This window comes from Mchenga conophoros, linkage group LG6, assembly GCF_057382185.1.
Source record: "Mchenga conophoros isolate Kocher_MC1m ecotype Shallow Benthic linkage group LG6, M_conophoros_male_GT1.1, whole genome shotgun sequence".
Classification (NCBI taxonomy): domain Eukaryota; kingdom Metazoa; phylum Chordata; class Actinopteri; order Cichliformes; family Cichlidae; genus Mchenga; species Mchenga conophoros.
In genome coordinates, this window is record NC_140531.1 from 3,894,431 (window position 1) to 3,951,306 (window position 56,876).

Sequence of the window (56,876 nt, forward strand, 5' to 3'; positions counted from 1 at the left end):
GAGGTGAATGACGGCATCATCCGCTCCAATGCCAGGCTGGTAGGCAAACTGAAGTGGGTCCAGTGATGAGCTTATTAGGCGCCGAAGCTGAGCCAGGACCAACCGCTCCAGGGTCTTCATCAGGTGGGATGTCAGAGCCACCGGCCTGTAGAGGGACACCGGCCTGACACATCTCCCCTTCTAGAAGATGTATGCTTAAATGAAGATGAATAAAGATGAATAAAGGTTTTGTGAAAATGACTACTGAGTTCTGGTGCCGTCTCTGGATGCCCGAGGAATAAAAAGAACCGGGGTGAAACTGATTTCGCAACACACTCACTACGAACACTATTAAGTTGTTCTTTCAACTTGAGTTAACAGCTTGCATGATCATTGATCATGCAAGCTGTTAATTCTTAGAAACCTCTGATTCAGTTGTGGCTTTGGGTCTGACAGACAAAGATGTTTTTCACACTTGAGTAACCTTGAATTGCTGCCTATATATCAGTGCTGCAGCTACAGTACTGTGCAAAGTACTGCTCCTGCTAGGAAAATACTGCTTTACGGGGACAGTGATTTATTGGAAGATGTGCTAACATACTTGGAAAAACTGTTTGTACAGTTCTAAGAAACTCGAAAGTCCGAATTTGTTATGAGCAACTTTGCTTATAACACATTATTCTTCTTGTAATTTCTTTAAAGTATTCTTCAGGCCTAGTTCCCCGGGCTTCTTCACGGACATTCAAAGTTCTTGTTTAGTTGCTGGCTGACTTTTATTCCATCTCTGTCAAGATGATCCGGCACTACTTCAGTCATTTTGAGGCTGAAATGAAGCCCCAAACCATGACAGTCTCCACCTAGCATTAAAGACAGCCGTGGGCAGTCTGTTGTACCTCTTTCATCCATGCATATTACCAGTTTAGATTAGAGATAGATTAGATTAAACTTTATTAATCCCTCGGGTGGGTTCCTCCGGGAAATTCAGTTTCCAGCAGCACAGCACCGACAGAAGTTGCATGTTATAGATACAATAAAGGGGAATGAGAGTACGGATATAAGCAGAAATATACCATATATACACATATATAAATACAGAATATATAATATGGATAAATAGGATTGCACATTTGAGTGAGTCTATTGCACAGTGATTATTGCACAGTCTAATATAAGAAAAAAATATTGCGAATATTGCACAGTGAAAAAAAGCACTACAGCTCAGCTGTTCCCGCCCTCCTTTGTCCTCCTGTCTCTCCTCCCTCTCCCCTCCAGTGAGGAGTTAAACAGTTTGATGGCGTGTGGGACAAAGGAGTTTTTAAGTCTGTTGGTTCTTGAATTTGGGAGAAGCAACCTGTTGCTGAATAGGCTCCTCTGATTATTTACGACAGTGTGCAGAGGATGCCCAGCATTGTCCATAATGTCCATCAGTTTCTTTAATGTCCTTTTCTCTGCCACTGTCCCCAGAGTGTCCAGCTTCATGCCGACCACAGAGCCAGCCTTCCTGATTAGTTTTTCCAGCCTGGATGAGTCCTTCTCTGCTGTGCTGCTCACCACAGCATAAAAAAGTACTCCTGCAACCACCGACTAGTAAAACATCCTCAGGAGCTTCCTGCAGATGTTAAAAGGCCTCAGTCTCCTGAGGAAGTACAGTCTGCTTTGGCCTTTTTTATACAGGTGCTCTGAGTTGTATGACCAGTCTAATTTGTTGTCCACCCACAGCCCGAGGTACTTGTATGTGTTGACCACCCACCTCCACCTCCTCTCCCTCTATCTGAACTGGGTGGAGCTGGTCTGGACCTCCCGAAGGTCTTTGTACAGTATTGTAACAACATGAATTCTTTAATATGAAAGAATGATCTTAAACAGTGTTTTAAGTTCCATAATTACTCTAAAATATTGGAAGCAAAAATTTGGTTGAAATAAGAATGGTTTTTAATAAACTCCAGTATATAAACATGTATAATAGACACAATGAACATCCAAAAGAACCAGAATGATAATATATATACACAACTTTGAATACTGTGCAATTCAACGGATAGTATTTAAAAATATAGTATCTAAAGAAAATGTATTCATTTAATCTTGTAAAAGTACCCTATAGGACCCCACAAGTCCACATATTTCCTTTATTCCTTTAATATAATAGTTAGAGAAAATGTAAATAATAACTGTTAAAAAATATAAAAACATTTATGATACAAAAAGCAGTTCTACTACATTTAATAAAATAAGAGCAATAATGCTGCACTGTAATCTAGGTAACATCATTGCAAAGCCACGATATATATATATACACACACACACACACACACACACACACACACACACACACACACACACACACATAAAACATATAACTACAGTACAAAAAGCACATTAAAAATGGAAACACAAGTCCTTTGAAAGCTATACAAGGTTGGAGAAAAAGAACGTTGACCCTCTTAGGTCATGTTCATTGGGAACTTCAAGGTCCAAGTTTCCTGGATGAAAGTCAAGCCCTCCAAGTGTGTTATATTTACGATTTGGCCTCTTTTGATTTTGTGCTTGATTGGGAAAAACAGTCACATAGTATCCATCTGAAGTGTTAGATGCTCTCATTCTTGAATCTGGAGAAAATTGTGGCAAACGTGTATTGTGTTTGATATGGCCAGATGGGATTCTTCTGGGGTCCCTCATGCCAGTGTTAACTCCAGATGGGGAGATTGCGTGTCCATGGCTGTGTGGAGCCTGGAGATTAAGGTTGGAACCTCTAGCTCTAAGCACATGATGTTTTCCTGTAAAGTCGTCAATATTGAGATCTGAATGATTTAAATCAATATGTTGGTGGAAAACGCCATCCATTCCAGGGAAGCTGGATCTTACTTTGGTTCTATGGGACCTTCTATCAGTATTACGAAGTCTGATATCACCATCTATGTCCAGGTCAGGAAGTTTCATGGTGAGATTTGACATATCTTGTGTGTGATGTTTATGTGAAGGTGTTTGAAAATACAATGAAGGATCATCAATACTAAGACCTGGAGATCTCAGATGCTGCTGTGGAGGGTGCATTGCAACTTTGGGCATGTTGAGGTTCATGTTTGGAGCACTAACCCTTGGGCTTGATATATGTCCCTTCATCTGGGGTTGTTTCATATTCAGTTTTGCATTTGGAGGATTAATATCAAGATTTGTTGGTCTCAAAGCTCCACCAAAGTCAATATCAGATGCTTGATGTAAATCTGGGCTTCTAAACTGAGGCGGCTTGAAATATGGTTGTTTTAATTTTCTGTCTAAATCAAGATCAGCATGAGGGCCATGGATGTTTCCTAAGGGAATATTTGTGTCAACATCTGGACCTCTTATGCCTCTTAACTGAGGGCCATTAAAGTCCATCCTAGGTTGTCCCATGTTACCATTAATCCCTACATCAGGGAGTTTTGTATTGAGCTTGGGACTCTTGAAATTGGCATCAGGTAAATTGAAATCTGACATACTAACGCCAGGTCCAGAAAGTCTCATATGTGGTGTTTTTGCCTGTGGTCCAGAGATACTGAGATCTGGTGTATTTAAACTTGGGATTTTAAATTTTCCTTTTGCACCAGTAACATCTAAAGTTGCCTCAGGCAAACCAATGTCAACATCTGCAGTGTCCATTTCCAAGTTGGGAGCTTTGAGATCCATGTTTGGTAAGTCTACCTTAGTCACATCAAGTCCACCTTTCATCTTTGGAGCTTTGAGATTCAGATCTGGAGTTTTTAGATTTGAATTTAATTTCAAATTTGGGCCTTTTGGTACTTTAGCTCTGACATCTGGTGAATTGAGGTCAACCTTTGGGAGATCTGTTTTTGGTGCAGAAAATCCCAAATCAAGCATTTTCAAATGTGGTGTTTTAAATTTCCCTGAAGGGCTACCAAAGTCAACATCAGGGAAGTCAAAGCCATTTTTAGAACCTTTAAAGTCTATATTTGATGAAGGTAGATTAGGTTCATTAAGTCCACCTTTCACTTTTGGACCTTTGACTTTCAAATTTTGTTCAAAGTCTGGCCCATCTAATTTTGGTCGAGAAAATCCCACATCAGGTAATTTTAAATTTGGAGATTTTAACTTTCCTGATGGGCTACCAAAATCAACATCAGGAATTTCTAAGCCAGTTTTGGAACCTTTGAAGTTGGCATTTGGTGCCCTGAGGTCAATGTTGGAGCCGTCAAAAGTGCCATCAAACTCAGGTCCTTTAACATTTGGTAGATTACTCTTAGACATTTTCAGTTTTGGCATTTTCAGCTTCCCTTTTGGTGTGCCAGTGTTGATATCTGGAGTGTTGATATCTAATTTGGGAGCTTTAAGATCCATGTCTGGTAAGTCCATATCAGGTGCATCAATTCCACCCTTTATCTTTGGAGCTTTTAGATTGAGATCTGGGCCTTCTAACTTTGGACCAGAAAGACCTAAATCAGGCAGATTCAGGTTTGGCTTTTTAAACTTGCCAGATGGACCAGAAATATCTAGATCAAGATCTGCTTTAGGACCTTTGAGGTTGACATTGGGTGTATTTATGTTTGGACCATCCAAGTTGCCATCAATTTCAGGACCTTTAAGGCTTGGAAGGTTGAATTTAGGCATTTTCATTTTGGGGAATTTCAGCTTCCCTTTTGGTGAGCCAATGTTGACATCTGGAGTGTTCATATCTAATTTGGGAGCTTTAAGATCCATGTCTGGTAAGTCCATATCAGGTGCATCAATTCCACCCTTTATCTTTGGAGCTTTTAGATTGAGATCTGGTGACTTCAGATCTGTGTTTAGGTCCAAATTTGGTCCTTTAGGCAGTGTCCCTGACAGATTAAATTTAGGCATTTTTAATTTCCCAGAAGGAGCATTAACATCCCAATCTGGACCATCAAGTTTTGGCATTTTAACTTTACCCGATGGCAAGTCCCAGTTGGCATTTGGTTTATTCATTTTCAGCTTTGGGGCTTTGAGGTCAATGTTTGGCATGTTTATGTCAGGTGCATTTATTCCACCACTGAAATTGGGACCAGAGATATCTAGGTCAGGTGTTTTAAGGTCCAAGTTAGGGCCTTCTAACTTTGGACCAGAAAGACCTAAATCAGGCAGATTCAGGTTTGGCTTTTTAAACTTGCCAGATGGACCAGAAATATCTAGATCAAGATCCGCTTTAGGACCTTTGAGGTTGACATTGGGTGTATTTATGTTTGGACCTTCCAAGTTGCCATCAATTTCAGGACCTTTAAGGCTTGGAAGGTTGAATTTAGGCATTTTCATTTTGGGGAATTTCAGCTTCCCTTTTGGCGAGCCAATGTTGACATCTGGAGTGTTCATATCTAATTTGGGAGCTTTAAGATCCACGTCTGGTAAGTCCATATCAGGTGCATCAATTCCACCCTTTATCTTTGGAGCTTTTAGATTGAGATCTGGTGACTTCAGATCTGTGTTTAGGTCCAAATTTGGTCCTTTAGGCAGTGTCCCTGACAGATTAAATTTAGGCATTTTTAATTTCCCAGAAGGAGCATTAACATCCCAATCTGGACCATCAAGTTTTGGCATTTTAACTTTACCCGATGGCAAGTCCAAGTTGGCATTTGGTTTATCCATTTTCAGCTTTGGGGCTTTGAGGTCAATGTTTGGCATGTTTATGTCAGGTGCATTTATTCCACCACTGAAATTGGGACCAGAGATATCTAGGTCAGGTGTTTTAAGGTCCAAGTTAGGGCCTTCTAACTTTGGACCAGAAAGACCTAAATCAGGCAGATTCAGGTTTGGCTTTTTAAACTTGCCAGATGGACCAGAAATATCTAGATCAAGATCCGCTTTAGGACCTTTGAGGTTGACATTGGGTGTATTTATGTTTGGACCTTCCAAGTTGCCATCAATTTCAGGACCTTTAAGGCTTGGAAGGTTGAATTTAGGCATTTTCATTTTGGGGAATTTCAGCTTCCCTTTTGGCGAGCCAATGTTGACATCTGGAGTGTTCATATCTAATTTGGGAGCTTTAAGATCCACGTCTGGTAAGTCCATATCAGGTGCATCAATTCCACCCTTTATCTTTGGAGCTTTTAGATTGAGATCTGGTGACTTCAGATCTGTGTTTAGGTCCAAATTTGGTCCTTTAGGCAGTGTCCCTGACAGATTAAATTTAGGCATTTTTAATTTCCCAGAAGGAGCATTAACATCCCAATCTGGACCATCAAGTTTTGGCATTTTAACTTTACCCGATGGCAAGTCCCAGTTGGCATTTGGTTTATCCATTTTCAGCTTTGGGGCTTTGAGGTCAATGTTTGGCATGTTTATGTCAGGTGCATTTATTCCACCACTGAAATTGGGACCAGAGATATCTAGGTCAGGTGTTTTAAGGTCCAAGTTAGGGCCTTCTAACTTTGGACCAGAAAGACCTAAATCAGGCAGATTCAGGTTTGGCTTTTTAAACTTGCCAGATGGACCAGAAATATCTAGATCAAGATCCGCTTTAGGACCTTTGAGGTTGACATTGGGTGTATTTATGTTTGGACCTTCCAAGTTGCCATCAATTTCAGGACCTTTAAGGCTTGGAAGGTTGAATTTAGGCATTTTCATTTTGGGGAATTTCAGCTTCCCTTTTGGCGAGCCAATGTTGACATCTGGAGTGTTCATATCTAATTTGGGAGCTTTAAGATCCACGTCTGGTAAGTCCATATCAGGTGCATCAATTCCACCCTTTATCTTTGGAGCTTTTAGATTGAGATCTGGTGACTTCAGATCTGTGTTTAGGTCCAAATTTGGTCCTTTAGGCAGTGTCCCTGACAGATTAAATTTAGGCATTTTTAATTTCCCAGAAGGAGCATTAACATCCCAATCTGGACCATCAAGTTTTGGCATTTTAACTTTACCCGATGGCAAGTCCAAGTTGGCATTTGGTTTATCCATTTTCAGCTTTGGGGCTTTGAGGTCAATGTTTGGCATGTTTATGTCAGGTGCATTTATTCCACCACTGAAATTGGGACCAGAGATATCTAGGTCAGGTGTTTTAAGGTCCAAGTTAGGGCCTTCTAACTTTGGACCAGAAAGACCTAAATCAGGCAGATTCAGGTTTGGCTTTTTAAACTTGCCAGATGGACCAGAAATATCTAGATCAAGATCCGCTTTAGGACCTTTGAGGTTGACATTGGGTGTATTTATGTTTGGACCTTCCAAGTTGCCATCAATTTCAGGACCTTTAAGGCTTGGAAGGTTGAATTTAGGCATTTTCATTTTGGGGAATTTCAGCTTCCCTTTTGGCGAGCCAATGTTGACATCTGGAGTGTTCATATCTAATTTGGGAGCTTTAAGATCCACGTCTGGTAAGTCCATATCAGGTGCATCAATTCCACCCTTTATCTTTGGAGCTTTTAGATTGAGATCTGGTGACTTCAGATCTGTGTTTAGGTCCAAATTTGGTCCTTTAGGCAGTGTCCCTGACAGATTAAATTTAGGCATTTTTAATTTCCCAGAAGGAGCATTAACATCCCAATCTGGACCATCAAGTTTTGGCATTTTAACTTTACCCGATGGCAAGTCCCAGTTGGCATTTGGTTTATCCATTTTCAGCTTTGGGGCTTTGAGGTCAATGTTTGGCATGTTTATGTCAGGTGCATTTATTCCACCACTGAAATTGGGACCAGAGATATCTAGGTCAGGTGTTTTAAGGTCCAAGTTAGGGCCTTCTAACTTTGGACCAGAAAGACCTAAATCAGGCAGATTCAGGTTTGGCTTTTTAAACTTGCCAGATGGACCAGAAATATCTAGATCAAGATCCGCTTTAGGACCTTTGAGGTTGACATTGGGTGTATTTATGTTTGGACCTTCCAAGTTGCCATCAATTTCAGGACCTTTAAGGCTTGGAAGGTTGAATTTAGGCATTTTCATTTTGGGGAATTTCAGCTTCCCTTTTGGCGAGCCAATGTTGACATCTGGAGTGTTCATATCTAATTTGGGAGCTTTAAGATCCACGTCTGGTAAGTCCATATCAGGTGCATCAATTCCACCCTTTATCTTTGGAGCTTTTAGATTGAGATCTGGTGACTTCAGATCTGTGTTTAGGTCCAAATTTGGTCCTTTAGGCAGTGTCCCTGACAGATTAAATTTAGGCATTTTTAATTTCCCAGAAGGAGCATTAACATCCCAATCTGGACCATCAAGTTTTGGCATTTTAACTTTACCCGATGGCAAGTCCCAGTTGGCATTTGGTTTATCCATTTTCAGCTTTGGGGCTTTGAGGTCAATGTTTGGCATGTTTATGTCAGGTGCATTTATTCCACCACTGAAATTGGGACCAGAGATATCTAGGTCAGGTGTTTTAAGGTCCAAGTTAGGGCCTTCTAACTTTGGACCAGAAAGACCTAAATCAGGCAGATTCAGGTTTGGCTTTTTAAACTTGCCAGATGGACCAGAAATATCTAGATCAAGATCCGCTTTAGGACCTTTGAGGTTGACATTGGGTGTATTTATGTTTGGACCTTCCAAGTTGCCATCAATTTCAGGACCTTTAAGGCTTGGAAGGTTGAATTTAGGCATTTTCATTTTGGGGAATTTCAGCTTCCCTTTTGGTGAGCCAATGTTGACATCTGGAGTGTTCATATCTAATTTGGGAGCTTTCAGATCCATGTCTGGTAAGTCCATATCAGGTGCATCAATTCCACCCTTTATCTTTGGAGCTTTTAGATTGAGATCTGGTGACTTCAGATCTGTGTTTAGGTCCAAATTTGGTCCTTTAGGCAGTGTCCCTGACAGATTAAATTTAGGCATTTTTAATTTCCCAGAAGGAGCATTAACACCCCAATCTGGACCATCAAGTTTAGGCATTTTAACTTTGCCTGATGGCAAGTCCAAGTTGGCATTTGGTTTATCCATTTTCAGCTTTGGGGCTTTGAGGTCAATGTTTGGCATGTTTATGTCAGGTGCATTTATTCCACCACTGAAATTGGGACCAGAGATATCTAGGTCAGGTGTTTTAAGGTCCAAGTTAGGGCCTTCTAACTTTGGACCAGAAAGACCTAAATCAGGCAGATTCAGGTTTGGCTTTTTAAACTTGCCAGATGGACCAGAAATATCTAGATCAAGATCCGCTTTAGGACCTTTGAGGTTGACATTGGGTGTATTTATGTTTGGACCTTCCAAGTTGCCATCAATTTCAGGACCTTTAAGGCTTGGAAGGTTGAATTTAGGCATTTTCATTTTGGGGAATTTCAGCTTCCCTTTTGGTGAGCCAATGTTGACATCTGGAGTGTTCATATCTAATTTGGGAGCTTTAAGATCCATGTCTGGTAAGTCCATATCAGGTGCATCAATTCCACCCTTTATCTTTGGAGCTTTTAGATTGAGATCTGGTGACTTCAGATCTGCGTTCAGGTCTAAATTTGGTCCTTTAGGCAGTGTCCCTGACAGATTAAATTTAGGCATTTTTAATTTCCCAGAAGGAGCATTAACATCCCAATCTGGACCATGAAGTTCTGGCATTTTGAGATCGCCTGATGGAAAGTCTAAGTTAGCTTTTGGTGCATTAATTTTTAGTTTTTGTGCTTTGAGGTCAACATTTGGCACATTTATGTCAGGTGCATTTAGTTTTAAATTTGACCCTCTAGGCAGTGTACCTGAAAGCTGTCCATCGAGTCCATCCAAGTCTCCATTCAAACCAGGAACCTGAATGACTGGTAAGTCAAATTTGGGCATTCTAAACGTTGGAGCCCTGTATTTTCCAGATGGACCTTTAATACTAACTGATGGAGCATCAGTGGCCCAATTTTCACCCTTAAGGTCAGCTTTGGGAATGTTTGCATCAGGTGCAGACATGCCACCTTTTAGTTTTGATGTTTTCAATCTTAGGTCAGGTGTTTTAACATCAGTGTCACTTTTGAGCATGCCAGATTGAGCGTCCAAATCTAAATCAGGAGATTTAAGAGAAATCCTTGGTTTCTTGTGTGACATCTTGATTTCACCTAAAGGCATGTCAGTGTCTGTTCCACTGATATCTGGTTTTGATACATTAATACCCAACATTCCTTGCTCTGAATCAGGTGATATCCCAGACAGCCTAAGCTGGGGTGATTTTACATAACTGGAAGAATCGTCCAAATTTAGATCTGGGTTTTTCAGTCTCTTGGAATACTTTAGACTGAGTTTCCCTGGTGTGCCTTCATGCTTAACGTCACATTCTGGACCACTAAAAGAAGATCCTGAGAGGCCCAGATCTGGCAGTTTAAATGTAGGCATTTTGAATTCCTGGTTTCTTCCTTCAATGGCCACTTTGGGAACGCTGGAATTAACAGATGGACCACAGAAACTTCTGCCATCAAGGTCTATCCCCATTTCAGGGGTAGTAATGTTTGAACCTTTTAGGCCTACATCTACTTCTGGAACTTCAAGTCCAATTTGAGGATTTTCAAGATTTCGCATTGCATTGTCAAATGATGGGTGGTCAGTATTTTGCAATTGCATACAAGATGTAGTGCTGACATTTGGGTCTTCTGGTAAGTCTAGATCTGGACATCTGGCACCGATTTTGAATCTTGGAACCTGAGCTTCACTTAGATTAGTCCCATTCAAGCCAAGACCTAGCGGTGGAAGATTCAGATTGCTGCCATCTGTTAAGCTTCCCTCATAAGAGTGTGAATCAGCATTAGCATCTGTGATTAAAGTCTTGGATTTCAGAAGTCCAAAGTCAACTCCAAGGCGAGGCAGCCCCATGTCATTTCTTTGGTTGACCTTGGATGAGCTTTGTACAGGTGGTTTGGCAGTAAACTCCCCATTCACGTAGCCCCCTTCAACACTGGGTACATCATCCATCAAAAACTTCTTGATTTTGGTGTTGTACAGTTTGTTGTAGGAATCCGTCAGCATCTGGAAACAGTGAGAAGTTGATGATTGGAATGAAACTATAACATGAGAGTTTATGTGTTGTAACAGATGGGAGATAATTATTAATTATCAATTGTCATCATCATCACTATTTAATTTGAGTACCAAATTCTCTTGTTTTGTTTTTTGCATCCAGCATTAAATGTATCTGCATCAGAAAATGTAAACAATTGTGAACTGTGTTCCACTGTTGCATAAACATACTGAAACTAATATAATTACTAATCCTTTATTTTTAATTGATATTATCTGCATTTAACCTACAGCCCCAGGACCCTTGGTACACTGGTCCAGATTGTCAAGGCTCTTGCTCCGGTTGCTTCGAGTGAGGACTTGAACTTTATCATCAAATGGCTCCATCAGCTTCAGTACTTTTGACACCTCTTCTTTGGACAGTTGATCAAAATTGATTGTTGCCCCCAGAATTTCATCCCCTGAAAAAGACAAATGAAGTTCTTGCACAAAAAAAATACCTTGTTCGAGAACATGCTTGACTGTGTGCAAATAATACTGTATATCCTTCAAGGGCAGTTTTAGTACTTTAAACCTGGCCTGATCTTGACCTAGAACAGCGGTCAGCAACCTTTAACACCCAAAGAGCCATTTGGACCCAGTTTCCAAAGAAAAGAAAACACTGGGAGCCGCAAATACTTTTTGACATCTAAAATGAAGATAACACCGTTATTGTTTTTTACCTTTATGCTTTGTATAAACACCTAAAGTGTGTTGCTCATGAAATTCATGAAGTGCTACAGAGAAAATTACATTTTATTTATGTAATGAACACATTTTGACCTTTTAAAAAAATATAACAAAAAGGAAAGGCACCTAGTTGAAGGTCTATTTTAAATGAATTAAAAAGCTGAAGCTAAATTATTCATATACTAAACAAAAACTGTAGTGAGCCGTCATCCTTATATCACCTTTATATCACAGCTGCCATTTCGCAGCCTGTAGCGGAGCCCTGACCTGAATTTTAAAAATAATTGGGAAAAAAATCACTTAACTGCCTCAAAAATGAAAAATAAATATTTGCAAAATATCTGCATAAATATTTATTTTACGTGGTTAAATGGCCTGCATTTGGTAAATGGCCTGCATTTGTATAGCGCTTTTCTAGTCCCTAAGGACCCCAAAGCGCTTCACACTACATTCAGTCATCCACCCATTCACACACACATTCACACACTGGTGATGGCAGCTACATTGTAGCCACAGCTGCCCTGGGGCGCACTGACAGAGGCGAGGCTGCCGGACACTGGCGCCACCGGGCCCTCTGACCACCACCAGTAGGCAAACATGGGGTTAATGTGTGTGGCAGGGCGTAGTCTGCAGTGCTGCTGCAGGGGAGGTGGACGGACCTGAGCGGCTTCCACAATCAAGCCTCGCCTGTTTAAAGTCTGTGCTCTCTCTGCTGTTGTGTTGGTATGTGCAGTTTTCTTCATTAATCATTTGGTTAAACCTAACACTGGTATTATGAGGCGCGCACATAGTAACATTGTGTGGTTTTTCTAAAATGTTTTGTTATATTAATTATGTTTCTCTCTCTTTGAGTTACCTGGGTTTGGGCGGTGGCTGTTTCCTGTCTGGGCAAAAGGCGTGGCTGAGGACTCTGGGAACAAAATGCCTGCTCAGCAGGACCAACCATGGGCTTACCAGGAGCAGGGGTGTTTTAGGTTTAGTTAGGTTATTCTGTGCTTAGTTAATATTAGTGTGTGTTTTTGTTTTCCCCCCTATTGTGTGTAAATGGTTTGGCCAAATCATTATAAAAGCTACCCTCATGTGTCTTTGTAATTAGGCCAGTTTGTGAGTTAAGTTGTGTCTCACTTTGTTTTGTTTAAGTTTCTGGAAATTCCTTTTTGTAGAGTTCTATTTAGTTGCCCTCTTTTATGGGCCTGCTAAGTATGTTTTTGAATTTTGTTAATTTTGGACTTTTTGAGGGTTAAAATAAAGAAAACCCTTTTTGAAGGCACTTTTTTGCCTGTGTCCTCTTTGCTTTGGCTGCTTGGTCCCTCACAGGGACTTCAGGTCCAGACCGTCTGCGCACAGCGTCTGCAAATCGGGGCTGTACGAAGTCACTTCATCTTTACGCAGGACTGTAAGCTGTCCTCTTTGAGGCGTGAGCGGTGTTTGTTTTTACCATAGCTCATGGTGGAGAATAGCTGCTCACATACGTATGTGGATCCGAAGATCCATAATTGCACTTAAATGTACAATAGTTTCCTTGAATTTAAGGTGTGTTCTTTTTAGAAACAACTATTTTATTTCTTGTTTTCAAAAAGTCAAAAACAATACGAAGAGAAGTTTCAATAGGATGTCAAGATTCATACCTTCCTTTAGTCCTTTGCCGGAAGAGACATTATTGATACTGGAAATGACCACCCCTCCCTCCTCTAACTGCTCCAAGGTCAGGGCTTCAGAGAGGCTTCTTCCCCTGCGGTGTGAAGGCTGCAAGTAAAAGCAACATTTTTGTAAACTGAACAGAAGAATTACTCCTCTAAAGTAGACAATTTAAAACAAAATATTCAATTCTGTATATATGAGCATTTTAGGAAGAATTAAAACAATATGTAAACGTTTCATACCATGACTCTTGTGGTTTTCTCACTATTGCACTGAGAAATCCAGGTTGACTAAGCCTGTAAAAGAACAAATAATATACAGTTAACAGACTGATTAACAGATTAAGGGAGCAAGTAAAACAAATGGCAAACTGTTCATGTATTTTCCTTAAAGTAGAGCATTAAACCAGTCAGCTACAACATTAAAATGGAATGAATTCAGCCCTTCTAAAAGATTTTTACTATACATACTAAATGTAAAAAATCTTAAGGCTTTGAGGAAGACTGTATCCATTTTTGTACATACTGTACTGTACTGTATGTGCTTAGAGAAGTGGCACCCAGGTGAGTCAGCAGATGCATCTTTCAGGTATTCAAACTATGGCTTTGAAACTGTTAGCTCATCATTAAGGAAAACCTAGAACAGGTTTTTCAAGACTGTTTTCTTTTTGCAAGCACACAAAGCCCAAGCAGCCACACCCACTGCTTCCTAACACAATGACACAAGAACACAGAAAGGCCTCCTGTGAATCCAACACAGTATGATCTATGGGTTTTTATAATTCCACACATTAATAGAAAATGTGAAATAAATGTCCACACAAATGTCTCCGCAACCTCAGTGTACTATTGCTGAACAGCAACAACATAAAGAGTGATCAGGCAACAGGTATTACATGGACATGTCAATAACTATCTCAGGACTGTTAAAATACATAAAATGTTAAAACAACATGATAGTTGGCAATAGACTCTTTTTATTTTTCACTTTAAGTGAAATCATATTAAGGTACAATAATATACATAATTTATGTTTGTATGATGTTTAAATTGAAAAAGAAATTAGCAAAAAGGTAACAATTAGACATGTAAACAACTCCAATCAAACATCTCCTCATGAGGATTTTATCCTTCGCTAGCATGAAAAGACGAAACCTTCAGCATTTAGCAGGTATCGTGCACAACTTCAAATGGCATTTGATTAAAGGACGCCACTGATATACTATTCAGTTACATATTAAACATTTTACAAGTAAGCCAAAGTGCACATGCCTTTGTTGAGTCCCAATTAGAAGAATGAACTACAGTGCTAATATTTAACAATCCTCAGATAACGTATAATTTCTAATTATAAAAAAGTGAAAACATCAAGATGCAGAACAATGATGACCAGACATGTTCTTTCAAAAAAAAAAAAAACATTTTGTGAGGTTTTTTTTTTTCTTGAGAGGTTTATTGAAAGATTTACTAATGTCATAAAGAAAAGTAATGCCTTTCAAAAGAAAAAAAGATGCTTGTTTAGCTGCAAAAATAAAATAAACCTGAAGACAGATTGAATGGTATATGGTGAAATGGTGCCAGGTGAAAAGCTGAAATGCAACCCACTACCACCACCACGCATGAAACCTGCTAGTGAAAAGTAAATTTAAGAAACTGAGCTTACCTCAGCATGCATGTGCCTGCTGTGGTGTTGGAGTCGTGTCGTAAAGTTTCCCCACAGAGTCACCAGTCCATGCTATTTCCACTGAAGGGTGAGAATGAGGATATACAGAGCAGTCAGGTGGACATATACTCAACCTGAAGCAGCCAAACAGGTTCCATTTTAAAGAGCCATTAACTGTCAACAGACACAAACATGCGTTTTTGCATCATACGCCCTCATGAAACTTTCACACACCTTGACTACCACATGCCTCTGGCTCGCTGCATATAAACACAAATACACACGACAACAGACAAGAGTCTGTGTCGTGTCAGTGTCTGACCCACGTGTCTGTCACACAGCCGCACATTTCTTCCTAGAAAGCAAACAGATAGAGTATGCACGCATGTTAAAGCTAGCATTACGGTTGATTCCTGATTTTAAGGGACCAAAATACAAAATAAAAAAACAAACACTCCCCCTGACAACTTGATAAGTGTGGTAAGAAAATTTCTGACCTGAGCCAAGGGAGCGGCAGGCGTTCACCGTGTGAGTCACTCCGATTAGTCACTTGTTGGGGACAAAAACTGTTGTCTGATTCAATCTGGATTGAAAGAAAAGAGAGCTCAGTTGCATTCACAGAATTATATAATCCTACCTGAAAGGGTACAGCTGCAGCTCCATATGGGCTCTGACTGTACAGTGTTTTTAATTGTTCTCAGGCAAATCTGGTGAATGAACTCAACATACATGTTTAATAATCAATAGCATTTTTATTACCAACGAATTTTTACATTACAGCTGTTGACAAGCCAAGAAAAACAAACAACAAAAATCACTCCTGTCAAAATATACTCACCTGCAACTAAGCATACAAACATCACAATCACAACATTTAGATAAACTTTTTTTTATTAATACTTGAATCTAAATTTGATTTACAGCTCACATTAAAGCTGCCGAGATCATTCCATTATTATTTCATCAATTTAAACGATTCATACTATCCTCCCTTAATTGTTTGACTGACAAATGTTTTATTATTCAGGTTGTCAGTTGCTCTTTGTCTTGGTCTTACATTAAAGTAAAATGCACTTGAAAATACAATTCATGAGATGAAGGGGATCAATTTATGACACATACAGATATACTAATATGATGATCAGCATGTGGTTATTTGATCAATGTCATATGTCTGAAAAGTCTGACGTTGATGCCAAAAAAAATAAAATGTGTCAAAAAATAAAGTCAGATTGCTTTAAAACAGTACATATAAAGAGAGGCAAACACACCCCAGGCTGAGTTCTTTGCCTGCAGCAAGCCTGAATCGTTTTTGTTAGTCTGTTGAATGACAGTAAATCATTGACAGAGAAGTGAAGTAAAAGACTCCGTCTGGTCATAAAAAGCCTGCATGCTTCTTCATAATAATAATTTAAAAAAAAACACTGAGAAACTGGATTTTGTGTTTTCTTTGTACAGATGGTTAACATTAAAAGAGTAAAAAAAAGAAAACAGGATATAATGATAAAACAGAACAAACAGGAGTTGGATAAATTAAAACCAACTGTTTTGTGGCAGAGCTTTTCTCTTCAGTGTAGTTCTAAGATCTAATAAACCACCAACAGCCCTGTGCAGAAGAAAACTTACAATAAATGTTTTACATATATCTCATGAGACTTATATACTTTATATTAAGTCTCATACAATGTTGACCTCATTCAAGTGACCTGTATTTTCCACACTATAAGAATTAAGAAAACACAAATTATGACGACTGCTATGATTACTGTTCCTGCTATTATTGTAAATGGTACTAGAAAAATGTGTAATTCTATGAAATAGTACTTCCATAAGAACACAGTCACATCCATTTATAATCATCATCTTTGAAAGAAAGTAAAAAGTTTGGATGTGTTTCCTTGCAGACAAGAGGAAGAAGCAGCAACTTCATGTTAGTTCCACAGATGAGGATTCCCAAAACTTTGATACATCTACTCTCATTTAAATCTACAAAATATGAAGCACTTTACCTTCCATATTCATGTTGAACTTGGCAGATACAGAATCAGGTACTATTCAGTGTGTGAATGTGTGTGTGAATGGGTGGATGACTGGATATGTAAAGCGCTTTGGGGTCCTTAGGGACTAGTAAAGCGCTATATAAATACAGGCCATTTACCATTTACCATTCAAATAAAATTCCTCATAGCCCTTACAGGTCTTGCAGCATTTAAAAAAAAATTTCAATAAAATGTTTTTTTAAATAAAATTCTAAAAATAAGACATTTCTGTATTGTTGAACTGTGAATGTTTCTTATTTTCAGGTCTCTCTTTTTATCTAAAGCACTCAAATGATTCATAAAATGCTCCACATATCATTTGTTTCAAATGAATCCAAAACAAGGTTATAAAGTCATAATTTCATATATTTAGACATTTTTTTCTACTCAGATTGCTACTGTAATCCCACTGCAACATTTCTTCTACAGCAGCGGTCCCCAACCTTTTTTGCGCCACGGACCGGTTTATGCCCGACAATATTTTCATGGACCGGCCTTTAAGGTGTCACGGATAAATACAACAAAATAAAACTAGTACTGGTACCGAAAAAAAGAAGATTTATTCATAACACGCGTGAAAAGACCCAGGAAAACCGAGTTAACGATAAAAACGATAACAAAATAACGCTGGAAACCGATAAAAACCCTGAAAACCACACATTTCACACCTGAGCCTCAACTCTCACGGCCCGGTACCAAACGACTCACGGACCAGTACCGGTCCGAGGCCCGGGGGTTGGGGACCGCTGTTCTACAGAGTGGTGTTTTGTTATAACACATCAATGTTTAGTGGCTTGTGGTAAGACCAGATCTAGGGCCAGATCTGGGGCGATCGTGGCTCAAGAGTTGGGAGTTTGCCTTGTAATCGGAAGGTTGCCGGTTCGAGCCCCGGCTTGGACAGTCTCGGTCGTTGTGTCCTTGGGCAAGACACTTCACCCGTTGCCTACTGGTGGTGGTCAGAGGGCCCGGTGGCGCCAGTGTTCGGCAGCCTCGCCTCTGTCAGTGCGCCCCAGGGTGGCTGTGGCTACAATGTAGCTTGCCATCACCAGTGTGTGAATGGGTGGATGACAGGTTGTGTAAAGCGCTTTGGGGTCCTTAGGGACTAGAAAAGCGCTATATAAATACAGGCCATTTACCAGGTATTTATGTTCATAATTCACATAAGTGCAAGCAGACATGATGTCTTATTTCATCAAACACAGGCAGTTGTTCTGAATAAACACAAAATTACTCCTGACAAGTTTACACGAGTCATTTACATATGGTGACGAACATTTCTGGCTGTCTGTCTAAATTAGGATTCAAATATAACAATAACAAAGTGTAAAAAGTAGCAGCTATTATACCAAATGGATTTGACTAATTCCCCTTATTTTAAGTTACTGTTTGTTTTTTTAATTTTCGCGACTGCTGACTTTGAAACCGAAGTTGGACATCCGAGACTTGAAACGATGGTTCTCAGCTATAAAAATGATGGAGTGCCACCTCTGGGTTCTGAATGAGCTGATGCCCCAAGTACAGAGTTTAAAGAATCAAAGTCTTGATGTTAAGTGAATGAACAAAGGAGCGGAAGATTTACAGACGGATTAATGAATTGTCTCCGGTGATGTGGTCTGAAAAAGATGGCAGATACAAGCAGCAGAAGGATATCTGAGCTGAGCTGATAAAGTGAGGATGGATTGGAGTGGAGCTGCTACTTCAGCACATCTAAAGGAGCCAGTTGAGGTGGTCTTGGGTACTTCCTGATTGAGGAGACTTAAGGGCAGACCCAGAACATGCTAGAGACATTATGTTTCTCAAGTGGCCAGTGAACTCCTTGGTGACCACTGGAAGAGTTGGGGGAGGGCTGTTTAGTTGTCTTGATTCAAGAATATGGCATAAATTCAATGAATGCTGTTTATGCATTAGAATAATCACATTTCCAAACAGCCTCGCTTTTGAGGCCAAGCTGTCCGTTCCTAATGAGTTTTTGCTCAAAGTCTGCAACTCTTCTCTGCATCAACTCAAAGCAGCAAGTTGTCTGTAAATGTGTCTGATCATCTCACTGTCCCTGATCACCCGCCAGTCTGTGAAAGATGGAGTTATCAGCTTGGCAGAGAGACACGGGACTGTCAAACTCCACCACCTTCCCAGCATGCATCACTAGCACACGGTCACAGTCCATGATGGTGTTGATCCTAATGTGAGACAGGCACACAAAACACAAAAAGGTGTTTCATTCAGAAAATAAAAAGCAGGAAGTTTTAGACTACAGTTGTAAAATAACATTCTGAAATGTGCTTTAGTGCAGGACATGAACACATGCAATCACCTGTGGGCAATAGTGAGCACAGTCTTGTCCTGAAACTTCTCTCTAATGGTCTGCTGCAGGAGTTTGTCTGTCTTATGATCCACGCTGGCAGTGGCTTCATCAATACACAGGACCTAAATGACAACAAAAACATTGATTGGAAAAATGTTTTGCTTTATTTGTTTGAGCAATCACGCTAAAATATTTTGTTCTCAGTAAATATAAATAAATAAATGTCTGGAAATACAAAGTTAGTCGTCTTCTTTGCAGTAATGTAGAAGCATAACATTCACAAAGCTTTTGCAAATACCTTCTCCTGTACGCAGAGTCTTACAACCTACTTCCTTGTGAACAGGCGAAGGCGTGTCACATAATTAGAGCTAATCAAACCTGTACAGTTTGTTCTTTGTTTACAGCCTCATACTGTCACTGATGTCACAGAGAAAGCCACAGACTATTTTTCACCCTTTATTGTAATTCTGTTGCACCCTCTCACCATCAGTGTCAGTCACTCGAGAGGAAATTTACCGTCTCTGACAGTGGTCGGAGACGACGTGTGTCGTCGGTACAGTGTAATGGTAAAGCTGCAAAACTCACCTTGGCTTGTGTCAACAGAGCTCTGGCCAAACACAGCAGCTGCTTCTGTCCTGCAGAGAAGAATCTTCCTCTTTCTCCCACCTCAGCATCCAGACCACCTGATATTCACGAAAACACACACAAAAGGCATGAGAGGCAGCATGAATCTGTCATCATCTACATCTTCATGTTGATGATCTTCATGTAGTAGCAGCTCCATTTCATGCAAATTTGAACCTTTATTTTAGGCTTTTATGATAAATGGCCCATAAAGTAAACAGGATTAATACAAAGATAACAGAGGAGGAAAGAGAACTCAAACATAATAATGTTAGGTTCTGAAACACAGTCATCAGTTATCAAAGTATGTTTGCCAGCCGTTGGTCAGTGGATCCTTAGATTTATTCTGTGGTACAAAAAAATACTTTCGATCATCCAGCGTGTTGACTCAAGAACCATTTTGTAACTGAAGCAGACAGTCATGTGAGCAGACAGGAATGGAAAAGGGTGGCATCAAAGGTGCCAAGCAGACACACCTTTGTAACAAAAAAGACAAAACACTGCAATTCTTCTGCTCTCTGTTTTGTGTTGGTTTTTTTGGCCTGTCCCGTTTGGCTCTTTTGCCATCAGAATTGTTGTCTAAAGGCAAAGAAAGATGCCCAACGGATTTACTTTACCAAATGGACCATCCCAGCCTTGCTGAATGGTCCATTTGATTCACCTTTTATTGTTTATTTTATTTTCACTTGCTGAATACGGGACAGACTTGACTGGAGGAAAGAAGGGGAGAAAGAGAGAGGGAAAGAGAAACAGCTGAGAAGAGGGACGGGGGAGAAGGGCAAAAAACAAAAACCAACAGAATGAGCAGAAAAAAAAATGCATATATCAATCACCTGGATCACCTGCTGAGAAAGAAAAAAGAAAACAAGCAGAAGAGAACAAGAGTAATAGAATAAACAACATCACAATGATATATGGGAATATGACAGTAAATACTAAATATTAAACATTATTGTGCAGCACATAAGATCAACAGAACACAGTGTGCTTTGAGGTAGGAGCCAAAAAGGGTGTAGTTTGTGGGTGTGATCACCCGTGTGTACACCTGTGAGCATGGACGCGCTTGTTTTTTGTTTTTTTTAAAGGTTCCTTCATGTAATGATCTGCTAGAGGGTGTGGGGGGGCCACAGCCCCGTCCTCCAGGGCATGAAGCAGGTATGGAGGAGATCAAAACTCCAGACATCCAGAGGCCCCCAGAACACAAGAGACCAAGGAAGACCAACAGAGGGGCAGCCGCGCCACTGTCCCAGAAAGAGCTGAGGAGAGTCCCAGATGAGGGCTCACTCAGCAGCCGCGGAGCAGAAGCCAGGGGGGGTTGCAGTGACGCGCCCGTGAGCTCCGCCGGCAGCCAGCCGTGCCTGAGTGACCGAGCCCCAGGCTCCAGGCCCCGATAAGCGGCCGCCAAGGAGTGAGCCGGTGTGTACCTGGACGCCCATCCCCAGACACAAAGAACCACCAACACACCGACACCTGAGGGAGTCCGCCACCGGCAGGGGAAGTGGTGGTGGGTGGAGATAGGCCTCCAAACCTTGGAGGGCCTGAGATGTCCCCAGAGAGGTGGCGTCTGATACCCAACCTGACATATAGACACAGACATACAGGCACACACAGATACAAACATCCATTCCCACCCTCATGCTCTCATATGCACTTACTCCACACTCAACCAACGTGGAGACAGACATAAAGAGACGCTGTACACACGATCACACTCCCCAAGCGTACTCTACGAACCGGGTCTAGGTACCCTTGCCCCTGGAGGGGGGAACTGCACCCAGACCCAGGTAGTGTTACTCTTTTCCCTGCGGTGGGGGGAGGCAGACCGCCCCGACTCCGCAGCAGCAGGGAGGCCCCACACTCCAGACCGCAGTCGGACGGCCAACTCCTCCTCCTAGCCCCCCCGCTCCAGCAGGTCGCAGAGAATGGGGGTGTGTGAAGACTCCAAACCTCCCTCCACCCGCTCATTGTAATGTTGATGCATGTGTGTTCTAAGGTGCATTTAAAACCCAGGAGGGCATGGAGCTACCTGCCAGAGAGCAGCAGGTAAGCGCATAGCCCCTCCTGCTAGCCCTCAATGTCTACGTGTATTTAAAATTGAGAGGTGGGCAACGATGCCAGGGGTGAGGTGTACACCCTGATGGTACTTTGGATTCCGTGTAGCGTGCCCACCCCCAAGATCCTATAGTGAATAATGTGAATGTCTAAGTTGTGGGATAAAATTGAGGTACAGGCAGCCAGAAAGGGGGGGGGGGGTAGCCTCCTCTGCACCCTGGTGACATACCCCTACTCCAAGGCCCTGCATGTGTGGGTGGTTGTGATGGAGCGGGAAGAGGGAGGCAGCTGGAGATGGGGAGGGAAGGAAGGGAGGGGCAAGTGACCCCTCCCTGGGGCCAGCTCCCCCGCTGACCCCAGTAGGCACCCCCATACTCCGCGACCCGCCAGGGAAAGGGGGCCCAGGCCCATCCAGACCGGGGCCCAGCGCAGCAGCACCTCCCGGCCCCACAGAGCCCGGGACAGTCCACCCAACCCCACCACAGAGAAAACTGCACCCACCCCACCATCCACTCATCTTCCAGACTACACAAGACAATAGACGCCCAGGCTGAGATCTTCCTCCACCTCTCCTGTATCTCCCCCTCCTGCAGAGAGTTCCTGAAGAGAGGAAAGCTCCTGCAAGATGTGACAATCTCCCCCACCAGTTGAAGAGCCCCCCAGCCCCCCTTCTGCTCTCTGTTAAATCACTGGGTCAAACACACTTTTGTAAATAACTCTCACCCATTCTGCTGACCACAGTGCTGAGGTGGCACTGCTCCAGGACGTCCAGCAGCTCCGGCTCCAAGTGTCGCCCACAGGGGTCCAGATTCTCTCTGACTGTGCCACTGAAAAGGAAGGGGTCCTGAGGAATAATGGCCAACCTGGACCTGCAGAGGGCAACAACAGCACATAAGTCAACTTGTCTCCCACTGATTTTATTATATTATAAAGTACATTATGTTAGTAATTTATCTTCTAAAATGCGTTAGAGCACAGTTTTCGTGTAACTCTTATCCAATACCAATAAACAACTCAATTCAAATGTACCTGAGTTGAACTAGACCCACAGTGGTGATATCCAGCTGATCCAGGAGAATCTGACCCTGGCTGAGCTCCACCATCCGAAACAGGGCCAAGAATATCGTGGACTTGCCAGATCCTGTACGTCCCACAATGCCTATTTTCTCTCCAGGTCGCACCATGAGGCTCACTCCATCCAGGGCATTAGGCAGACCATCCCTGTAGGTCAAAGCCACATTCCGAAACTCCAAACAACCGTGCTCAGGCCATGAGGGGGACAGCTGAGGTCAGAAACAGAGAGGGTAAAATGCAAATAGTACTCCAAGAAATTTAAAACGTGTGACTGAGTCCATAAACACGTTAGAAACGACACTTGATTTATGGTATCATAAAAAAGAAGGGCCGTTTTCCATAGATTTCTTTACAACAACCCATATTTTTTTAAAGCAGAGAGACTGCCCTCTGCTGGGCAATAGAAAAATATACATGTTAAAGTACTTTGTGTTGGCTTTTGTTTCAATTGACAAAAAAAAAGATGCCACGTCCATCTTTATTTAAATATGTAAATAGGTGTACAAATGTTTATATATGTTATTAATATATATATTAATATATATGTAAATTGTGTCTCGTGATCTTTTCCTCTGACTTTCAGGTTTGGACTAAAAAGTAAGATACATTCTGTGAAGACAGCTGTGAGGTAAAGCCAGGAGCTCTGATAAAGCTTTAGTGTAACCCACTGTTGTTATGTTAATATCAATATCCAGTGCACCCGACCTCTGTATTCTGATGCTGTGGTTCAATGGGCAGTCCAGTGGAATATTCCTCTGTTCGTTCCACGCTCACCAGCTGCATTTCAGTCTGCGTGAAGCTGAATATGAGGCCAGATAGCAGCTGTGTGATAGACAAAGCGTAGGACAGGGACAGACCCACCAGACCTGATAGGAAAACCGGCACACACACAGTCTTACTCAATGGCTCCTACGGTCATTAAACACGCACAGCCTGCAAATTCTTCTGCTGTCTTACCTGGATCAACAGAATTAAGCTGGTGCTGAACAACAGCTATCACCCCAAGGCCTGTCACCACAGCGATACCAATCAGCTGCAGACGGATGTCCAGCCACTGCCCTGCAGCGTAGCTAAGAAACAAACAGCGTTGGTTCTGCTCCAAACGCCTGGCGTTCTCCTCCTCAAACCTGAAACAGCAGAAAAATGTCCCTGCGGTTTAGCTGTTTCTTTAGTCCCTATACCTAATATATTTTATTAATATTAACACTTCCTGTCACCTATGTTCAAGAGAATTTAAATTAATTTTATGTCCTGTGCAAGATAAAGTTAACAACTATTACTTATTTTCACATACATTTATCTAATCACTGAAAACTCTGTTTCCGTGTCACTCACCTGGCAGAGTTGCCACTGGCCCGGATCGTTCCCAGTCCAGTCAGTGTCTCTGAAAAATGCGAGTAGATTGGTGACAGAGTGAGGCTGCAGAGGCGCTTCAGCTCTCGAGATGTGTGTCTATAGAAGTGCTGTGTGCGGTAGTACAGCAGACCCAGGGGAAGCAGGGCCACCAGGACCCAGGGCAGGCCGTAACTTATCACCACCAGCATGCCGAGCAAGCCAAAAATGTTGGCCAGTAAGATGTTCAAGACAAACGGCAGGCTGTCGTCCACGCTGTACAAGTCTGAGGAAAAACGGTTGAGAATTCGGCCCAAAGGAGTGGTATCGAAGAACGCCATAGTGGTCTGGATGGACACGCAAACAAGACATTTTTTAATATTTTTTGCTAAGTGGGAATTACTCATGTCACTCACACTTAAAGTGTTTTCCTCTCTCATTATGCATTTGCATTTTTCTTTAATGAATCTTGTGAACTATAACAATTGCAGATGCAATTGTGATCTGTAGTAAGAGTAAAAATCCTTATTATATATGTATTTAAAACTACCTAGCACATCAGAAGGATTGGCATTAAGTAGATAACATAGGCAGTGTGAGCATACCTCTTCCTGTTAATGAACATCTACTCAGCTCGTCTGATGTCTCACATTGCTAACCCTTCAGTCACCACCCTGTTTCTCCAACCTTTAGCTATTTTTGCCAGACATGAAAAGCACTCAATCTGCTATGCTGACTGCTGACATACCTTAAAGACTTGATTCAGAAGTCTGTTGTGGATGGCAGAAGCGGCACACATTACTCCATAGGCAAAGAGGAAGGCACGGAGCGCGGTGAACACGGTGTTGGCCACAGCAATGGAGCCGTAGACCGTCAGGTAAAACTTAACATCTGCATCGATGTCGTTCGAGAGGAACATGTAGTCAGAGGGCACTGAAGATCTGGATGGGTAGAGGTGAATATCTGATTTTAGTCAAAAGACTGAAGTAAGACAGGAAGAAGTCAAAGTTTAAATCACAGTACTAAAAGCAGTTTTTATTTTCATTCTTCAAAATAAAAGATAAACTTTGTGTTTAACATAATAATAGAAAATGTAATGGCAAAGTCTTTACATCTGTACCTTTTAAAAATAATATATAAATGAAATTTTAAAAGAAATCATCATTATCTCACGGCTGAACTGCATGTTATTATTATAGCATGTGCTCTTTTAAAATTGGTTACAAATTTTGTGTTTTAAAGTTTATTCTGGAACAATGATAGCAAGGCATCTTGGTTGTGTTACCATTCACAGAATCTTTTTCAAAATGTTGCCAATTGGTCAACTCACATGAGCCTTCCAGGTGAGAAAAGCAGCAGATGAGGTGAGCTGAAGGCAGGTAACGAAGAATCATTATTCCCAGTGGAACCATTGTGTTTTAGCTCAGAGATCCAGTAGGACAGCCACCAGTCAGACACATTTTTAGATGCTGATTTACACACAAACACACACACAAAGTTCTTATTAAATTAGAAATGAATTTAAAGCCAGAAGACAGTAATTATTTTTTCTTTTGGGGACAAAATACCCTGAAGCCTGCTTTAAACAATAATCCTATATCGCCCAAGTATCATACAGGTCGCCTGGACTTATTTTGTAATTTTGGCAGTAAAATTAAAAAATAATTCTCATCTTTAAAAGATGAAAAAATGTTGACCACAGAGAGACAATCTTGGAGGTGATGTTTCTGAAAAAATTGCTAAGCGTCCCCAGTGTACAAAGATCATAAAAAGCATTCCAAACCTTGCATGAGGAGCAGAGAGACTAAGACGCAGGAGGCCAGTACTCCACCCACAGCGGCCCAGTAGGTCTGGTAAACTCTCCATGCCAGCCTGCCCACCTGTTTCTGCTCTGCCCCCGAGAGGTCAGGATCATTATCCACATGTAGCTCAGGCAATGAACTCATTTCCCCTTCAACCTGCTCCACGCCATCTGCTCACAATCAACAGGGGCCAAACCAAAAGGATTATAAGAGTCCCAGAAAGAAGAGCTGAATTTTGGATTTGTTGAGATTTTGTTGAGATATTGCTATTGAAGAAGAAGATGACAACAATGGGAACTCTGGACTTGTAAGAGATTATACATGCGCCACTGTTTTAACACCTGAGTTTTTGTTTGTCATAATGTGAGGTGAACACACCTTTCTCTTTTGTGTTGCGGTTGTTCTTCTGCTTTTTCTGGACTGCGTCCACCAAAGGAAGGACTTCTGCTGGTGTCCCTGTTTAACACAGAAGAATAGAAAGGCCTTTTATTCCACAGATGTTCCACCTTATAATAATAATAATGGATTGGATTTTATACAGCGCTTTTCAAGGCACCCAAAGCGCTTTATGCCACTATTCATTCACACACTGGTGGAGGCAGCTACAGTTGTAGCCACAGCTGCCCTGGGGCAGACTGACAGAAGCTGGCCAACACCAGTAGGTGGTAGGGTAAAGTGTCTTGCACAAGGACACAACGACCAGGACAGAGAGCCCGGGGATCGAACCAGCGACCTTCCGGTTACAGATGCGCTTCCCAACTCCCTGAGCCACTTACAAGTTGATGCTCTTCTTGCATGTAATGCTAAACGAATAAAGTGAGCTCAATATAAACAACTAGACAAAACAAAAAAGCCATGACGCCTTTTAATAAATGTCCTGTATCTGTACAATAGCCGCTCTTTTTTTTTTACTTGGCATATGGACACCTTATACAAGACAACATGGCACTATAAGAATTACAAATAAAAATCAAAGTCTGAGATGCTAAAGATGGCGGTTGTCCCACCTCGTTACCCAAAAGCCAATCAACAGTTTAGGTATAAAGCATATTAGCCAATCACATTATTCTGTGGATAAATGTACACTTCAGCTATGTGGAGGCAGACATCTTTTTCTACTTGTTATTGTTCTACAGATGTAGAGATGTGTACTTTTTTTCAATTATATTTTGCCTAAGTGCATATAGAACATTGATTTTAATTTGGCATGAGCAGTTAGTGGTAAAGCTGTAATATTGTAATATTGGATGAAAAATGCTTTTCTGAACTGTATTTTGGAGCAAAAATGCAAAAGTTGTTGGGATTTTTTGTATTTGACTGCCACTTCTGTTGCATGCAGTTTCTATGACCCACTGATCAATACAATTGTGAGTTATGACTTTCTCCCCATCCATTCTGATGGAAACTTCAAAATAACTTAAGCTGCTGATCTGTGACATTTGTTTCTAAAAGGACTTTAAATCATTTAGAAGTTACATTTATACAAATGTCACCAAGATTTAAAGCAGACTTCAGTTTCTACCTGTTTTGATGATTGCTCCATTGTCCATGAGGACAACCACATCAGCTTTGTCCACAAACTCTATGCGGTGTGTGCAAAGGATTCTGGTCTTCCCTCTGAGGAGCTCCATGATACATTTCTTCATAAGGTGTTCAGCCACATCTGCATCCACTGCTGCCAGTGGATCATCGAGGAGGTAGATATCTTTGTCCTGCAGGAGAAGCAGAAAAAAGGAAGGGGAGGCAACATCACATTACACAAGCATATTACATATAAACAGCTTTTTATGGCTTTGTAACTATTTGTTACAAGAAACTGTTAACATGCAGTTCCCTCAAACAAAATTAAAAGCTCTAAACGTTTACCTGATAGCTTTCAGTTTTTATCAATCTGTGCAACAGAAGGAAAAATATAATTCTAATATCATTTATCCTTGTTTACTGCAGCCTGACTCATTTATTTTGTAAAACCTCCTCTGTGCCTCTTAGAGTGTGAAGCAGATGGCTGGATTGTGCTGAAGACTCACCATGTAAACAGCTCTAGCAAGTGCCAGCCGGGCCTTCTGTCCTCCACTCAGAGTCACTCCGTTCTCACCCACTTCAGTCTTGTCACCATTTGGCAAAACCTGCAGGTGCAGAAACAGAGCAACCAAAGCCCTGAAAACCAATTTATTTAACATTTTAAACAATCCCAGAAACTCCATGCAAAGCACAGTGAAATCAGTGTGAAGAAACGTAAACAATAACATTGTCACAATCGTACATTGAGGTCATCTGAGAGGGCGCAGGCCTTGATCACAGCCTGGTAGAAGGCAGCATCGTAGTCTCTGCCAAACAAGATGTTGTCTCGTACTGATGCATGCTGGATCCACGGTTCCTGTGAGGCCAAACCAAAGCCAACCTCCCTGTCTGCAACATAGAGCACTCCAGTCAGCCTGCAGAGACAAGTGGAAGATGGATAGACCTTAGTCACACATTATTAATCCCAGGTTGTGTCAGTGCACTTAAAAACACTAAAACCAGATTCACTATTGATTTTATTGACTTTTTTGGTTCCAACTAAGATGAAAAATATCATCTAGAGCAGCATAAAGCCCCTGACTGCCTATTAATCACCTAAGCAAACCTTCATATTGGGAAAGGGAATATTGATGACTCGACAACATTCTTCATATGTAAATTAAGTCATAAGTGATAATATTTTCAATAAAAGTTTCATAAGCTGTGTACCTATTAAGTTCTCCAGTCAGAGCAGCCAATAAGGAGCTCTTTCCACAGCCGACCTTCCCAACCACGACAACCAGAGAGCCCTGAGCCAGACAGAAGACAGCAGATGTCATGTCTGTACTAAGTCAGCTCCAAACACCTACTGTTAAAACATTTTGGTGTCAATGCGTTTTTGCAATTTAAATATTCATATACAATTTTAGGGTGTTGAATACTGAGCTTATATCACTGACAGGAGACGATGAATTTCCAACTATTGGGATTGTTTTAAAGCACAATCCCAATAGTTGCTTGTACCTTGGTTATGTTTAAATTGAGACTGTGCAGCTGCAGGCTTCCTTTAGCTCCTCCAGACTCTTCCTCTTCGTTTGGACTGCTGGGTTCCTGCCATGAAAATGATCCCTGGCTCAAAAGGACAGATGTCTGGCTGTCTTCTGGAGACACTGGGCACAGATGTGGTATTTCAGCACAAGAGAAACATTACATAGATTTAAAAAAGCAAGTTTGGCTGATGAACTATGTACTAGGGATGCAACGTTACCAATTTTTTTCAAACCGATACGATACCGGATCTGAGTACTTGCCGATACAGAGTACAAAAACCGATACTTCTACCACACACATACACAAATGCAATGAATTGGAAGACAGGTTTTATTTTATTCTCTGCCGATAATAAATAATATCTTAATAAAAATGACCACATGAGCTGTTGAGTAATTTTAGGCTGTCCACATTGCAATCACTTAGGGAACGATGGGGAAGTGATCTTGGCCAACGGATTACAGATGAGACTTGGCACAAGATAATCAATAGCATTTCTTCATCATCTATTTGCCTTAAACATGTGGTGATTCAGTTCAAAGTTGTTCACCGTCTCCATTGGTCTAAAACTAGACTGAGCAAAATCAAGGATGGGTTTGACCCCACATGTGACCGGTGCAAACGAGAGCCTGCTTCCCTATTTCACATGTTCTGGGCGTGTCCAAAACTGGGTAGCTTTTGGAAAAGCATATTTGAAACCATATCCAACATATTTGGTGTTCCAATTGCACCCTGCCCGTTTATAGCTATTTTTGGAGTGACGCCTTGTGATGCCAGTCTTTCCAAATCACACTCTGATCTTCTGGCCTTCTGCACTCTTTTGGCCCGTAGAATGATATTATTGAAATGGAAAGAGCCACTTCCACCTGTATATGGGCAATGGGTTAAGGATGTCATGTACTATACTCAGCTGGAAAAGATCCGCTACACTGTAAAAGGTTCGGTTCGGCGGTTCTATGACACATGGCAACCTTTTCTTACTTACTTTGAAAGATTAAGTCCGGATACTATTGCTTAATGTGCGTGTGAGTGGGGTTTTTTTTTCTCTTGCTGTTGTTCATTTATTTTATTATTTACTTTGTATCTGTAACTTTATTTTATTTTATGTTATTTTGTCTCTCCTTTCCTCTCTGGCTGGGTTTTAGTTACACTGTTCTGGGGGGGTGGGGGCACAACTGTCTGTTAATTTTGCCATAATTGTTGTTGGAAGCAATTCTTTGTTCAATAAAAAGACCTTGATCAAAAAAAAAATAAAAATGACCACAAAAAAATTTCAAGTGAAAAATAAGCACTTCTGTTAAATTATTGCAGAGTCTCCACATTGTAATTTAACAAAATATCACTGAACTATTGGCACTGTCTCGAGTTTTCGGAATAATAAATAAACACTTCTGTTTGGAATAAAATAAATACAAATTAGGTTTGAGAATAAAATAAACTTTTAAATTGTTGCAGAGTGTCCATATTGTAAACAAACAAACAAAATAACGAAAGTATTTGGCATTGACGAACGAACTCCCCATCTGCCCGTGGATCATCAGTCCACTGTGCCGTTAAACCAAGGACTGACATCGCGCACACACTGCTCGTCTTTACCTCTTTAGAAAGTTTTGGCACCATTATCTCCCTGATGTGTGGGCGGCTGGGAATTTCATATCGCAGCTCGAGTATGCTGAGAAGAATCCTATGTTTTCCACGACTGGCATTGGCTGGTCATCCAGAGCGATAAAATGAGTCAGAGCCTCTGTTATTTTAACTGCCCGTGGATTTTCTCTTGACATTTTTCACCGCTTTTCCAAAACCTGAGTTAAAGTTGGCTGTTCCGGTCCACACTGCCAGTCCACGATACCAGTATCGGTATCGGTGCATCCCTACTATGTACAGTTGGGTAAAACGTTTTCTTTAGTTTCTGTGAACTTTACTCTTTGAAAAAATAGCATTTGATGCAATCACTCGAACAAATACTTGATTAAAGCAGAAAATAACCTCATCTTTAATGAGCAGAAGCTGTTCTAAACATTCATAAAAACTGCTTTTTCCTTGAATGAACAAAAAAGCATGAGGACCTGTTTCACATCAAAATCAAATACACCTCCACACAAACAAAGTAGGAAATCAAGCAGTACCCTACCCAGGGCATAGTATGCCTGCAGGTTCTGGTTGGTTAGTTTAAAGAAGCGCTGGATTCGTTCCAGAGACACTTTGGCTTCCAGGACTCCATTGAGCACCCAGGGGAAAGCATTGAGTGGGATGATCAACATTCCTACAAGGGCAAGTGTGGTAAACACCTGCATGGGATGAGAATCACATTTACAAGAATGCACTCTTAAAAACTTATCACAAGTTATATAGTCCATTGTTATATATGCATTTATACAATGATTTACATGAGAGCATAAAACTAGCTTAAAGAATTTCTAAGTTCAAAGCCACTGATATCCTTTTTTACTAGGAATACAGAAATATAGGTACAAAAAAGGTACAAAACATTTTTTCTATTCTGAGAATTATTTAATAAATTAATATATTTATCTCAGTGGCAATTTTTTTTCACCATTGTCCTTGACTGTCATTTTGGGGAATTTTTCTGATGGTCCAAATCCAATCCTGATCCTGATCATGAAGCGTGCTGAACACTTTTCTGTGCAGGATATAGATCCCCTGAAGCCCAATGTGTAATATGCAAATAAAACTGACTTGATTTTACTTGTGCCTATTGAAATAAAATAACTATTACTGCTATGAGTTGTTAGTCATTTGAACATTATTGCTCACTGTGCAGAAAATCCACCTCAACCTTTTATGGCACTTAAATAATACAAATTATTATTCTAAAGTTGTCCAATTGTAATGACTGATTAGAAAAAAGATGGGGAAAAATTTTGTTTGAAGAAGGTCTTCGATGCATTGGAGTGAGCTGGTTCAAGCAGACAACTCCAACTGTGGTACTTATGCATGTACCATGTCATCAAACACACCCTCCCTTCTCATCTCTCCCTCTGACATTTCATTTCCGCTGCTGCCCTTTTTTTTCTTCTTTTTTTTTTACTTGTTAAATACGGGACAGACTTGACTGGGGAAAAGAAAGGGGAGAAAGAAAGAGGGAAAGAAAAACAGCGGAGAAGAGGGACGGGGATAAAGGGCAAAAAACAAAAAAACAACAAAATAAGCAGACAAAAAAATACATATATCAATCACCTGTTAAGAAAGAAAAAAGAGAAAACAAGCAGAAGAAAGAAAAAAAGAGCAACATAATAACAACATCACGATGATCTATGGGAATGTAACAGTAAATACTAAATATTAAACATTATTGTGCAGCACGTAAGATCGACAGCGCACAGTGTGCTTTGAGGTAGGAGCCAAAAAGGGTGTAGTTTGTGTGTGTGAGTCCCCGTGTGCTCTCACATACACACCCGTGTGTATGTGAGAGCACACGGGGGGCATGGACGGTGGGGTGCGTCCATGCCCCACCTGTGAGCATGGAAGCGCTTGTATTTAAAAGGTTCCTTCGTGTAATGATCTGCTAGAGCAGGGGTGTCGAACTCCAGGCCTCAAGGGCCGGTGTCCTGCAGGTTTTAGATTTCACCCTGGGTCACCACACCTGAATCAAATGATTAGTTCATTAGCAGGCCTCTAGAGAACTTCAAGACATGTTGAGGAGGTCATTTAGCCATTTAAATCAGCTGTGTTGGATCAGCAACACATCTAAAACCTGCAGGACACCGGCCCTCGAGGCCTGGAGTTCGACACCTGTGTGCTAGAGGATGTGGGGGGGCCACAGCCCCGTCCTCCAGGGCATGAAGCAGGTATGGAGGAGATCAAAACTCCAGACATCCAGAGGCCCCCAGAACACAAGAGACCAAGGAAGACCAACAGAGGGGCAGCCGCGCCACTGTCCCAGAAAGAGCTGAGGAGAGCCCCAGATGAGGGCTCACTCAGCAGCCGTGGAGCAGAAGCCAGGGGGGGTTGCAGTGACGCGCCCGTGAGCTCCGCCGGCAGCCAGCCGTGCCTGAGTGACCGAGCCCCAGGCCGAGAGACCACGACAAGCAGCCACCAAGGAGTGAGCCGGTGGGTATCCGGACGCCCATCCCCAGACACAAAGAACCACCAATGCACCGATGTCTGAGGGCGTCTGCCACTGGCAGGGGGAGTGTTGGGGGGAGACAGGCCTCCATACCTTGGAGGGCCTGAGATGTCCCCAGAGAGGTGGCGTCTGATACCCGACCTGACATATAGACACAGACATACAGGCACACACAGATACAAACATCCATTCCCACCCTCATGCTCTCATATGCACTTACTCCACACTCACCCAACGTGGAGACAGACATAAAGAGACGCTGTACACACGATCACACTCCCCAAGCGTACTCTAAGCCCCGGGTCTAGGTACCCTTGCCCCTGGAGGGGGAAACTGCACCCAGACCCAGGTAATGTTACCCTTTTCCCTGGGGTGGAGAGAAGCAGACTGCCCCGGCTCGGCAGCAGCAGGGAGGCCCCACATTCCAGACCCCAATCGGACGGCCAACTTCTCCTCCCAGCCCCCCCCCCCCGCCTCAGCAGCTCCCCTCTTTTCAACCCCTCCACCACTCCAGCATCTCAGGTGTTGCTCTTGTCAGAGTTATTTTTTTAAATATGTTTATACAGTAACCCTACATTCCCTAATTCTCTACAAAGCTCACTCAGCATCAACACAGCAGCCAGTTTACCTTTGCTGCCGTCAGCTGGTGTCCAAGCAGCACATACGTGACGAAGGTCAGGATGGAGATGACCACAGGTAGAGCAGCCCAGGTATACACACACAATGCATCCAGGTATTTGACAGCCTTAAGGTGGGACAGCTCCTCTTTGCGACAGTCAGCCACCTTCTGTGTGAAATGAGGCTCCCAGCTATAGAACTTGATGACGCGAATGCCGAAGAGGATCTCTGTCATTAACTGGAAATAAGTTCAAAATTAAAAATAATCTCAACAAGATTTTTTCCCTGGGTAGCTTCATAAAAGTATATAAATCAACTCAGTGTAATAAGAGCTTAAACATGCCATACCTTAACACGGTTATCCTTCCACATGAGCATCTTTTTATTGTTGCTAAGGATGCAGGAAGCAAGGAACTTGTTGAATGGCACCAGCAGCAAAGCTACGGACAGTCCTCCAAGGAAAGCTACACCCACCTGCAGATATAGCAAGTAAAGGGTGACAGCTAACTGAAAGGGCAGGCTCCACAGCTCATGGAAGCTTTGGAAGAAGTTAACCACACGGTCGGTGTCTGTGCTCATTAAGTTCACCACCTCTCCTAAAGTAAAGCCAGCCAAGCTGCAGCTGCTGACTCTCAGGGCTTTGTTGTAGATGGCCGTCACAAGAGCAGCTCGTGCTGACAGCGCCACCTTGGAGACCTCGAAGACAAAGATGTTTCGTAGAACAGAGCACAGCAGGGTGGTAGCAAAGAGCCCCAAGGCACACCAGACACCCCTGCTGACTGGGGCACCTTTATCCTCCATAAAATTCACAAGACTACTGAGGAGCAGTGGACCTGCAAAGCTCAATATGTTGACTGTCACCTTCAGCAGACCAAGGATGTAATACCACTTCCCAAACGCCTTGTGTAGCACCTTCAGCAATCTTACATCACCTTCCAGCTCCAGTGGTTGGTCCTGGTTGTGTAAACTCCAGCTGCCACTTGGGAGGTTTGTGCTGACTGGTGTGGGCCATTGATCCTCTTGGTAAGTGACTGGTGATCCTTGCCAGCAGGCTTCCCAGCACTGGTGAAAATACCGACAAATCACACTAGTTCTAAGTTTCTGGGGAAGGTGATATACATCGGCTGGTCTGTCCAGTTCCCATCTCTGCCCTCGCCTGAGGAGAGGGGTGAGCCACAAGTAGAAGAGTCGAGATAGGCAGTCACTCCCATCCTCAGCCACAATCTCCCCAGTCTCCAGCTGGGTGTTCTCTGGGATGAGCGGAGAGCCATCAACATCGTTAATATACAAAGTGTACCCAGCATCACTGATGCAGGGGAAAGCAAATGCCAGGAGGTAAATGAGAAAAAGAAATGTCCGTACTGAGGCAAGAACAAATCGGGCCAGTTTAAGAGGTTCAGCTGGGTTTAAATATTCCTTGTTGTTAGAGTAAATTATCAAGTTGATGACAAGGTTGGGGAGTAACAGAAGCACCAGGAGAAGCAGCAGTGTTGGTCCTCTGGTTCTCTTAAAAACAGTCCTCTGGAGCACTGTTATGACACTGAAGTGGACCAGCCAGGCCAGGATTGCACAGCTGCCAGCTAGGATGTCCAGGTACATGTCTCCCTGCTGGAGGACACTCACCAGGATGACATCTGCAGTGTAGAGTAAGGCAGCCAGCAGAGCTGACACGAGCCTGAGTGTCCAGCCACACGGGGGAGACGTCTGGAGGTGGCTGCATCTGCAAAGCAAACAAAAATGTGAAAATATAGACACAATTTTTAGAATCATCGGCATTAGTTTTATAGGGTGCCCCATTCGATGATTAAGCTGCGCATTTTGAATTTAGCCAAAAACTGGACAACTCAGAGAAGACTCCAAAAAAGATGGGGGGGAGTTGCTTGTTTTTAAAGAATTGTTGTTACATTAAAGTAAAACATACTTCATCAGAAAATCCACTGCAAGGATTGATATGCATGTTTTTTTGTAACTACAACTTCATTATCCGCTAATAAAATTGCAAGATTGGAAAAGTGTTGTTGATAAGGACCTGGTATCAATGCATGACCTACCTTGACATGCTGAGGTAGCAGGCACTGAAAATGGCCATCCCAGCATGGGGCAAGACACCAAGGATGAGCTGGTTAAAACAGGGGCTGATGCATTCATTCTGCCACAGAGGAAGAGGATCCTCTTCATCTGTATGACAGAGGCCTGCAATCAGGTCTGTTGGCCCAAAGTCATTCATCCTTCTTCCTACTTGACTGCTGTCATTCTAAAAATTATCTGTAGAGGAAAAAATAATATTATTTATCAACTTTTAAAAAAGGTAACAAGGGTGTTTCAAAGAAAACCCACAGGGTAGTTATTATTCTAGAAAACATTATTTTTAAAAAAAGAAGAAGAATACAACAATTTGTTGGCACTATCATCATCTTCCTATCAGTAAATAAGACAACATTTTACCATTGGCAGAGGCCACTGATCATCTGTTATGCCCCGTCAATTCTGCAGTCCATTTTTCTGAGATCCAGGTTCAATAATTCACATATTTATTCATAAATCCCTGGGTTGAAGACAGTACAGATAATTTCAGTAATGAAAAGGTGATAAAACTACAAAATAAACAAGAACTAATGTACTAACAGCAGCTATCAGCTAAATTTTAAACACAGCTATGTCCCTGAATTTTGTAATCTGTGCACGCCTAATGAAAGTGAACATATTTTCCCAAAGCCAAAGTTTGAAAAATGGCAGTATAAAAACAGTATAATAAATAACCGGATTATAGTTTAGGCAATAGTCCTGTATGATTAATTTTATTGCAAGAAAAAAAAGGGGCATCCATCTATTTTTTTAGCCTCTTATCTATTTCAGGGTTTTTTTTAAGGTTGTGGAAATTTATGGAAATTTGTGTTATTTTGAAATACAAGCTATGGTCATCCTTAGCTTGATCAAGAACTTTTCATATTTCATTCTGAAATGTTCAAATCCAAGTACACAGTTACATTAAGGATATAAAATGCAGCTAGACTCTTTCCATAACTATGTATTTTATGCCTGTGACAGAATCATCTAGACTCATTAGCGGTTCATTTATGCACCTAACTGCAAAGAAAATGTAAGGCTTTAATGTTTTCTGTAACATTCGTGTTTCCTTGTTTACCAGATTGTTTACCAAATAAACCTTTCGTGAAAGACCTGTTGTTATAGTACAGTCTCTGTTGTGTGTGAGCCCTTCAAGAAGTTTAAGGGGCAAGTTAACAACTCTGGATTAAAAAACGTTAACATACAATTTGTTGCAATTTTTTAGGTGTTGTTGCTCCAACATTCACAGCACTAACCTTTAAGGAGTGACGAAGCAAAAAGAAACATGGAACGACAGACAGGCACATTTATCCGGTCTTCCTGACTGAAACACCCTCACACTAATGTAAACAAATTAGGCTAGCAAACTAGCTTAGGTAACGGAATATTACGCTATTAAGTTTTTTGATGTTACCGCATGCACTATGTAAATAGAAACTTTAGCGAGCTAGACCAACTATAAATACAAGTCGACATACAACTAATTTAAGAGCATTTAGACCACAGGACTTTAAATGTTACCGGCTTTCATCTAGCTAACAGGAAATGGATCTGTTGATTGCTGATGACGAGTACAAAGAGCTTTTCAAAATAAATGCTCGATGAAAAAAAACAGTACAAATAAATGCTGATACTAATTCTACTATTACTGCTACTACTAATAATAAAACTGATGATGATGACTAATAATAAAATAATATTAACAATAATTCAAAAACTCATGGGAGCAACAACAAACCTGGATTTCAAAGTCATTAAATGTTTTTTTCAAAACAGAAATATAGATCAACCTTGAGAAATCTGTGTATAAACTTATTTGACTTGACCATTAGTAGAGTGTTCTCATGTTATGATATAGAATTTCTTTAAAAATTATTTTTTTAAAAATTGTTATGGCACTAAAATCAGTAATGATGCTTCTATAAGGCTTAATTATCCAAATAAGGCTGTTACAGCCTACCAGGCATAAAAAAAATATGTGCTTGGTTGTGATTTATTTACACAAAGACCACGATTATCCTTCTATTCCTGACAAACAATAATCACATTAAGTATGAATATAATTAATCTATTATTAGTCCCAAAATGAAAGTTAAAAAGAGTGACGCAGTTGATAAGGTATGAGTTCTTTATTGAGGGGGGGTGATGGTAGAAAAGGAGCAAACTATGTTTTAGCACCTTTATACAACTTAGAAAATTAATTGCTGGTTCTCTTGGTTCTCCTGATATACACAAAAAAAGGTTTGTAGAACACTTTATGACATATAGGCTTGGAGAAGAAGCATTTCATTCACAGAAACCAAGCAACAGAAATGACTTAATTCAGGGGAAAAAACACATTATATTTAATTACAATCAACATTAAATTTACAAATTTTGGAACCTGGGAGTTTAATCAGTGCACATGACATTAGCATGTAACATAAGTTAAAAACACAAAACAAAATTTTACAAATGTTGTTACCTGGAATTAGAAAGAAAAAAAACATCTTTAAATACTGGGTGCAGCTGTCTAAGGCATCTTTAATTCATAGAAAAAAGATCTAGAAGTCTTATACAAAGCAGGAATGAAGCTATACAATGTCACATATATATGTTTTTTTCCTTAAAACACTGTACAAAGTCCACTTCCTTCAAGGCTGGCTACGCCAACCACAAAACTATGCAGCTTACCAATTTTTAATATCCTACATTTACCGTGTCTGACAGACACGTTTTATTTACATATTCACTCATGAAATACAAACATAAATATGAGCAGCCTCTGTCTCTCTCTCTCTCAACGTCACCTTTTTAAAGCACTTTGTTCAAAGTGCTTTGAAAACAAATCGGACTTGAGCTTTTTTGGTCAAATTTCTCTGCTTTGCACAACCTGTAGCAAGCCTGCACCATCTACCAGAAACAAACCTCACTGTGAAGCTGCTCTGCTGGATAATTTGACCCAAAAAAACCTTGTTAAGCAATGACTTAATGTACTTCTTTAAATAACTCCCCGGCAATTTCAGGCTTCAAACTCACTGCTGACTTGTTAGAAAACGGTCAGCTTATCTTCATAACATCAAAATCACTGAGCAAATGTACATTTTCTGTAAAACAAATGAGATTAAAGAAAGTTATATCAGTACTGTGCAGCAGGGCTAATGCTGGTCATCTGTACATCACAAAAACATCTTAAGTGTTAATTTAGAATTAAAGCCATCATATAGCTGGAAAACATTGTGTAACTCATAGAAGGCCTGAGAAAGCTTTATTTTTTCCTGTTTTTTTGCATCTTGTGACATGATTGTCAAGTCAGGCCAAATAATTAAAAGTCTGATCTTATATACAGCAATGCATAGGCTACAATTCATCAAATCTGAACAATGAAAGAAAGACTAAAGTGTAGTTTTGTTCGTTTTTTAAATGAGTAAACTAGGAGAAAGTGTTGGAGGTACCAAATTTTTAGGTTCTTTAGTTTGAGAAGGGTGAACATGTTTCCTGCCACGATGAAACTTGAACTATTCAGGTTATAAACAGGTAATAAAAGAAGCAGAAATCATTAAGTTTGTCAAAGTTAGTTGTCAACTATGAACATGCAACCATTTAAGAACTCAAATAAAATCAATCTAAAACTAAGACTGGTTTGACTTGGAACTAATGTGATTAATGACTGGATGGCTAAACTTCAGGAGCTATACAAAAATAAATGGCAATCTGATACACAGCCCTAGAAGTAAGTGTACATGTCTTGTTATACATGGTAAATAACCAACTATGTAGAAACAAAGTGTGGACCACAGATGCAAGAGCATGTTTTGCATTTGAGTTATCAACTCTTCTTACTGCTAATATTTCACCAAATTAAATCTTTAGCGTCTAAACTCATCAGCAAAAGTCTTTCTATGCATTTCTGGGCCATCTCACCAGCCTTTAACAATTTTATTTAATTTTCCTGATATTTGAAACTTCTTGCAGTGCCTGTGTAAAGGTAGAGAATTTTAGGTAGTATAAATACATAACTATCAGACCTTTTCCTGATAAACTTGAAAAGAACAATGGTACACTCTCAAACATTTCATCTATTACACACAACTCATGATAAAAGAGCACCAACTGTCTCAACTCAACAGAGGAAACACCTGGAGCCACCATGAGCAGTGTGTAAATTTTCATTGTTGAATTTTAAGATACTTAATATGTTTCCTCCACATCTTTAGCAACAGCTTCCTCTTTGTGGCTTAAAGAGGTTAGATTCTGCTTTTCCTTTATCCGTTTCATGGTTTACAAAACTCCATCCTCTTTACTTTGGTGTTCCACAAGGACTAATTCTTGGAGTATTATATTTTCTAATTAATTACCCTTCCTTAAATTTAAACAATCAATTTCCCAACACAATTCCCAACATTAGCCAACTTTGCAGATCGCATCATATTGCTGCATTTAGATCACTACTGGTAACCAGGGACCTACCAGAGCTCACAGAAATGATATACTGTTATAGCTCCAGCACTTCCTTAATTGTGGTCTGTTTGGTTTTTTGTGATTTATTTTTACATTACTGGGGGGGGGCTCACCCTCAATTTCTGAAATTTCTTAATATTCTGTAATAAAGAGTATGAAGGTTTTTGTGGTAGAAGAAAAAACAATATAAAAGAGACTGATGATGTTGGGTTTTCTAAAAGTAAAAAATAAAAAAAATCTGTATATGTTCTTCCGCCAGAGAAGTAGAGGAGTTCATAAATAATCTAGCAGAGTTAAGCATTTAAATCTAAAGCATTTTTACCTTACAAATTCAGTCACAGTAATCTGTCCACGTGTTCAGACCAAATGGGGAAAAAAAATGTTTAAAAAATGGTCAATAAATTTGCTGAAAGTTTGAAGTCCACCAGGAAGGGTTCCTTTGTACACCACGCTACACAGTGTCCTTGAAGAGTGACAGGGAATCAAGCATTTCATTCTGGAGAGTTTCCCATTGTGGGATAAGTCACAAGCACAATCCCTTGGTCTCATCTCCACTGCCCATCCTTCCTGTAACACAGTTACTTTCTGAGTTTTTGTATCTGTATACCGTCTGCTCACAAGTTCTTGGTGTTTATGTGAGTCTTGTAATGCTTTGTCAGGTGGTCGCTCCGCATGAAGCGTTTCTGACACTGGCTGCACTCAAAGCGCTTGTCTCCTGTGGGAGGGAAAAAAATGTATTGAGTAATATTTTTAATGCACGTTCAATAATGAAGAAACAATAGGTGTTTTTAAAAACATAATTTGTAAAAATGTCTGGAGTGTATTTAGCAACTCTGTGTGCCTATTTTTCCTCTGTATGTGAAGTGAAGTTTAATACAGAGTGATTTGATGATTCTGTTTGTTTGTGTCCAGAGCACCTGTGTGCGTCCTGGCGTGCCTCTGCAGCTCGTCACTGCGCGTGAAACGTTTCCCACAGAAAACCCAGTTGCAGACGAAGGGTCTTTCACCAGTGTGCAGCCGGACATGAGCTCTGAGCAGAGATGTTTTCCTAAAAGTCTTTTCACAGCCAGGGACGTGGCAGATGTGTTTCCTCTTTCCCACCTCACTGGGTCTAAACAGTGAACAAAATTCAAACCCTTTATCAGTATGAGAGTTTTAATAGTCTGAGTGCTAAAAAGTATAATATGAACTTCCCAAAATGTAGAACTGATCCCAACCCATCCTTTGACAGACTCACCTCTTGTCTGCATCTTTACAGTTGGGGCAAGTGCAGGCCATGCGTCGTTTCTTTTCTCCTGGCTGGCCAGGCAACTCCAGGGTGAGGGTCTGGTCTACCTGAATAGCAGGCTGGCCCTGTGCTGCGGCCAGCTGGAGCCCTCCACCCTGCATGGTCTGCACCGTTAGGTGCTGCTGGCCTAACAAACGCAGAGACTCATTGTAAGACAAACAGCAGGGCTTCTGCAGGAGCTGGATAATTCAGTTTACTGCCATCAGTGAACTGAAATTCTAATCAACAATAAATTAAGATGCGAAAGCTATATGTTGCAAAATAAAATTTCATTTTTGTTTTAGAGTTTTTAAACACATTGCAAACTTTCAGCTGCTTTTGCTCTTTGACTGAGGAAAAGGTCAACATTATTCTTTATTAACATAAATAACTGACAACTGATAAAGTTATTTTATCCATCCGTTTGACTGCTTATCTGGGTTTGGGTTGGAGGGGCAGCAGACTTCCCTCACCCCAGCCATCTCTTCTTCATCTGGACAGACAAAGAGTCATCCCCAAGCCAGCCAACAGATATAAACTCTCTCAGACCCAGGTCTGCTATCTTTAACACCAGACCTGGGTCTGACCTGAGGCCTCTTTCCAGTAGGAGATGCCCAAAACACCCCACTTCAGAGGCATCGATAAAGCATCCTCATCAGACGGTCAAATCATTTTTCAATGTGGAGGAGCAGTGCTTCTATTCTCAGTGAATGTCTTTAGCAGCAATAACATGAAGTAATTGTTTTCTGTATAACTATCAGCCTCTCACATTGTTATGGACGAGTCTGACCGACGCTTCTTTACAAGGTTGCTTCGTTGAGGTTCGTGGACGTGAATTTACACTAAGCTCTCTTAAAGTCTGACCACAGCATTTTAATCAGGATGAGATCTGGACTTTTACGGAGCCTCTGGAACACTTTGAATCATTTCTTTTACATCTATTTTGTTGGAGATTTGCTGGTGTGCTTGGGTTGACTGCTCATGGTTGACTCAATGACTGCAGGGCATCCAGATCCTGTGGTTGCAAAACAAGCCTCTGCTCCCACGCTTGACAGTTTTTATGAGGTGTCTGTGCTGATGTGCTGTGTTGTGTAGCACTCAGCTGCTACTTACCTTCTAAACTGCCATGCGAGCAGGAAAGGGTTTACTTCATTTTTTCACAAGACTGCATAAAGTTCGTTGAAAATATTATTTTTCACATGTCTGTAAACTGGTCCACCTCTTGCACAAAACAGAAATGGCTAGGGACTGCTGGTAAGCAGCAACAGAACTTAAGAGAGAGGCGAGTATCCAGTAAAACAACAACTGCAGATGGTGTTCTATTCGTTTAACACAAAAATTACAATTACTTCAAACTTCAACTCCAATCCAAGTTCTTCCACCACTGCATTTCCTCAAAATGGGAAATGAGGGTGGTGGGGTCCCCCCCCCCAGTGTGCTGCACACCATGCATGCGCTGCATAAACACCCCAGTGTATTTATCAGTAGTACTAGACAATAACATTGGCTCTATAAACAGCCAGTGGAAAGCTTGAAGAAAAAAAAACAAACAAACCCAAAGCATCTAGCATCAGCTCACCGCCTGCATTGGTGATGGTAACAGGAACTCCCTGAACTTGGACCCCGTTGATGCTGATGGTCTGCACTGCTTGTGCTGCTGAGGTGAGCTGCGATGTGTTCAATTGTATCATTCCACCTGCAGGGGCAATTTTTGCCAAGGTCCGCTCCTTTCGTCCTCCGGTAGCTTGTGTTCTCTTGGAGCCAGCTGGTGGTGCGACAGTGGTGGTAGGGGCAACTGTGGTGGCAGGGGTTGTTGTTGTCATGGAGTCCTGAAGCTGAACCGATTGCCATTCACCTGATGCTGTTTTAAAGAGAATCTGGGGAAAAAAATATCACAAAGTTTACTTAAAATGTTAAACTAATTCCTAGTTAAACTGTTATATTATCTTATATATGACTTTGACATGTTGCTAGCTTAGTTGTAAAAATGTCACATGGTCCTTTGCTACCGTTCCTGAGGTATTCATAATAAACAGAAGAAGTCATTTTCAGCTGCTTCCTTATTTACAAGGAGTTACCTCAGCAGGTAGTGCTAGATATTGATTTAGCAGAATTTTACACTGGATGCCTTTCCTGACACAACAGACTAAAAATATTAAGAGTTAAAGAAACAATAAGCCTGAACAGATACCTGCGTTGGTGATGTTTCTGTTGGAGTGACCTGCAGATTCGAGGAGACAGACTGTCTCTGCGGGACGGGTGGCAACGTAGCAGAGGCAGCCTGTACCACCTTCAAAGCCTGTTGTGGGATCTGAACCACCTGAGAATCTGGTTTGGGCTGGACCAGCTGGACCTGTTGCACCATAGCAGGTTGCCCAGGACTTTGCACAATCAGTAAATTGTTCCCTGCCTGTGAATATAGAGAGAAGAAGCTGACCAGTAATCCTCATACGTAGGCTTTAGCCAACATCTTCAATGTTTTGACCACACTGAAAGGCTAAACATTCATTTAACAGTTAGCTATAGACTGGGTTGAGTGTTTCAAAGTAGAATTTCAAACTCGATAACAATATTGTGGTTTCTGTTTAACTGCGGATTTTATCAATCTGAACTGCACACACATTTACTCGCTTTGGTAGTATATTTATGTCACAGGGAACCTTTTGAGCGTGAAAAACAAAAAGTGGTTGTAACACTAAAAAGACTTTTTGTTTTAACCATTTGGTGGCAGAAGAACACATCACAAATTTAAAAAAAAAAAAACAAAAACAAAAAAAGAAACAAGCTTTGTACCATAAAACAACTGCCTGCCCAAAACTGAAACTGTCCTGAGGCTAATTAGGAAGCAGACGCTTCTGAAGATGTAAAACAGTTGACAGTTTCCTGGTTTTTTTCTTCTTTTTTGACTCCTCACAAAAAAATGATAACAGGAACAGCAGGTTATTAACATTCATTAGCATACATACATTTTTATTAAGATCAAAAAGTCCCAGTGCTCAAGCCCGGCTTGTATTACAGGAGCACAAACCTTAAGAAGTATACTCTGTGATAAAACAGAATCAGTTACACTTATTTTCAACAAAAAAGAGAGAATTAAAAAATAAAATAACTGATAATTAATTAAATATATATGGCATTTGGGGACTTCTACTTAACATGCAGTAAATGCTAGACTAAGAGCAGTGAGAGTAGATGCCGAGACTAGCTTACATGTCAAACTTGTGTCTGCGTAATGTTATAATTTGACAAACTTTAAATAAAACACTGACAGTTCAAAGAGAACACATATTTAGAAGGGGACCATTAAGTCTGTTTGAAGATTAACTTAAAACAAATAAATCGTGCCTTTGTTTATGCTTTTCAGTACCAGAAACAATAACAAATAGGGGTACCTGTATGATGTTATCACCAGCTTCTATTAGGATGGTCTCCATCTGCTCTGGGGTTGGAGAGGCAGCCTGTGCTGGAGGCGGCGGTGGAGGCTCAGCAGCCAGTACTGCCTTTTTTTTCCTCCCTCGTCGTGCCTTTCCAGGAGTGGGAGGGGCTGCAGCTGTCTCTGTGATGATTTGTGTCCCACCCACTTCCCCTGTAGCCACGTTGAGGGGAATTGTAAGTCCACTGGGCAGCTGCACAACGTTTGTAGCTGTATTGTTTGGCTTCCGCACCTTGAGGGAGGGCTTGATGGCTACGGTCTTCTGTGGCGTGACAGGAGCAGTGGCTGCAGCCGGAGCCGGCATGGTCATGGGAGTGGTAATGATGGCCTGGTTGGTACCGGGTATGAGCTGGATCTGACCTCCCTGTGGCATCACTTGAATGGTTTGTGCACCCTGGATCTGCGGCACCACCTGATACTGGATGCCAGGAGTGGCCGAGGTGCCGGTACAAGCAGGACTCTGCTGGATAGTAAGGACGATGGGGCTGCCAGGAGCTGTGGAGCCCAGGCCAGCAGGTAGCTGGATCACATTGCCCTTTGTTGAAAGGAAACCAAGGTTTTTCGGTGGAGCTGGCGCTATTGGAGCTGGCTTTATAGGAAGGAGCCGGCGAGGTTGTGGCTGCGCTGGCGGAGAGGTGACAGGAGCCTGAGCAGCAGGAGGGCCGATTTTACTGCAGGTGGCAGCCAGCAGAGCCAAAGGAGAGGGCTGAGTGTCCTGTGGGAAGACAGAAACATAGTCCAAGCCTGCATTAAAACCAGCCTGAACAAGAAGAATTCAGCACTAAGGGAACGATAGGATGAGGTAGTAGTCAGATCAAAAGCTAAAACAAAACAAGTTAACACAACCCAACAGGTAGGCCTACAACTACACATTAAGAATCATAATCAGTAGCGATTAAGTGGTGTAGTAGGTGTAGGAGTTTCCACCTGCGATGCCTTTGTGCCCCTCTTTGGTCCAAATGTGTGATCATCAAGCTGCAGGACAGGGAAGCATTCTACATTAATGCCATCTTCAGCACACTTTATATACACTGGACCGCTTCATGTATTTGAGGCAACAAACGGGTTTAAGTTGGGACTAAGAAGGTTGATACAACAAAAGTGAAAAAGGTTTAGTGACTACTGGTGCAAGACACAAAGCGATGTCATTAGTATTTAAATTCCCAATTGTGCAGTTGTGTCTCTCAGATATTGATCAACATCAAAGCAAAACAGTGACTGAATTTATAGAATATATTGTTTTTGTTAGAAAAATATAGCACATCAGCTCTATCCTGGCACATAGAGAAGTGAGGGCCGCTTTTCCATTTCCAAACTAAACTAGTGCAAGAGCACCGAATCTGGATCTAACCTCATCTGAGAAAGTAATGATAATGCTGCCATAATCCATAATTAGTGGGCGTAAGGGTCCAGATAACAGCGGTAAGTTAGAACAGTTGACTGGTTCTTTATCATTTGTTTAAATGTCTCTGGGGGTTTTTCCAGTCAAAGCAGTTTTAAATTTGACAATAAACTTATCATGACATCTTAACTTACACAGTGTCGTTTTTGTATGTATGTTAATTTCAAAATTCTACGCGGCCTTGTTCTCGAGTTATTGCATTCACAAGATTTTCAGAAAACTTAACCACCGAGATTTTTAGTAGATGCACCTATGGTATTCACTCAAGTTATCGCATTCACAAACTTAGGTGTCCACACTGCCCGCCAGGCAGGGTAACAACAGTACTCCATCAGCGATTTGCAATTGAGGGTTAAAAAACACTCAATGCTTACAATGCACTAAACATCAAAGGAATTCTACAGAAAAATAAACACACAGTGTATATTAGCACAAAGATATGGCAGCAATATGAACACAACAGATGTTAAGAGCAACAGTAAGAGAAGAGATTGCAACAGTGCAACATGCGTGCACAGCCGAGGCTTGTGGCTGCTACTCACTTGTGTTGAAGCAGAGGAGGGCTGAAGGTATTCGCTGGGACTGACAGCGACAGTGGTAGCCATACTGTCCTGTTGTTCTGAAAAAACGCACAGCAGAGAGATTTCAGGCTGCCTGCAATGGTTAAGCTATTCAAGGGTATCACAGGACATTGCAACAAAACAGAAGAGCTCTGTGAAGGACAAGCCATGCAGTATCTCACTTAAACTGCTATATGATCATTAAATGTCATCAATTACACAAATGATGCCATTAACTGCGCTAATTAACGCATTCATTTGCATGCTGACACTTTCATTTTCACCAAACATGTGGGATATTTATATGACTCACATCTCTTAAAGGATTCAGGAATGACAGAGTTGTGCTTTTTTGTTTGTTTGTTTGTTTTTTGAGGTTTCGAGAAAATATTTTCCCTCCAATATGTTGACGATATTAAAAATATTCAACTCACGCATGTTATTAGCAGAGTCATTAGAAGCTATCTGTCAAGAGTCAATATATCATGTTGTTGTTGTTGTTGTTAAATCACCATAATTGCAATTTGCATGAGTCAGCCACATTTACCAGTGACAGAGATGGGAAACAAATGCTTTTCCTTCAAAGGTTTCTATGTTTTCTCTATTTTTGTCCAGAATCTACTCCACATCTATTCCACATATTAAATTTAAATAGGTCATTTATTCAATTTTCTCGGTAACTTAGTGGAGATTTTGTATATTCACACACATTAAACTGCATCAATAACAGAATTATAAAGGAATACAAAATTTCCACTGTGATGGAATATACCACAAAGAGCTAACTGGCCAAAATAAATAACATAAACAATGCAGACGATCTCTAAAGCCTGCTCTGAAAAACAGTTACCACTAATGCAAAGCAGTGTACGGAACTGAAGCTTTAAAGTTTTCCAGTACGTGGGGAATAATGCAGACACCTACTGATCTCTTTGATAAATATACACGGTTCTTTTAGGTACCGCAGCACATCTTTTGCTATTTGACTTGTTTTTGATCCAGTCTAATATAAACTTAGGTCATTAACCAGATCAAAATTTAGTCAATCGAGAAAGAGCTGTGATACCTGTACTTCATAAACTTAACAAGTTGTGTCTGCCAGAGGTTGTGTGTGTTCTAACAGCAAATGTCAATCTACTGGCCACATGTCAAATACTCTGAGCAAAAAAAAAAAATACATTGGACTGCGCTCAAAAATATTATACGAGAAAAAGACAGTAAATATATTGAGCATATTATATTTCCATTTCAACATTTAGGGCAGGCTGCCCAGCAGCAGTTTAAGAGCAGGATAAATCTTGAGAGCCAAGCAAAGCAGCCTAATGGCCAAAATAGGTCGATGCTGTTATTGTCAAACAGAACTGCTGTGGAACTGTGGATAAAGCAATGCAAGCTGTTTTACTATCCATTACTGCTTGAACTACAACACAGCTAGTGCACACGATACAATCTCCACTTTTTTTAATAATTTATATAAATTCAAGAACAACACACAAATGTGCAATTTAAAAGCCAAGGGATCTGTGACAGATTCAAATATTTTAATTTGGGATTTTATAGAACAGAAATACTCGCAGGCATTTTTAACATCTATTAACAATAATGACAAATGTAAAACGATAAACACTACTGGGACAGTAGTCCAGTACTGTCCCCTAACCCCTGTTGAGCTACATATCTAAGCTGGAAAACACCTGAACTCAACCAGCAGATAAGATATATGACCACATGGTAGCCACAGATCACTCTTCAGGCTGTCCCGATATTTGTGACAAATACACAGGATGATGATAAAGAAGTGATTCATCATCATAGATCTGCAACATGCAGATTTGTAAGCCAATGGCCATATTTTATATAAATGTATAAAACAAAGTAAGATGAATTAGAGCGGTGTCCTTTCATCATGATAAAAAAATGATTGCACAAGTGTGTATATGTAAATTAACACAGATACTGCAATAACATTGCCACCAACACTTGTTTGGAGTTGTAATGTTTGGGGCTTAGTTATTCTCTGCCTGCTCTAACAGGTGTTATAAATTATGAAACAGGTTTGTGGTTGCCTGTCTTTGAAAGCATGTACCTTCACCACAGTTTGCAGAGAAACAACTTAGTTTCTTTGTAAGAGTGCAAATGCAGCTTTCTTCAAGAACTTATGTAGTTCAGTGATCTTTCTTGTCTTCACCCTTTGCACAGCATTTCTGTCCACACACGTAAAACACAAAAATGCACAAGTATTACAATGATCATTTATTGAACTTCTCTTACATTTTTATTGAGGAAAATGATGTTGCAATACACCCATCACTAACAACATTAAAAGCACTGCCATTATGTGCTACAATTCAAGGTTCTGCAGTGAAACTTTAGTTCCTGGTACTCGTGTGGGTACTTTGACTAACTTTGTTGCACACCAAGAACACAGGCCACACCTTTGACATCACCCTGCAGAACAACACACCCTGCCACTAAAATACAAATAAAAAAAACTCTAAGGAACAAAAAACAGACATGCAAGGCACCCTGATCTCATTCCAGTTAGGCATCCTGACCTAGGACAGCCTCACTCCAAAACCAATGCACTGGATCTGTCACCAACATTCCAGTGCCTGACACCACAAGTGTAATAATATTCCATAAAAAAGCATTCCATACAATGCCGACGTCAGACAATAACTTGCTAGTTATGAGGAAATGCCTGAAGTACAAATTCCTCTTTTCTACAAACTGTGCCGTCTGTATCTGCCAGCTCATCTGTCGACAGTAAACTTAAGCCTGACACACAATAAACTCATCTCTGTGTCGTGGCTGGTGATCAGCTGTACAAACAGGAAGGAGTTCCTCTGTTGGAGCTGCCTGCCTCATCTAGTAAAAGCATTATAAAATGCAGCTGTTAATCGAAACGTCTGAACATGACTACCAAAGCAACAGACTTTCACTCGGGGATATCTCAGCCTGCTGAGCGAGCCACTAATCTCTCCATTCTGACACATTTTGGATTGGTGATAGCAACAGAGAACAGAACTTCCCATCAGTTATGCAAGTGTGACTTTAAGTCCTGCAAATAACACAAATGGGGGAAAAGTGCGGCCTCAAAATAGCGCCGCCATGCAACACAGTCTGTTAGGTTGGCTTGCAGAGCAACAGCAGCTAACGTTAGCCACCAAGCTAGCTAGTGCTACTGACTCAACTGAGGCAGACTCAAATGTCTATCGACTAGCTTATATATGTGCTGGTTTGCTTTGATAAAAATAAATGAGGCGAGACGGGAATGGGTGCAACATGAAAATATGTCGGTGTATTGCTGTGGGGTTTCATATGTGGTGGAAATGGACAAATCGATTTGGGGGCAGAAACAAGTAAAGGACCAGCTACATAGCTTCCAGTAGCATTTTGGCTAGCTGACGCGTAGCTAGCAAGTCAAACTCTCTTTGATAACGTTACAGAAAAAGGGAGCTCTTTGCCGGAAGTGCACTGCTTATTTTGGTACATACAACCGCACGAACACCCCTAAAACATAGTTATTTGTACCACAGCATGATTAGTACTTTCCCTTCAACGCAAATATAATGTTTTACGAAGTAGAATGTAATATAAACACCAATGTTTTAATTCCTACCCACCGCTCATGACGACATTCGCTCTCCGCGAGCCTTGCAGACCGAACCCATGGAGGAATCCGCCCGCGCTGTTGCACCAATCCACGGACAATAGAGAGTTAATTGACGTCTACCCTGACCAACTACCTTTAGCTGTCTTTGTGACCGAAGTCCACCTGAGCCAATCCCGACGTCATATTTCTGTACATGGGTCGATGGATGACCGTTTGGCCAATGGGATATCTAGATTGTGATCAGTGGGGCGGTTCCAACAGGACTGACCTGGAACAAGCGAGTGCCCTATTACAGCAGGAGCACTGCTTCACTGACGTCCCTGACGGCCAATGTGATCTTTAAGGGGCAGTACAGTCAAACTAAGAATGACAGCCGCGCTGATCAATGAGCTTTAAGTCACTTGTGCCTGACCTGTTTAAACTGTGGCACGATATGGAGCGGGACGTTATGTGGGATAAAGACTGCGCTCAGTGAATGGATTATATATTTATTTTAAAGCTGTGAGCATATGTTGCATTGATAGTTCAACATTTGTCTGTACAGTACAGGATATCACTACCAGCCTACTTTGCACAGCTTTGTATATTGTACATTTTAGATGTATTTATGTTTTGGTTTTGTTTTTTTGACAATGTTGGCCTGTTAATGGCTTAATTACTGTTTGTTTAAAGGTCCACTCACGCAAAAATCAAATCAAATCAAATCACTTTTATTGTCACATCACATGTGCAGGCACACTGGCACAGCACATGCGAGTGAAATTCTTGTGTGCGAGCCCCACAAGCAACAGAGATGTGCAAACACAACAACACAAACGAGCAAAATACAAGAATGGCCAACCTGAAACTAATAAATATATGTACAATATATAATAGTGTATGCATTTCTGGATGTGTATACTAAATATTTTCCTACGTGTGTGTGTGTGTGTGTGTGTGTGTGTGTGTGTGTATGTATACACATTTTTACAAATTAAATAGTAAAAAAATAAAATAAAATAATAATAATAAAATATATAAAATATACAGAGTTGAATATGTGCAAAACAAGTGGCATTTATATACAGTGTGGAGTGCATAATGTTGAAGTTCCAGTAGTGAAGCTGAGGTGTCTATGACGTGTTCAGCAGTCTGATGGCCTGATGGAAAAAGCTGTCTCTCAGTCTGCTGGTACAGGACCGGATGCTGCAGAACCTCCTTCCTGATGGAAGCAGTCTGAACAGTTTATGGCTGGGGTGACTGGAGTCCTTGATGATCCTCCCCGCTTTCCTCAGGCACCGCTTCCTGTAGATGTCTTGGAGGGAGGGAAGCTCACCTCCAATTATCCGTTCAGAGCACCGCACTACTCTCTGGAGAGCTTTGCGGTTGTAGGCGGTGCTGTTGCCATACCAGGTGGTGATGCATCCAGTGAGGATGCTCTCAATGGCACAGTGATAGAAGGTCCTGAGGATGCGGGGGCTCATGCCGAATCTTTTCAGTCTCCTGAGAAAGAAGAGGCGCTGCTGCGCCTTCTTCACTGTTTTGTTTGTGTGTACTGACCACGTAAGATCCTCAGCCAGATGTACACCAAGGAACCGGAAGCTGCTCACTCTCTCCACAGCAGCGCCGTTGATGGTGATGGGGGTGTGTACTTCTCTGCACCTCCGGAAGTCCACTATCAACTCCTTTGTCTTTGCGACGTTGAGGGTGAGATGGTTGTCTTGACACCAGTGGGTCAGGGCGCTGACCTCCTCCCTGTAAGCCGTCTCATCACCGTTGGTGATAAGACCCACCACTGTAGTGTCGTCCGCAAACTTCACAATGATGTTGGAGCTGTTAGTGGCTGTGTACTTAACACACAAAAAAGATGCCTGGCTAAAACATGTATGACATGTCTTTTATCTTATCCTGTTGTTTTCAACACAGCCTTCACAATAGGCTGTAGTTTTACCCTGAAAAGCACTTTGACATTTAGCTCTCTGCTTGTGTGGTAACTGCTAATGCAATAGAGGATGCAGCATTCAAGTCATTAGCCCACCAATCTATAGACTGCAGACTGTAATGATTGTCAGGTTATGAGACAATGGCCCTGTTGACACATTAAAAGCACATTACTCTCTTTGTTGTCTTTTTGCTTTTGACCTCTTTGGATGTATTTGTGTTCCTTCCTGCATATCTTTTTCAGTAGTTTGATTTGTCTGCTTCACCATAGCGCTTCATGTTTTGTTTTTGTTGTTGTTGTTCTTTGTTTTAATCTTTGTAGACTTTGTGCCTTTTTACTGTCCTTTTGGTTTTTGTCTTCTGATAGACACAATTGATTTGTGCTAATATAATCACATTAACTGACCCTCTCTGTGGCTGATTTACAACTCTTTCTGATCCAATTTCTGTTTTGCACAGTTTTATTGATTTGAGTCTATTACTACACAGAAGAAGAAAAAATCCTACTCTCTTTAATCTTTGATTGATCTCTGATACTTGGCTCGATAAAAGACTCAACTCACTCAAATGAAATTATGCTGTATATTTGCATGTTGTCTTTGTGAGCATGCACAGATATATAGGATTTCTGCAGTGATTCTTCGTAAGATTATTTTTGTAACTTTTGTGATGCATTGTCTTTGGATCTAGTGCCATCATCAGGTGAGTATGTTATCTAAATATTTCAGTAAGTGAGGAACCAGCTGGATTGTTGCAGAATATATTAGGGGAGGCAGAAATGTAGAGTGATTGTGAACATTAAGCGACACAGTTTTACTGTTTTACTTTTAACAAGCACATATTTGGCTTACAGTGTTGAACTCCAATTATATTTTTACTGGCAAAAACTTTTTTTTTTTTGTATAAAGCAAATTAAGCTCTTAATACTGTAGCTGAAACTTCTACTTGAATATTTTATTTCAGAAAATATCTGGTGTATGATACTAAATTGTCATGACCAGTGTCTGTAAAACAAATTCCATTTTTACATTTATGTTAAACATAACACCCAGCACGCCCCTGCGGGCGGTTTATCCTTCAAGCTCGGGTCCTCTACCAGAGGCCTGGGAGCTTGAGGGTCCTGCGCAGTATCTTAGCTGTTCCCAGGACTGCGCTCTTCTGGACAGAGATCTCCGATGTTATTCCCGGGATATGCTGGAGCCACTCGCCTAGCTTGGGAGTCACCGCACCTAGTGCTCCGATTACCACTGGGACCACCGTTACCTTCATCCTCCACATCCTCTCGAGCTCTTCTCTGAGCCCTTGGTATTTCTCCAGCTTCTCGTGTTCCTTCTTCCTGATATTGCTGTCATTCGGAACCGCTACATCGATCACTACGGCCGTCTTCTTCTGTTTGTCTACCACCACTATGTCCGGTTGGTTAGCCACCACCATTTTGTCCGTCTGTATCTGGAAGTCCCACAGGATCTTAGCTCGGTCATTCTCCACCACCCTTGGGGGCGTCTCCCATTTTGACCTCGGGACTTCCAGGTTATACTCGGCACAGATGTTCCTGTACACTATGCCGGCCACTTGGTTATGGCGTTCCATGTATGCCTTGCCTGCTAGCATCTTGCACCCTGCTGTTATGTGCTGGATTGTCTCTGGGGCATCTTTACACAGCCTGCACCTGGGGTCTTGCCTGGTGTGATAGACCCCAGCCTCTATGGATCTTGTGCTCAGAGCTTGTTCTTGTGCTGCCATGATTAGTGCCTCTGTGCTGTCTTTCAGTCCAGCTTTGTCCAGCCACTGGTAGGATTTCTGGATATCAGCCACCTCCTCTATCTGCCGGTGGTACATACCGTGCAGGGGCCTGTCCTTCCATGATGGTTCCTCGTTTCCCTCCTCTTTCTTGGGTTTCTGCTGCCTGAGGTATTCACTGAGCACTCGGTCAGTTGGGGCCATCTTCCCAATGTATTCTTGGATGTTCGTTGTCTCATCCTGGACTGTGGTGCTGACACTCACCAGTCCCCGGCCCCCTTCCTTCCGCTTAGCGTACAGCCTCAGGGTGCTGGACTTGGGGTGAAACCCTCCATGCATGGTAAGGAGCTTTCTTGTCTTTATGTCAGTGGCTTCTATCTCCTCCTTTGGCCAGCCTATTACCCCAGCAGGGTACCTGATCACGGGCAGGGCGTACGTGTTGATGGCCCGGATCTTGTTCTTACCATTCAGCTGACTCCTCAGGACTTGCCTGACCCTCTGCAGGTACTTGGTGGTTGCAGCCTTTCTAGCGGCCTCTTCATGGTTCCCATTCGCCTGCGGGATCCCCAGGTACTTGTAACTGTCCTCTATGTCTGCAATGTTGCCTTCTGGTAGTTCAATCCCCTCAGTTCTGACTACCTTCCCTCTCTTTGTTACCATCCGACTACACTTCTCCAGTCCGAACGACATTCCAATGTCATTGCTGTATAGCCTGGTAGTGTGGATCAGTGAATCGATGTCTCGTTCACTCTTGGCATACAGCTTGATGTCATCCATGTACAGGAGGTGGCTGACAACTGCTCTGTTCCGTAGTCGGTATCCGTAGCCAGTCTTGTTAATGATCTCACTGAGGGGGTTCAGGCCTATGCAGAACAGCAGTGGGGACAGAGCATCTCCTTGGTAGATCCCGCACTTGATGGTGACTTGTGCTATGGGCTTGGAGTTGGCCTCTAGTGTTGTACGCCACACCCCCATTGAGTTCCTCCCCCATATATATATATATATATATATATATATATATATATATATATATATATATATATATATATATAGAGAGAGAGAGAGAGAGAGAGAGAGAGAGAGAGAGAGAGAGAGAGAGAGAGAGAGAGTCATTAGTCATGACACATTAACACTGTTTTGAACTAATTTCAGAGCTTTCTGTCACAACGACAGAGAATAGATCATTGTGACATCCAAACATTATTTAATGGTTTTAAATGTCTTGTGTTCTTCCTATGACTAATACAACCGTGTCATCAAAACAGAATCTGAAAGTGTAACCTTCATTTTTGCATTCTTACCTTTAGCTTGTTCAAACACTGACTGGTTCCTTTGGGATCTGAATACTAAAGATTAGGGACTTTCCTTTTTGACTCATGTCATGATGCCATTCACTCTCTGCGAGCATTTTATACCTTTTCTGTCGGATGTTCAACTTGTTAAGAAAATGTCCTGTCAGGCCCATCTGTCGTCTACATCAGCCGAGCTGGCCCCCAGCACTTTCAGCCAGCTTGTAGGCTACTATGAGCTGGCCTTCTTTCTCATTGGCTCATTCCCATTGACTCCATTCACATCCACAATGCACGTAATGCCTTTTCATATAGGCTTTTCCCAAAAAGTACCCTTGACCTTATTCACATACAGACCTCTTTCATTTCTTCCCAGTCTGTCCTCTCCCTGCATCGCTGCATGAGTTTTTTAAGAGCTTAGGAAACCGGAGTCCTGCTTTTAGTTAAAGCACTCTCTCCCTCTTCACCTCAAGTGTGCTGTAGTTGGCTTGATGAAGGATGCAGATACTGTCTCCCACCTTCTCCCCAGGCACCTCTGTGGAGAGCCTCAGAGAGAAAGTGCTGCATAATTTAACTGGGACATCTCACTTTTATCAGTTAACAGGCTTCATGAGCAAGCCAAAGCTGTGGCAGGAGTTTTCAGCCTATTTCAAAGAGAATAGCTGACATTAAAAAATGAAGCACACTCTACATTAAGAACTCAAAGCCAGAAGCTGTGAAGCAAGGGACGTGATGTTGTGACGGGTTTTTAGCCTTTTTGACATTTTATAAACAAATGGTTTATATACAGAATGTAAGCAATACTTGCTTACTTAATTTAAATTGTTTTATTTAATTTGGATCACAGTAGCTATTTAAGTTCACTTAGTTATATTCATACACACTTTATATATTGTGCATGCTTTAGTCACTTTGAGGCAGTTTTGTTATTCAGGGTTGATGTTCAAATGACTAAAAAAACAATGTTGCAATAATGAGGTGGTCTGCTGGTCACAGAAACACACACAACACAACCAGATGTCTGTGCCGGTATGACTTAACCATTCATATTGATATTTTAAGAATTTATTTATCAACTGTTAATTATTCATGAACTAAGAGTGTTTAATTTAAACTTAAATTGAATTTTGAGCTTTATATGTTGGTATATTCATTTCATGTAATTCATTAAAAACAAAAACAAATAATATTATTATTACTAATAATAATAATAAAACAGTCTGCACAACAAATTCAAGCATAAAAATCTGAAGCTCATCATAAGCGGGTATGCATAATAGCTATAAAGGGCTGGATCAGGTGACCCTA

At 41.3% G+C, this 56,876-nt stretch overlaps 3 protein-coding genes across 8 annotated transcripts; all 3 read right to left on the reverse strand.

The window, feature by feature from the left end:
* Positions 1 to 1,888: 1,888 nt before the first annotated feature.
* LOC146571862 (uncharacterized) lies at positions 1,889 to 14,935 on the reverse strand. Of its 2 annotated transcripts, XM_085275839.1 has the most exons (6): positions 14,854 to 14,935; positions 13,434 to 13,487; positions 13,179 to 13,296; positions 11,113 to 11,282; positions 5,037 to 10,830; positions 1,889 to 4,742 (listed from the first exon to the last, which is right to left on the reverse strand). In XM_085275839.1, exons 2-6 carry the CDS (start codon positions 13,434 to 13,436, stop codon positions 2,389 to 2,391), a joined length of 8,439 nt encoding a protein of 2,812 aa, XP_085131965.1. In that variant the 5' UTR covers positions 13,437 to 13,487; positions 14,854 to 14,935; the 3' UTR covers positions 1,889 to 2,388. The 2 variants fall into 2 exon arrangements, with proteins under 2 accessions (XP_085131965.1, XP_085131964.1); XM_085275838.1 differs by having other exon boundaries at positions 1,889 to 10,830.
* Positions 14,936 to 15,569: 634 nt separating this feature from the next.
* On the reverse strand, positions 15,570 to 37,444 carry abcc10 (ATP-binding cassette, sub-family C (CFTR/MRP), member 10). 2 transcript variants are annotated; one of them, XM_085275841.1, is made up of 23 exons: positions 37,158 to 37,444; positions 36,280 to 36,379; positions 35,886 to 36,099; positions 34,183 to 35,554; positions 33,845 to 34,072; positions 31,261 to 31,417; positions 29,103 to 29,248; positions 28,809 to 28,888; positions 28,342 to 28,513; positions 28,106 to 28,204; positions 27,601 to 27,790; positions 26,457 to 26,534; positions 26,060 to 26,248; positions 25,607 to 25,745; positions 25,025 to 25,217; positions 24,280 to 24,623; positions 23,902 to 24,071; positions 23,650 to 23,810; positions 22,900 to 23,153; positions 22,594 to 22,739; positions 19,780 to 19,877; positions 19,204 to 19,316; positions 15,570 to 19,069 (listed from the first exon to the last, which is right to left on the reverse strand). In XM_085275841.1, the coding sequence occupies exons 3-23, from the start codon at positions 36,059 to 36,061 to the stop codon at positions 18,934 to 18,936; spliced, it is 4,641 nt and encodes a 1,546-aa protein (XP_085131967.1). In that variant the 5' UTR covers positions 36,062 to 36,099; positions 36,280 to 36,379; positions 37,158 to 37,444; the 3' UTR covers positions 15,570 to 18,933. The 2 variants fall into 2 exon arrangements, with proteins under 2 accessions (XP_085131967.1, XP_085131968.1); XM_085275842.1 differs by lacking the exon at positions 36,280 to 36,379.
* Positions 37,445 to 38,017: 573 nt separating this feature from the next.
* On the reverse strand, positions 38,018 to 50,767 carry sp2 (sp2 transcription factor). Of its 4 annotated transcripts, none has more exons than XM_085275844.1 (9): positions 50,630 to 50,767; positions 46,986 to 47,062; positions 45,969 to 46,016; positions 45,001 to 45,756; positions 43,800 to 44,018; positions 43,188 to 43,485; positions 41,579 to 41,756; positions 41,259 to 41,452; positions 38,018 to 41,056 (listed from the first exon to the last, which is right to left on the reverse strand). In XM_085275844.1, the coding sequence occupies exons 1-9, from the start codon at positions 50,634 to 50,636 to the stop codon at positions 40,956 to 40,958; spliced, it is 1,878 nt and encodes a 625-aa protein (XP_085131970.1). In that variant the 5' UTR covers positions 50,637 to 50,767; the 3' UTR covers positions 38,018 to 40,955. The 4 variants fall into 4 exon arrangements, with proteins under 4 accessions (XP_085131970.1, XP_085131969.1, XP_085131972.1 ...); XM_085275843.1 differs by having other exon boundaries at positions 43,164 to 43,485; XM_085275846.1 differs by lacking the exon at positions 45,969 to 46,016.
* Positions 50,768 to 56,876: the final 6,109 nt, after the last annotated feature.

Excerpts from the sequence above, each read along its gene's own strand:
- LOC146571862 (XM_085275838.1), bottom strand. Across the intron at positions 11,283-13,178 it reads CGGCAAAGGACTAAAGGAAG|GGGATGAAATTCTGGGGGCA; the intron begins GTATGAATCTTG and ends TGTCTTTTTCAG. Across the intron at positions 10,831-11,112 it reads GTACCAAGGGTCCTGGGGCT|ATGCTGACGGATTCCTACAA; the intron begins GTAGGTTAAATG and ends CACTGTTTCCAG.
- abcc10 (XM_085275842.1), bottom strand. The coding sequence starts at position 36,061 with ATGAATGACTTTGGGCCAACAGACCTGATTGCAGGCCTCTGTCATACA. Across the intron at positions 28,889-29,102 it reads TCAATTTAAACATAACCAAG|GGCTCTCTGGTTGTCGTGGT; the intron begins GTACAAGCAACT and ends TGTCTGGCTCAG. Across the intron at positions 19,878-22,593 it reads CACTGTGGTCAGCAGAATGG|GTGGTCTGGATGCTGAGGTG; the intron begins GTGAGAGTTATT and ends CGTGAATATCAG.
- sp2 (XM_085275843.1), bottom strand. Across the intron at positions 46,017-46,985 it reads CCTCCTCTGCTTCAACACAA|CTTGATGATCACACATTTGG; the intron begins GTGAGTAGCAGC and ends CCTGTCCTGCAG. Across the intron at positions 45,757-45,968 it reads GGGGCACAAAGGCATCGCAG|GACACTCAGCCCTCTCCTTT; the intron begins GTGGAAACTCCT and ends GTCTTCCCACAG.